Source organism: Ricinus communis, chromosome 3 (genome assembly GCF_019578655.1).
Source record: "Ricinus communis isolate WT05 ecotype wild-type chromosome 3, ASM1957865v1, whole genome shotgun sequence".
Taxonomy (NCBI): Eukaryota; Viridiplantae; Streptophyta; class Magnoliopsida; order Malpighiales; family Euphorbiaceae; genus Ricinus; species Ricinus communis.
Window position 1 is genome coordinate 29,812,314 of NC_063258.1, and position 67,806 is coordinate 29,880,119.

Here is a 67,806-nt window from a genome sequence, read left to right on the forward strand (position 1 = left end):
AAAATATAAAATAGAGAATATTTTTGAAATGCATACACATTTCAAGACCAATTAAAATAAAAAAAAATTATTTATTTATAATATAATAAAAAATTATTTGTTGGAAGATGACTACCACCACACTATTACATGTTTTAACCCAAGATTGCAGAAACTGCCATTAGTAGTTGAAATGTCACCACGCAGAATAAATTAGAATTATTTATGTTTCGACACATTTAATTATGTTGCAATTATGATTTTTCAGAATTTATTTTCTCATTCAAGGTCGAGACTCATATATTTTTTTAATTGAATAATTTATTCAAAAATAATTTAATTTATGCATTTGACAAGAGTTGTTTTTTCTCAACCTTATTAATAAAATGGATTTTGTTTGTCAAATCGCAATTCTCAATCATTACAATCAAATATCATAGTTTGAATTATAATTACCTTTTTAGAAATTAAAAATTAATATTAATTAAAAGATTAGAAAAATATATATATATATATATATATATATATATATATATATATATATATATATATATATATGCAATTTCAATCTAACAAAAAAGGCAATCCGAATTCAGTATCCATATATGTACAAGAAGTCATCCTTGAGCCGCCACAATAAGTCAAATGCCTATATGATTTGATTAACCACAAATTCACACTAATGATGCTCACTGCACTCACCTACAGCCAATATTAAAATTAACAGTTAATATCATAAATTGAGACCAGCTCAATTACAATAATAATAATAATAATAAAAACAAATAGTGACTAAGAAAGTTAGAGAAGATTCTTCTTCTACTACTGATAAAAAAGGTTCTACATTGTAAGATAATACTATCAACTATATTGTTCATCCCGTTTGATAGTTACATCAAATATAAAATTTAACCTAAACAAAGGGTAGTCTTCTGAACATGCATTTTATCTTGGAGTGTAAGTCACTAATAATGACTAAATTAGCTTGACAAAGCTTTAACAGAGAAACTTGCAGGAAGCTTCCATAGTGCAGTCGTAGAATTAAAGAGGCTTTAGTCTAAGATTTGAGCAATTATTTAGAAAATTAAGTGACTAAAATGCTTGATACGTAGGTAGGATGATGTCAATTCGATTGGACCAAAGCAAACGAAATACTTTGTATGGCCAGGACAACATTGTATCTATAATATCTAATTTCCACTTGTTTTCCGCCCTCGAGCAATTGTCACTTGTCAATTATGTATATAATGCTTTACAAAATTAAGTTGTAGACGTAAGAGTTGATTGAAATAAAGGCATTAGTGTTTAACAACTCTAACCAACCTAATAGAAAATACTTCACTTTATCATGGCTATTACAGACACTTGTATTTAGCTTAAATCTTTTAAGGATTTTACACTAGAAATTTTATAAAATTCATGAATTTAGCTAAAATTTATTGTTTGTCAAGTCTTAATATGTGGGTTTTAAGAAATTCACCGCTCTTCAAAGTTTTTTTTTTTTTTAAGATTTTTAATTCCCATTTACAAGTGTGAAATTTTAAAATCCATCATTTTAAAAGAATGATGGACTGTTATAATAATTTTTTATTCTAATATTGTCTTAAATCTAAAGATTCTAAAATCAACGCATAATTCCAATATGTGACATTAACTTGACTAATTATATAGGCGTCTACATCGGTTCATAGGAAATCCATTTGGTTAATACAGAAAGAAAAAGCCACAGTGCGAAACAAGCAAACTTGTAAGTAATAAGTTTATGATGATTGGAGCAGTAGTTTATCATTGAAGATTTTTGAAATATTACATAAGCAATCTTTCTGTAGTTGTACGGGGAACAGGAGAGGCTGGTCCGAGGTCAAAAAGCCATCCGCTTACACCGCCACCGGCACCATCATATCCAGCTGCACCAGTCACGTTGATCAAATTGAAATAGCTCAGAATCATAATATATCAGACAGCACAAATTCATTGACCCCAAAGTCCATTGTCAAATTGTCTACATTGCTTCGCTGATATAGATAGGACTATGTAACTTGTTTTCTGATACCACATATTCTTGTTAAATTCCCCAATTCTTATTCTTATGGCTGCTGCTACCTGGGAATCCATTTCCTCTTCAACTGCAGGTTTGATTTTTATGCGACTTTATTGGAGCTACATGCCTTTGTCCGAAGCACACGTTTGCAGACTTGACCAAGCTTCCCTTTATTTTCCTCATTTTTAGATTGTTGTCATGACATATATATATATATATATATATATGTCGATTCTTTTTATTATTTTTTTTAATCTTGTGTTCCAGTCATTATTGATTTTGTTGTCTATTCGGCCTGGAAGTCTTCCTGCTATCAGAGACTTGTACAGAAAAATCAACTCAAATGCTTAGTTTTCTTTAGACACTGTATGAATTTTTTAAGAATAGAAATAGAAAAAATTATGTACGGATTGTATGAACTGTTTAAACAAGACCCATTTTAAATTATTATAACTAAGCAACTAAGCAATGAATTATCAAGTTTCACTAATGAATTAAATCCATTAAAAAATTAAAAATATATAATGTAGCAGTTAAAATAATGTCTATTGCTATCTGCTTTAGTAATGAATCATTATATTTATTTCAATAATGAATCATATTTGCTTCAAAAAAAAAAAAAAACAAAGATCATTAGAAAGAAAATACAGGACTAACTATTAATGTAACCATCTTCTGTGGTCACTTAGTCCCAGAATTTGATAAAGCACTGGATCATCAAGTCGAGAAGTACGTTGATTACATTACATCAACTTGGTCACCAAGAAATTGTAGTAGTTAACCTGGTCGTCCAACTTTAGCTATAACCCAAATTAATTTTAGCAAAGAAAAGGAAATGAGATTAAAAATATAATAATGTTGAGGAATATTTGTTGCCTAACCGCGTTTTGACCTGAATAATTATGTGATTATCTTATAGGAAAAGATACATACATAATGTTTCTTAAAGGACCTTATGAGTAAATGTATAAATAAATAAAAACTCGATCTATATTTACCAATCTTAATGATTTTCGTATTCTAATGCATTGGAGTAAAAAATAAAGAAAGAAAAACTTATTTATTCAGGATGCACAAAAGACAAAGGTGCAGTGAATGAATGACGACTAACAGAATTTTGAAGTCATGGAAGGGGGAAATCTCAAAGTGATTGCAACTAACATTCAAAATCACATGTTTTCATGGAACAATTTATAGAAATAAAGTATGCAAAATAGAATCAGATTAAGATCACTGTGTCGTTACTATTAATGCCAAATATAAGAAATCAAAGTGCAATAATAATATGATAAGATTATATTATATATATATATATATATATAATAAATATAGCCTCGAGGGGGGGCACGTGGAAATGCCCATTTTGGATCAACATTTATTTTTGTTACCTTCCCTATTATTGTTTTCTCAAAGAGAGTCAAAATTAATAACTCCTTAAGTGAATTTGTGTAGCTTTTTGTCAACAGACAGGACAAAGGAGAGATTTAGGAAAGATCTGATGCATGATTCATGAGTAGATAGCAATTCTTTCTTTGTTTCTTCGGATTTTGGGTTATTCAATGAAGACATTATTATTAATATTATGACCGTGGACAGCAAACAAATATTTTACCTGTTCCCTTCAATATGGAACCTATAACAAAAGCTGCCTGCCCTAGAAATTTAACAAGTGTTATTTCAAAAAACAGAAGAAAAATAGTGCAACAAGAGGAAGTATTTGCAAAATTCATCTTTTCTTTTTTCCCATTTGAATCTCGTAAGAAGTATAGATTTATCTAAACTGCGCAAATCCAAGTCTAAATAACAAAATAATACTCTCTATTTGGTAAAACAAATAATTACATCCAGAGATTCTTGGCTTGGGCATATGCTTCCAAGATCCACCTCAACTTTACTCGGTGGCAAATTTAGAAAATTTAATTAATAAATTAAAAATATATATTTTCAATGTGAACAAAATAAAAAATTAATAAAAATTTAAGAATTAAAAATAAGAAATTAATAAACATAAAGGATAAATTTATAAAAATTTAAAATTTAAAAATAATTATAAATATTAATGAGTGCAATAAATAAATAAAAATAAATTAAAGAAAAACTAAAAATAATAAAATGTAATTTTGGAGTCAACAAGACACTCGACACATCTGATTCTCAAATAGAATCATCACGAGTTTAAATATATATTTATATATATATATATATATATATATATATATAATATTATATATTTTAATAATATCATATTACACCAAATTGTATGCGATAGATTAAATTAACTCTTATTAAAATTTTGTTTCAGTGAGTAAAAATTAAAGATTGTATATATTTATTTATTCATTTTTATTATTAAAATAATAATAAAGGGGGTGACATTTACATTGTTTTAGCTCACAGAAAAGGCAACATCATTTCAATAGGTGGCGCTCAGTAACTGACAAAGCAAAAAAGAAAGAAAAATAAAGTTTGTGGAAGGACACTAGTAAGATTAATCCATGTAGTGACAAGGTTGGAGCACTTAATAGGTGGAAGGCTGCCCAGGCAAACGTACAATGAAATCGAGAACTATAGGAACACTACTTTGTGTAAGAAAGGGCAATGCTCGATCAACCAACAAATTCAAAACGATCAAAGTCCAATTCTGAACAGAAATAGCTTGCTGCTGAACTCCACATTACCAACAAAACCATCACACGTAGCTCACCCGCACCCGGACCACCAGGAGCACCATCCTCTTGTCTCATTGCCGCCACCTCCACCACCTGAAATTTACATTAGCAACCTCAACCCTAACAGCTGTATACCCAGCTCAATTATCACTGTTTAATCGCCATCCTTATCAAGATTTTGAACACTCTTTAGAACTCAACTGTAGTAAAGCTAATGAGCTGAGCTTCGGAGCTACGTAACCATCATGATTATTTAGATAATTTTGTTATCTTGATTGTCACCATTTTCAACCAAGCGATAGAGATGATGTTGCATTAGTTGAGTAGGATAATAATTACCAGGAGAACTTTTCCATGGATCCATATCATCACGATCGATCGTCTCTACGCTTAGAAGAGCCGCCCGCGTTCAAGGCCCTGGACTACAAGTGCTACTACTAGTGTTAGTCTTGAAGACAATGCCAATTTGGAATTTGTCTCTTCGGCATTCCTGCTTGATTCTGAGTAGACCTGTTCATATTGGGCTCAAAAATGTCATTTTCTTAGGCACATCCAACACCTATGTAATTTGTAGTTTTACTACGCATTAAGTTAACCAATTATTAAGTAATTAATTTAATTGATAATTAATTATCTACTTTATCGACTAATTAATATTTTTCTTAGTTAATAGTTTTTTTTAGTCTTAATGCTATTTCTTTTAACAAAGGTAGAATTTGTATTAAAAGGTGAAAACTATCGTTGGCTATGTTATGATCCAAGGTGTTACAAGTGCGAGATACATGAGAGAAGCTGCAGGAAATAAACAATTTCTTAATGTCATCTATATCAGAATAAACAGTCTTAATGCAATTAATTTATTTTGTTTTACTGTAAAAAGCTTATGAGAAAAAACTGAAATTGATTGAGTCTAAAAAATCTAATCAAAATCTAATAAATTAGTCTGAATATTGACTCAAAATCTAAAATTACCAAAACTAGAATTTATATAAATTTGATTGCTTCTATATTTGAAATTATCCTAATTTAAAAAAAAATTAAGAATCGAAAAAGTTTTAACTAATATTAAAATGACTTGATATGAAAATAAAATCTAAAATGAACTGAACCTTACAATTCAAAGCATTTTATCCAAATCCAACTCCACTAGTCATTAGCCATATCTATTTGTAATTAATAAAACTTATATTTACAGTATATGTTATCATAATAAATAACTTAAATATTAAATAACGATGTATGCTCAACCATTTAATGCCACTTCATACTTAGCATTGTGACAAATTGGAACTAATAAAATCATACGAAACAAATTCATCATGCCCATAATTATAAACTAATTATAGTTTGTATAACTGTTCAAAGAGATAGTCGAGTTACCTCTTATGATTCCATGAATATGATCTATCTAAATGCCTTAAATATGCGGAATTTTTCTCTTCCTTTTGCTTATTTCAAGAATTAATATTATTGTGGAGTGTCTTTCTTTTCCTTACTAATAATAATACCAATTTCTCATGTGAGAAAACTCTTTTGTTTTCTTGTATAATTCTTACATATAGAAATTCAAGACAAATTAGCAACTTCCCACTAAGGGAAGTAATCGTTTACTTGTTAACTTCCCATCAAGGAAAGTTGAAGTTAATTAATTTATCCTATAATAATAAGAAGAAAACAATTGATTTGATCATATGACACTAATATTATAAATATTCTGAATTATTAAATTTATGACGTTTAATCTTAACCGTTGAATAGAAAAATCTTTACTAGTTACCGATAATATATGTTAGGTATTAAATATTTAGCATAACACAAGCAAAGTAAGATAGGGTTGTAGATAGAGTCGCAGAAAAGATACCCGGAGAAGATAGATTCTCTAGTCCTTCAAATACAATTTTAAAAAATGAAGCAATAGAATCCTGGCAAGAAGAATTGGCTTTTGTTTGATATTGATCCAACAAGAGCTGAAAAGGGTGTTATACCAACATCAACAAAAACAGAAAATTTGCAGCAATTGCAGTGACAACATAAAAGCATATGAGGTTCATGCCCAAATCTTACTTTGATACATTGCATAGAATCGAACTCATATTGGCCACTGTTCATGCTAAGTTAATAAATGTGATAAAATCAGAACTGGGTGGTCTGATTTTGAGGTAGAGAGAAATAATAAATGTGAAAATTGAGAGTTTGAGAGGAAAAGCTAACGTCTATAGTTGAATTTTTTTAAAAATTTATAAAATAAATAAGGTTATTTATCTTTTTTATTTTACAATTTATATAAGTTAAAGAGAAAAGAAAAAGTATTGATTTAATCTTTATTGTAAGTAAAGTTTTCATGACGTTGGTGTTATTTAATAATAATAATAATAATAATGATAACCCAAAATTATTATTAATTATTTGAGTTGACCCATTACAAATTATCCAAACTTTTTATTTATTTATTTAGTCCATCGGTAAACATAAATATAGGAGTAATAATTTTAAATATTATAATTATTTAATTATTAAAAATAATTTTAATTATATGAGAACAATTTAAAATAAATTGTTTTAATAAATTTTAATTAAGATAATAATATTTAAATAAATAAAAAATCAAATCAGCTATCAGTTGACAAGAAAAAGCTTTAGATAGAGCTGATACGATCAACAGCTGATTGAGACTAAATTAGTTACCAGTTGTTATTTTTTAAATTTTTTATTAAATAATTTAATATAATAATTCAGTGAAACAACTATCAGCTGCATCAAAACAGTCTTAATGCAATTAATTTATTTTGTTTTACTGTAAAAAGCTTATGAGAAAAAACTGAAATTGATTGAGTCTAAAAAATCTAATCAAAATCTAATAAATTAGTCTGAATATTGACTCAAAATCTAAAATTACCAAAACTAGAATTTATATAAATTTGATTGCTTCTATATTTGAAATTATCCTAATTTAAAAAAAAATTAAGAATCGAAAAAGTTTTAACTAATATTAAAATGACTTGATATGAAAATAAAATCTAAAATGAACTGAACCTTACAATTCAAAGCATTTTATCCAAATCCAACTCCACTAGTCATTAGCCATATCTATTTGTAATTAATAAAACTTATATTTACAGTATATGTTATCATAATAAATAACTTAAATATTAAATAACGATGTATGCTCAACCATTTAATGCCACTTCATACTTAGCATTGTGACAAATTGGAACTAATAAAATCATACGAAACAAATTCATCATGCCCATAATTATAAACTAATTATAGTTTGTATAACTGTTCAAAGAGATAGTCGAGTTACCTCTTATGATTCCATGAATATGATCTATCTAAATGCCTTAAATATGCGGAATTTTTCTCTTCCTTTTGCTTATTTCAAGAATTAATATTATTGTGGAGTGTCTTTCTTTCCTTACTAATAATAATACCAATTTCTCATGTGAGAAAACTCTTTTGTTTTCTTGTATAATTCTTACATATAGAAATTCAAGACAAATTAGCAACTTCCCACTAAGGGAAGTAATCGTTTACTTGTTAACTTCCCATCAAGGAAAGTTGAAGTTAATTAATTTATCCTATAATAATAAGAAGAAAACAATTGATTTGATCATATGACACTAATATTATAAATATTCTGAATTATTAAATTTATGACGTTTAATCTTAACCGTTGAATAGAAAAATCTTTACTAGTTACCGATAATATATGTTAGGTATTAAATATTTAGCATAACACAAGCAAAGTAAGATAGGGTTGTAGATAGAGTCGCAGAAAAGATACCCGGAGAAGATAGATTCTCTAGTCCTTCAAATACAATTTTAAAAAATGAAGCAATAGAATCCTGGCAAGAAGAATTGGCTTTTGTTTGATATTGATCCAACAAGAGCTGAAAAGGGTGTTATACCAACATCAACAAAAACAGAAAATTTGCAGCAATTGCAGTGACAACATAAAAGCATATGAGGTTCATGCCCAAATCTTACTTTGATACATTGCATAGAATCGAACTCATATTGGCCACTGTTCATGCTAAGTTAATAAATGTGATAAAATCAGAACTGGGTGGTCTGATTTTGAGGTAGAGAGAAATAATAAATGTGAAAATTGAGAGTTTGAGAGGAAAAGCTAACGTCTATAGTTGAATTTTTTTAAAAATTTATAAAATAAATAAGGTTATTTATCTTTTTATTTTACAATTTATATAAGTTAAAGAGAAAAGAAAAAGTATTGATTTAATCTTTATTGTAAGTAAAGTTTTCATGACGTTGGTGTTATTTAATAATAATAATAATAATAATGATAACCCAAAATTATTATTAATTATTTGAGTTGACCCATTACAAATTATCCAAACTTTTTATTTATTTATTTAGTCCATCGGTAAACATAAATATAGGAGTAATATATATATATATATATATATATATATATATTAGTTTCGATATCTAAATTTTTTTAATATCCGCACATAATTTTTAATAAATAGGTATATATTTACTTTTGACACATGAGATTCAAGCTTATAGACTTGTTTGGTTCAGCTGATCAATACAGCTCGTGGCAAATGACTGATAAATTAAACCGTTTGGTAAAATTTTATTAGCGGTTGTTGTTAGTATGTTAGATAACAATTGAAGGTATAATTTATCGTTAAATATATTTTATTATATTTAATGATATAAATTAATAATAATTAAAAAATTTATAATTAATTTTCTTTAGCTCAATTGTATTATTATTAAAATATTTATAAAAATTATTTTTTAAAAGTAGAGATTTAAATTTAATTTTACTAATAAAAATTTCTAATTTCAGATATCATAATTTTAAATATTATAATTATTTAATTATTAAAAATAATTTTAATTATATGAGAACAATTTAAAATAAATTGTTTTAATAAATTTTAATTAAGATAATAATATTTAAATAAATAAAAAAATCAAATCAGCTATCGATTGACAAGAAAAAGCTTTAGATAGAAACGTCAATTTGATTGAGACTAAATTAGTTACCAGTTGTTATTTTTTAAATTTTTTATTAAATAATTTAATATAATAATTCAGTGAAACAACTATCACCGCATCAAACTTCCGAATCAAACATGCCCTATGTGAAATTTTGAGATTTTCTCTATTAACTTATTGATTAATAAGTTATATTCCTAATTAAATACTTATTCTAATTCAAAGAAATAATATATTAATAAATATTAGTTTTCCAATTACATAATAATTTTAATTATAAAGAATAATATTTTTAAATATTATGTTTACTAATAATTAATTTTTAATTACTATAATTGATTAGGGTCGACCACTTCATAAAATTTAATAATATACATACTAATGTGTTCAATTTAGCTCAGTTTCAAGAAAAATTATCAATTTTTAAATGGAAATTAGGTATTAAATTTAAAATCCAATTATATTAGGAAATAATTAAAATTGCTATAATTGATTAAGGCCGACCACTTCATAAAATTTAATTAATAATTTCAATTAAATATCTAATATCCTTATCCAATGGCCTATAAAACGTTCGTGCCCACTTTATCGTTATTGTGCATATTTTCTTCTGGATTCTTGTGTTAGACACTGCAATAATAGGGAGAAAAAGAATCTAAAAAGAAAATAAACAAGAGAGATGGGGAGGAGTCCATGTTGCTCCAAGGAAGGACTGAATCGAGGAGCATGGACGGCATTAGAGGATAAAATTCTTACTGCTTACATTAAAGCTCATGGCGAAGGCAATTGGAGAAACCTACCCAAGAGAGCTGGTATATATATACATATATAATCATATGTATTAAATGTTCCAAGTTGTTTTCTTTTAAACTAAGTTCATCTGATGATACATTTATTCGTTTTAATGGAGATTTATGTTGAAGAAGATAATTGTGTTGTAGGGTTGAAGAGATGTGGTAAGAGTTGTAGACTTAGATGGTTAAACTATCTGAGGCCAGATATCAAAAGAGGTAACATTTCTCATGATGAAGAAGACCTCATTATTAGACTCCATAAGCTTCTTGGTAACAGGTTCTCTCTCTCTCTCTCTCTCTCTCTCTCTCTCACACACACACTGCTTCTTCTCCATTTATAACTTCTGAGTATTGGATATTCATCACTCACTATTATATATACCTAACATATATATGATTTCAGATATTCAATAATTTTGATTTCTTTTACATGAACGTATATATGCAGATGGTCTCTAATAGCTGGAAGGTTACCTGGGCGAACAGACAATGAAATCAAGAACTATTGGAACACTACTTTGGGAAAGAAAGCGAATGCTCAATCAACTAATTCACAGCAATCAAAAACCAATTGTAAACAGGGAAAGCCTGCTGCTGAAACCCACATGACCAACAAACCATCAACCTTATCTCAGCCAACAACCCAAGTCATCCGCACCAAAGCTACTAGGTGCACCAAAGTTTTCCTCTCATTGCCGCCACTTCCATCACCTGAAGTTAACACCATCGACCTCAACCCGGCAGCCGTATACCCAGCTCAGTTATCCTTGGCTATTCACCATCCTTATCAAGATTCTGAATATTTTTCAGAATTCAACTGTAGTAAGACTAATGAGCTGGAGCTTCGAAGCTGCCATCTTTATCATTTAGATAATTTACTGAATCTTGACTGCCACCAATTTCAACCAAGGGATGGAGATGTTGCACCAGTCAACTCTGATAATAATTACCAGGAGAGCTTTTCCATGAAACCCAAGCATCATGATCAGTCGCCTCTAGATCCACACTTAGAAGAGCCGCCCATGTTCAAGGACTGGACTACAAGTGCTGCTAGTGCTAGGCTTGGAGACAATGCCAATTTGGACTTTGAATCTTTGGCATTCCTGCTTGATTCTGAGGAATGGTCATGCCAATAATAAATTAGAAAAACATTAATTTCTTGAAAACATAGGACTACTCTCAGATTATAGGTTTCATGCTGCCTTTAAGAAAAAACATTTAGGTTTCATGCACTTTTTTATATTTATTCATTTTGTCAATATACTTACGTTGCATCGATGTGCATAAATAGGTCATTGTGAATGATTGCTGTATATATATATATATATAATATATGATAAGTGATGCCTATATTTTATATAATTTTAGAAGGAAAAAAAGCTTTATTAAGGAATCTCAAAGCAATCCGGTTTTCCACACACATAGAAGTGACCTGCCAAACAACTAGACCAGCATGAGATATTGATGCTCTAGCAATGGAGTGAACAACAATATTAGCTTGTCTATTAACAAAATGAACAGAAAACCCATTTTCTGATGCAAGAAGAAAATTACACTCTTGGATTTAAGCATCAAATTCTAAATGATCACCAGGTCACGAGGAAAGAGCAGCTACTACAACTTTGTAACCCATTTCAAAAACAACCCTTGAATATCTCAAGGATTTTACCCAACTCGGAGTCTCACGAAGAGAGATTGCTTCAGCTTCCGTTGGAGACAGATTACCTGGGAAATTCTGAAACATACCAAACAGAACCGATCCCGTATGATTCCTCAAGATACACCCAAGACCAACACGAGCTTCTTGAGCAAAAATACCAGCATCTAAATTACACTTAACAGCACCAGGCACTGGACAACACTATCTTAAAACACGACTAGCGTGTGAGAAAATAGAGCTGGGCAATCCCGATGAGACGCTCAGCTTTGCCTTTGCTTCTTTCCATTGTTTCACAAATAACATGCCCAGCTCCACAGTAGAAAAGCATTCCTTTGTTATGTAATTCTTAACCAAATGCTTCACATAATGACTTTTCATTCATTAGTGTTAGAAGTTGTACTATCTTCTATTCAGGATTCGCAGGGATAGGTATGGAGACAATGATTGGAATCAAGCAAGAAATGCTAAGGGTAAAGTTTGGTTTTTCATTTTTTATATATAAGCAGAGTATTCTTATTAATTATATATGAGGGAGACGCTAGTTGATTAAAGAAAATCTTCTTTTTTGGTCAATATTAAAGAAAATCTCACTCTGGAATAAATTACAAAAGACAGAAGCAAAGACAAAAAATCCCAACTTCAGATCTAAATGATTACAACAGGATTTCTTGAATATATGAGCAGAGAAATAAATAGACGCTAAATATAAAGAAAGGAACAACTCATGAATTTCTTAGAATTATTATACTCATAATAAGTTCAGACCCTGACAAAATTGGCAAGGCAACATCAATTATAGAACAGTAATCACAGCTTGAGAATCCCCCGTATTTGATAGCTTCTACTATTTTCAGTTCGATTGGGGACTCCCGGAGAAGATAAGTCGTGGATGGAAGTGTCGATTTTTGTAATTAATTCTTGATAACCATACAAGTAAAGTTCAACATTTTGAGCTTTTCAATGACTGTGAGATACTCAACGTGTAAAAGCATGTATGGTACATATGTTAAATTTTTTATTTTTAAAAATTATTTATAAAATAAAATTTGAATATATTTTTTATTCTTGTAAAAACATCTACCTTTTATTATTTTAAAAATATAATTTTTATTTTTTAATATAAAGTAAAAAATTCACGTGACTATTTATACACGGAGAGTCAAATACAGTTTCTATTTCATAATCTTACAAAACAATTGACAAAATTTAGAAAGAAAAAAATAAATTAAAACCCTTAATGCTTATAAATAAAGATAAAATATAAAATATAAAGATCCATTGAATCCAAATAAATTTTTTTTACTCTTTAAATTTAAATATTTTTTAAAATACTACTTATTATAAAAATTAGAAAAAAAATACAAAATATTACCTTATGATTTAACTTTTTGATACAAAGAGTCATGTAATCTTTTAAGAGTTAAAATGTTAACAATTTGTATTTAAATTTACTGATACAAAGAGTCATATACTTCTTTAAAAGTTAAAACGTTAACAATTTACATTTAAATTTACTAACATTATTAATTTAATAGTTGTAACTCACTTATCCAGTGTGTTTTGTGTGTTAAAAGAGAGATTTTTATACCTATTCATCGAGATAGTGACTTGAAGAGGAAACTAAAAGGATTTCTAACTCAGCAATTATATTATAATCACCTACTGAGCAGGGACGCATGGCTATCTTAGTGATCTAGTGACGTTATGATAAAATTTTATGTTACTTTACAGAATATTCGATATAATCAAGGTTTAAACCGACCTTTGCTATTATCTCGAGTTTAATTGATTGGTCCGATGACATAGACATTTGAATTCAAAATTTTAAGTTAAAAGTCTCGATAGTTTGACCTGTCTGGTTATCTATCCCATTACCGTCCTACCATGAATGATTATGAAAAAATGGCTAGTGTTACTTAGAGAAGGACTATGTGGTTGTGTTGGGAAGTGGGCACCTCTCTTGTGCCAATGCGAAAAGGTTTAATTACTGATGGGCAGATGAAGGAAAGTGGAAATAAAAGGCAAGAAATGAATTTGTGGGTTTCCTTTCTTACCCGTTTTCCTCTTCCAAACAATGCGTAAGGTTTCATATGTTAGAAAATAGGAATGGACTTTGGTCCAGCAAATATACAGGACTCCTGTAGCCTTAGCCCAATATAAATTCTTGCCCATGAGGAAGAAGTCGATCCATTTGCTGTACTCTTTTTGGGATCTAGTATTGCCTTGTATTATGGGGCTTTGGTATCCCCTTTTTTTTTTTTCTTTCTTTTTCGTAGATCAAGGTTCCATGCTAGATTTCAATAGGGTTTATTACTATATTCCCTTATAGTTCTCATATTCTACTACTTATCATCCTTCCATTTTATGATTATATAGTAGAAATTTTTGTTAGAATTTAACATGAAACAAACGTTACAAGATTTAAAGCCACTAAGTCAAGGGACTAAATAGATTAAATAAAATTATAATTAGATTCTTATTAAATTAGAGTAAATTCTTTCTTTCTTTTAAACTGCTAAAGATTAGAGCAAATAAAATAACTAATTAATTATTATTTTATTAGATATCAAAAATAGATTGTGCCAGAAGTAATAAATTACTCTAATTTGATAAAGGTCTTCATAGCTGATTCAATGATTAAATTAAAGTATCCTTTATAATTTTAGTTATTTGTTTGTATAATTTTTGGACGGAAGAAGATAGTAATAAATTTTATTAAAATATAAGAAATATTAATGTAAAAAATAAAATATAAAAAGCAATTCGTATATTAAGCTGAAATTGAAAAGATAGATAATATTTAATTTAACATATTTAATAGTTAAATTAGAAATTAAAAAATGAAGGATTATAATATTTATATATCAAGAAATAATTACTATAATATAAAAACTAACCAGAGAAAAATAATAATCATCCAGTTTCAATGTATGCATTATCTGTTATAATATCAAGATTTTAAGAATTTTTGAAATTGTTTTTTAAATGTTGCTTGGAAGCCATTTAAATTCTTAATAAAAATACATTAGCTTCGATTTGAGTTAATCGGTTGAACTTCGTATAAGCAACATAACAATAGGTATTCATGTGAAATAGACTAATAAATATACAATATTATTATAAAAGAATAAGAAAAAGAAAAAGAATTGATGAAATTATACACCTTATCGGTTGAGGGCAATGGATAAGACGAAGGACAGTACTAACCAACCCAATAAAAAGTATCCCACCAATCTTGTCGTTTCCACGTCTTCTGGTTCCTGCCACCAGGATTCTCCTTATCGTTATCAAAAAACAGTTAAACTAACAGCTTCAGGAAAGAAATTAAAAGAGTGCCAAAATATGGATCTTGGTACTGCTAAAAACGATTAGTTAAATTAAATATATTCTTTCATTTAAGAACCTCTCAGTAAAAGCCGACGTGGACCTCTTTCTAAGAGACCCTTTCTTGTGACTTTGCATCACGTATCCGTTTCTGTAAACATTGATAATATAATAATAACCACTGTAAAATCTAGTTGCGTTTTAACTCAACTAAAATTTTATTTATTGAAAAGCTAACAGGCCATGAACTTAAACTCGAGACTTTTCACTTCTAATAACAAACACTTTTGCCATTTAAACTAAACCCCAAACGTAACAGAATTTTTTTTTAATCAAATCTAAATAATAAAATAAATATATTGCTATAGCTTTTAACTATTTAGTTCTTAAAACTCAGATTAGTTAAATAATTTTATAATTAGTATTATATAGAAAATTTGAAATATATATGTATGTGAAAGATATAATATAAATATTATGTATGTATAAGTACTCATTATATATATTTAGAGAAAATTTAAAATAATTTTAAAGTCTAAATATAATTGGGCTTTTAAATTAAAAACCTTAACTAAACAGAAAACGATACTTACCGTTTCATCTATTTTTATAAATTAATATATGTTTGAACATAATTCAATTAATTTCAAGTTAATTTTAAATTGAGTGATGCAAAACTGTAGTGCTCCACGGCCAATCTACTTGAGTAGCCTATGTTTGAGTTCAATCCGATTAATATTTACTTTCACGTGTCCTTTAAGCTAATCCTCAATGGCTAGACAATGCTAAGATAAATAAAACGCATATGTTATAAGGAAGAAAATAGGGATATTTAAAAAAAAAAAAAGAAAAAGAAAAATAACAACAATGAAAAATTAGTTGCAAACCTGCACAGGCGGAGGAGTATCTGGCGAGGGTTTTACTTTGTCGGTTTCATAAGGCCAAGCATATCTATCTGGATTCTCACTTCTTGCCAAGCTCCAGTCGTACATTCTTCTCTCGTCTTCTGATGATAATATTGCGTATGATTCCTACACATAATTAATAAACACAACTTCAATATTCATACACTTGAGATTGAATAATAAAATTGCCAAAAAAATCTTTAAAATAAAAATAAAAAGATTAGGTAGTAACTTTCAGAAGCTCCATTTCCTTCCTGACATCTTCTTCATCTAGTCCTTGCTTCAGCAATTCTTCAACCTTGTTTTTATATGCAACTGTAACCTCCTCATTAGAACATCCTCTTTTAACCCCAAGTCTACCGTAATAATCTACATCTGTAATGGCTGCATTAATTCCAAAAATACACTTCATTAGTTGAATCTGCTTTCGTTGAACTCAGTACAAACCCAAAACCCTCAAAGGCTTTTAAGAACAAAAGGGTTAGTAATTTACGTATGCCACGAAGAGCTCTCTCCACATTAAGAGCAGAAATCAAAGAAGGTCCTTCTGGAACTTCCATTAATGTCTCTGATTCTTCTTCTTCTTCTTGTACCTTTGTTGCTGCTGTACTCTCCGCTGTTCCATCGCTTGAGCTACTTCTGATAACATGTCTACATGTTTTTCTTGGTGCAAAATTCAATAAAACACTAGTGTTCTTGGTGGTTGAAATGGGGAAATTCTGCCGCAAAATATAAATTGTTGCTGAAGTAGATGACACGGCCATGGCATTAGCTTGGTGCCACTTCCTTCTTTGCTTTTCGAGCCTGTTATTTATATTGGCAAAGATAGAGTACTAGTGGAGTGTCTTAAGCCGCTAGAATTTTATCTGCTTAGAAAAATCTTCAAGATGAATATTACTGATTTGTCAGCAACAAAGTCGTTGTAGTATAGTGGTGAGTATTCCCGCCTGTCACGCGGGTGACCCGGGTTCGATCCCCGGCAACGGCGAGCATTTTGCTTTTCTCCTTTTTTTTTTTGTCAATTTCTAACAAAAACGTCGTCGTTCGACTTTGTTAAAGCTGAACGACATCGTTTCAGTGATGAGGTTCAGTTACTTATCGTTCATCATTTCAGTAATAATGAACACAGGGAGTAGAGAAACGAAGCTGAAAGTTGGTTTTGAAGGAGCGGATATGGGGATTACAAGGAACACGGAATCGGGTTCAGGCAGTGAGGGTGTACAATCGGCTGCTAACAATGAACTGCGACGGTTTCCTCCGGCAGCTCAGCCGGAGATTATGAGAGCAGCAGAGAAAGACGATCAATACGCGTCTTTTGTGTACGATGCTTGTCGCGACGCTTTTCGTCACCTATTTGGTACAAGACTGGCTGTTGCTTATCAGAGTGAGGTTATTACTTACTTTATAAGCTCTCTGCTATTGTCATGAAACAAACTCGTTTTTATTTAATGAATTAGCATAATTTTGGTTTACTTCTTTATTGGTTTTCGCAGACAAAGCTTCTTGGACAGATGCTTTATTATGTACTAACAACAGGTTCAGGCCAACAAACCCTCGGAGAAGAGTACTGTGACATTACTCAGGTTGTCTTCTTTTTTATTTTACTTGGAAAGTCGAATTATGCAAAATTGAATTCTGATTAGACAATTCTCATCTTTTGAAACCTTATATTTGCTACAATTCAGTTCTCTCAACTTAAATAAAATAAAAAATAAAACAAGCATTTTTTGGAAGCACATTTCAAATTCATTTGAATTGCGCTCCTGCACAGTGATTTGTTCCAAACAAAGACCTTCTTAGAATTTTGTTTGTTTGGTAATGTTGTTGATTGCTGCTTTTGCTGTTAGGTTTCCGGTCCACATGGCCTTCCTCCAACACCAGCAAGGCGTGCTCTTTTCATTTTATATCAGACTGCTGTTCCTTACATGGCTGAAAGAATTAGCTCAAGAGTTGCTTCTCGTGGCATCACTCTTGCCGATTCCATACCTGATGAGCCATACACCAACACTGCTACTGAGAGCCGTGGAATTCAATCTTCTGTAATGGTTGACCTTCCATCCACCTCTGGATCAGGCGCTTCAATAGTAACGAGGTTGAGGCAGAATTTTAGTGGCCTATGGTTAACTGCAGTTCGGAGATGGCCTACGGTATTGAAACATGAGGTTTTATTGTCATGATGATGCATGGAGGATTTAATTATTATTTTTATGTAAGACTTTCTTATGCTTGTTGCATTCAGGTGCTTCCTGTGGCTCGTGAATTTTTACAATTGATTCTTCGAACAAACCTCATGTTTTTCTATTTTGAAGGTGAATCCTCTGGTTTGATGATTTTATATGATATGACGGTTCTAATCAATGATTTGAATAGGAAATTATCTCACAGTTATTCTTAATTTTGTAGGGCTATATTATCATATATCGAAACGTGCAGCTGGCATTCGTTATGTTTTCATTGGAAAGCCCTCAAATCAAAGGCCTAGGTATGGAGTTCTTTACTATGTTATAAATCATAATGGACTTAGTTATTTTTGGTAGTTCATATTGTTTTTGTGTTTCTTCGGTCATTTTCTTCTGCAGTTTTTCTGAGACATATATGCTGAATATTTGATTTTCTTTTGGTGTAGATACCAAATACTAGGAGTTTTCCTTCTAATTCAGCTCTGTGTCATTGCGGCTGAAGGTTTACGGCGAAGCAATTTATCTTCTCTTGCAAGTTCAGTTCATCAGACTTCCTTGGAGCCTCATCAAAGTTCAGGTTATTTATTCTATTTAATTATATTATGATTAACAGATTGTGTACGGGTAACCTGACAATGTGGTCTATGATTGGATGCCTATCTTATATTGTTCCTTTTGTGTATCATGTGCTAATAAGGTTGTTATAGTTGTTGTATATTAAATATGATTGCATATAGCAATTAGAAGATTAGTTTAATTAGGAGTCCTTAAATAATTAGGATTGTATATAGTGTATATATATGAGTGTAACTCTATTGATTAATTCAACTTTTTAGAATCCTTCAGTCAGATTACATGGTATAAGAGCCGGCCTTTTGTCTGCGATGGTGGGTTTGGATCTGGCCCGTTTGCATGTCACGCTAAGCATGAGGGAGGGTGTTAGAAGTTGTATTTATCCCACATCGCTTATTGTATATAAGTGGATTGGGCACCCTCTTCCTTTGAGCTAGCTTTTGGGAATGGGTTTTAACCCACCCCATTTATCAAAAGTAATTGTGCAACTTTAGTATGATGAAGTACATGCTTGAGAAGAAAATTAGAGTAAGTTCGTTAGACATCATATTCAGAAATATATTCCTATTAATATGATAGCTGAAGCTGCTCTCCTTTAAAGACAATATCTCAGTTAACCCTACCTGGCATTATCAGGGTATGTGGTTTATAACATAAACAAGATCACTGCAGAGTACAACCATAGGAGATGGTAGAGGAACACCAAGATCTGGGGTCTGGACTCTTAATTTCTCATTCTTGTATCAAATTATTTCTTCTACTGAAAGTGCCAACGATAAGTGAAATAAAGTGAAGTTATGATGTAAACTTTTTCAAAAATATATTCATTACTTGTCCTAAAAGTGACTCCAAATGCAAGTTGTTTCCTTGCATATTAAGTTCCTCTATTTGTAGTCTTCCTTGATCTACTTCTAAATACTCCTCTCTTTGTGGGTTTATAGGACGAGGTTTGCCTGTCTTAAATGAAGAAGGTAATTTGATAGCTACAGAAGCTGGCAGGGGGAGTTGGGTATCAGATTCCACATCAACTTCAGAGGTAAGAAATATTGGAAAATATTGTTTTTTCCTCTCTTTTTCTCACCGTTGCCTTTGCCTTCACAACTCTCATGTTATAACTGCAAAAGTACGTGGTTTTATGGTTCTGGGTACTAGCAACCAAAAACACACACATGTAGAAAAAAATAATAAAATGGTTAGCTTAGAAAGAAGGCACAGAGGAAAAAGACAGAAAAAAAATAAAAATACATATGCGTTAACCTCTTGCAGGAATATGTCCATGGACCCATCGTGATTGACGAGAAAGTTTAATAATATCGAGGATTGCATTGAATTAGCTTTCCCATATGGAAACAACTTAGGAAAAGCAAAAATCTAGAGCCTTGTCCTTAGATGAGGCGTCAAACATACTTCTATTATTGATGGTTAGATGGCAATTAAAACAGTATTTCTTGATCTAACGGAAGACCTGGCCATACCAAAAGTAGAACTTATTCTGTCTTTTCCTAATAGAAGTGCTACTACTTGCTGATATAATTTGTTCTGACATATTCTATTCTCGGATTATCTGTTTAATAACTTGAAAAGTTCTTGGTCTTATTATCGTGTTGCTATTATTTTGTGTCTGATTAGTCGTCTGGAGTAAGTGGGGCAAGCAAATGCACACTCTGTTTGAGTAATCGGCAATATCCAACTGCAACAGCCTGTGGTCATGTTTTTTGCTGGTTGTCTCTCGCTCTCAATCATTTATCTTTTCTTGTTTCTTACTCTACTCATTGGTTAAAAGAGAGACATGGTTTTTCTCATCTTAACGAACACGTGCTCTTTCTGTAGGAATTGCATAATGGAATGGTGCAACGAAAAGCCCGAATGCCCTCTCTGCCGGACCCCTATAACTCATTCAAGCCTAGTTTGTTTATACCATTCAGATTTCTAGCATTTTGATAATGGAGTTCAGCCTTGATAAATTGACAGCAGTGGGAAGTAACTGAAAGCAACTGCATGAGGAAGTAACTGAAAGCAACTGGGGAGCACTGTTTCTTCTGACAATGCAAAACATTTAGAGGTGTAGAAAATAAGGAGTCTTAGGTGACCATAATAACAGTTGCCTTGCAACTGTTTCAAGAGAACTGTGTTCTTGCTCTCGGAAACATCTACGATGCGCTTCTCTAATGGATGAATAGCTGCATTGCTGTGGCATGAAGATCAAGATTCCATATGTATAAAATAATGATGATATGATTTAGGCCTTAGACTCAAATCTGCCCCTCAACTATAGCTCATTGGTCGTCATTCTTTTTGGGAGAAATACACAAAATGTTTGTCTTTAAGGGTCAAAAGATGTGGTTTGTTACGGTATCTTGATTCTTTCTGAGGACATTAGTCCATTTTTCGGTCAATTAATACCGTTACGGGGCACGATTTAAAAGTAAAATAACTGTAATTTGAATAAATTTTACGGATTCATTCTTGCAGGACTTGTTTACTTGTTATGAACTATTTATGTGAGCAAATAATTATGCAACTGAAAGAAACTTCAGAAAAAGAATTTCCATACGAGTCATATTTGCATCTGGAATGATAAAATGATAGATTGGCAGTACATGCATTTGTATATAGACAATAGTTTTGGTACATGAAAATAAAAGCCTAATTATCAATTAAATTTTGATTTTATTATATTTTTAATAACGTTATCCAATTGTTTTAGAATTTATAAAATAAGATTAGAGCTTACAATCTTTTACTTAAATTACTATTCGATAAGATGTTTTTTAAAAAAAAATGAAAATACCTACATGACTATCCTTGTACTAAATAAATAACGAGTTAGAAAAAAATTTTACTCGATTCATCTAATGAATTACACGCACTATTTAATTTGATTTAAAAATCAAAACTATACCTTAGTCCATTGAAATTATTATGGACATCTAGTGTTACTAGTAGCAACCTATGATTTGATGCTGCAATGGCAACAATGGAGGCGACGACAACGATATTAGCAACAAAAGTAAGAGAAGGGACAAACTTTTGATTTAGGGTGTTTAATTGACTTTTTGCTCCGCCTTACAAATCTTAAGAATTTTTAAATTTATATTCTTCATTTTATTCAATATTTGTTTTTTAATTTTGAACAAGAGAGAGAGAGAGAGAGAGAGAAGAGAGATGAAACCAATGCGTGCGAATTAACGAGTGACGTGGAAAAAATAATATAGGTGGATATGCCGCCACCTTAGGTTTTTGTTTGTCTACTAATTAAAATTCAGAGAGTTTTCTGTTATCAATTGAAATATAAGGACTCGTGTGATACACCCTCAAGCATGAGGGACGGTCAGTGCCATTTACCATACTTTTACTTAACATCTATTATAATCTCGACCGTCCAAATAAACAACATTAGCCACCGTACGATCAATTAACCTATGAAACCCTAGTATATAGTATCACACCGACCCAATTTAAACGCTTCACTAACATTAGGGTTTCACTTTAGCCTTCGAACAGAACTCGTTAGCGCCGAACACACTTCAGTTTCTCCAATTCTGAGAAACATGTCTACTCAAATCAGTAAGAAGCGCAAGGTCAGGCACTATTACTTCTGTTTACTCATCTTTAACTCATTCACTTTTTCGCTTCTCTTTTTAGACAATTTCTTTTTTACGTTTAGTTTGTAATTTATATTACGGAAGATGAAAGAAGATTATAGTTTTGGCTTAGTGATGAGTGATTTGAAAATGAATCGCTGAATTATGCCATTTTTCATTTGTGCAGTTTGTTGCGGATGGTGTTTTTTATGCTGAGCTGAATGAGGTATTGACTAGAGAGCTTGCCGAGGATGGTTACTCTGGTGTTGAAGTTAGGGTTACACCGATGCGCACTGAAATAATCATTAGGGCTACTAGGACCCAGAATGTTCTTGGTAAATTTGAAATCCTTTTAACTATATAGCACAATTGAGAAAGTTTTTAAATTTTGTCAGCAAATCAAAAATTTAGTGTTTTATTCGATTTGAGGGCCTGTTTGTTTAATTAGGTGAGAAGGGAAGAAGAATCAGGGAGCTGACTTCTGTAGTTCAGAAACGATTTAACTTTCCTGATAACAGTGTGGAACTCTATGCTGAGAAAGTTAACAATAGGGGTCTCTGCGCTATTGCACAGGCCGAGTCTCTTCGTTACAAGCTCCTTGGAGGCCTTGCTGTTAGGAGGTATATTGCAGATAGCAAACTATTTTCTCTTCTTCATAAGTTGTATCTTTACCTTTTTAACTATTCATCGTGTTACTTGATGTCAAATTAGGTAAAACTTATTGATTGTTTGTTATATTGCTCGCATTGCCATCTTCCACTGCATGCGGTTCAGTATGTCTCATGTGTGGCTACATGGCTTCCTTTTTATCTTTTAGAAAACAAACTGTTTTGTAAAGTCTATTGATCTATTGTGTTTTTCCACTGTTCTCGGAAGTTACCTTTTCCTTGACCACGTCATCTTTACAGCGAGACAGTTTCCGGAAAAAACTATCTCGTGTCTGATGATGACCATATCTCGTGATGCCATCTACTTTAATATCCTGAGGAATTACGGTCATACTCCTTTGCTAATAATAGTGGATGGTAGATATTTCTTGAGCATTACAAGTCTAGTCTTTCTATACAGGATGAATATTTTTTCATGCATATTATTTGCTATATATATTTGCATTGATTTGTTACTCATTATTAGTTGGTCCATTCTGGTTGTTTGGTTTGGTTGCTTTTCAAATGGATTACTAACCATCTTGACAATCCATATGCTAGTTTATTAAAGTAGTTGTTTTCTTACTCCATTTTAATGAAGTCTTGACTACTTTCATTATAGAAATATCTTGCTGACCTTAGCACATTCATATGTTAAAGTTTGAAATGACTAGAAAGTGTGTACTATAGTTAAAGTTTGAAATGACTAGAAAGTGTGTACTATAGTTATACGACTTCATGACAGTACTGACAGCAAAATTTACTGGAGAGTTGGTTATCCTTGCTCCTTGTTCTTCAAGTAAAATCTTGGAAGTTTGGAATGTCCCCTCACAGCTGACATCTTATTCTTAATTATTTTTTGGGGAAACATCTTATTCTTATCTAAGTCAGATTATAAAGTCAAAATCAAGTGCATGCCCATAATTAGTGCTATGTTGCAGGCTTGTTTGCTTATGCTGTTCTTAGCTATCTGAGCATGTAACTATTGTCTGATGGGCATTGAGGAGTTATATACCAATGTTTATATAAGCGATTTATTTTTGGGGAGGTTGGTAGGACTTTTGTGCTACTCGTTAGGTGTTTGGCTGTGCACCTAATACTATTTGTGCTTCTTTGAGGATTTGCATAACAAATATTTCTATATTTGTTGATAGTAACTGTCCTCCCCCTTATTTGCTTATCAGATGAGTGTTTGGATTTTTATATCAATGCTAGTATTAAAGCAGCCTTTTTGATTTTGTCAGGCTTCCCATGCTCTGTAATGTGTTCATTGTTTGGAATGTGGTACTTGCCACTGCCAGTCATGAATCCTCCTTTGGGTGGTTGTATGCACATTTGTACTTACATGTTTATGTTCTTAATCTGTCTCTGCTGGTTATAATGATTTTGGGGATAATGTAATGCTCTTAGTTTGGAATATTGAATAGAGCTTTCTACTGGCTTTTGCGATGTCATTGGACCTTTATTTATGTATGTTATGGGCTACGGACGGTTCTTGGGCGTGGTGTAGGCAATTTTTTATTTATTTTTCTGTCCTGAACATCTTTTCTGCTTTTCATACACTTGTGAACTACATGAAGTTCCTTCAGGGGTGGACCTTTAAGCAATGTGATTTTTAGAAATGGTCCTTTTAAATTGTTTGCAGGGCTTGCTATGGTGTGTTGAGATTTATAATGGAGAGTGGGGCAAAAGGATGCGAGGTATGCTCTATGGTTCTTTTTGCTTTGCTTTATCCCAAATGTGCATTTTTCTGCTAACATATGTACGTTTGTTGTTAAGTTAAATATTTCATGTATATTCTTGTAGGTTATTGTGAGTGGAAAGCTCAGAGCACAGCGTGCCAAGTCCATGAAATTCAAGGATGGGTACATGATTTCCTCTGGTCAACCTGTCAAGGAATATATTGACTCTGCTGTGAGGCATGTTCTTCTAAGACAGGTCAGTAGCTTCTTATGTTTGTATAATCGATTGCTGTGATGGTCAATCGCCTATCTTAGTTTTTGATTTTTAATCCTAACTTTGTATGGTATTAGGGTGTACTTGGTATCAAGGTTAAGATCATGCTTGACTGGGATCCTAGGGGTAAGTTGGGTCCAATGACACCATTGCCTGATCTAGTCACAATCCATTCTCCCAAGGAAGAAGAAGAGTATAATACTCCAGCAGTGCTGACAGCCAATATTGAGATCCCAGTTGCATAAGTCCTCAATTGGAGGAAATAAGTCTGTAGTACTTGGCTTTATGGCTTTTCATATTTATAAATATTTTAGGGGAGGAAGATACTAGATGCTTGTATGAATCAAGAATTGGTTTTTTCTTGCTTATATTAGCGTCTCAAGTTTGTCTCAGAAGTAATCTTTACTAGTTTTGGACTTTTTTTCTGTTTAGGCTTTGTTGCCATGAGTTAATGTGCTTTTTCATGTCAAAAATTTACCATCTAATTCCTCTTTTTGCTGTGCTTTGCGGGTTCAGGTTTATGATCGTCCCTGCAGTGTCTTTCCATATTTATCACCTGATTGGAATTAGTCGGATGATAAAAAAACACATTTACAAATTTTTTTATTCCTTCTCCAAAAGTATCTTCAAAGCTTTATTTAAAGCGCTTTTATCAAAGAAGAATTTATTAACGTCAGTATTGGCCAAGGGATTTAGCAGTCTGGTGGTCTTAGAAAAAAGAGAACCCTAATGCTTTTTTGGATTCAAATTATTGTTAAAAAACTGCTTGTTTTATTTGGGTTTAACCACGCCCAATTCTTGCCGGACCATGCCACTTTTTGTTAGTATGTTTTTCTCTTAGTTGTGCTATTTTGAGAAAAAATAAATAAAAGAATTGATTCCAACCAAATTGCAATAGAGCCTTTTCTATAACCCAAATTAAAATCCTTTAAAAAAGTGAAATTAAATTGGAAAATAACGACTTAGTTTAGTACCTTTCTTATGAAAAAGAAACGCCCTAAAGACTAGAAAGAAACCATGCGTGGGTAAACAGCCCACTCATATCATGCATGAGCCACTGGATGATATCAGTAGGAGGATACTGAAGATGATGAACAACCCAGAGGCAGAGTGCTAGCCAATACGATCAGTAGATATGAAATATCTTCACTTTTCAATCTCTAGACAGCATGTCACGAATAGCATATAAAAATGTTTATACTTTGGTTAATTTGATACGCCGTTTTCACTTCGGGATTTCTTTGTTTCTTTTTTATTTTTCCTGTTAAATTTTTAATTTGAGTCATGAAAAGTTTTCAACTTTTTTAAGAATGTGCGAAGGGAATGTATATTAAAGGAAGGGGAGTTAAAGAGAAGAGAAGGAAAGATATTTATCTTATTGTGTTTGGTTATATACAAAATGTCATTAAAAGGAAAGGAGAAGAACTAATTAATTTTGAATATCTTAATTATAATTATAGGAATAAAAATAATAATTAATTATATTTTAATTTTTTTTCACATTCTAAATTGGAGCTATAAGGGAATCATTCCTTTTAAATTCATTTCCTCTCCTAAAAATTTCTATTTACTAATTAGATTACCTTCCATCCATACACAGTGTAAGTAACATTTTACTTATTGAGAAAAAAAAAAATTATAAAGTAAAATATATTTATTATATGGTAAACCCAACAGTAAAAATTCATTTACACATAAATTTAATGAAAAAATTAATTTGTAAATAAGATATCATAAGATTTGAGCCAAACACTTCTCAAAATATAAGTAAAAACGTCGTTCCTTCAAGCATCTGAAATAGGAGGAAAAAAAGAAAGAAGAGAAAATGAAAAGCTGCATGTCTAGAAATTTTCTCATAGCCTGTTATTTGGGAAATATTCTGTGTAAATTACGCAAGTATGAATGTTAAAATTCCATCAAGTCGGCTTATAATATGCTTGTAAAATGATTTTTAGATCCACTGGCAAACGATTATTGATTTTATTCCTGTGGTTGAAATGGAATTAGCTTAGACGAATAGGACGAGCATGTAATGCATGTGTGCTTCAGGCCTAAAAATCTTTAGTGAATGGTTGGCTACTGGCGAGTGGCTGGTGGCTGGTGGCTGCCATAAGACTATCTGACCACCTACCATCGTTTCCTTCATGGTGCAGCTGGAGCACCTATTTTCTTGACAAAATCATCTTTAGAGATTGTTATTGGGTTGACTTTAATCCCTTGTCCAATATTGATAAAGTTTATTAGTTTGTTTGCAAAATTGAGGTGGAGAGCACCTGTGACCGATAAGATTACTTGGGTTTGACCTAAAATGTGCATATACATACGACTATATATACACACACAGATGGGTTCAGTCAGCTAAATAAATCATGAAAGCCAAGTTTAATTTGGTCACTTTCACTTGAAGTGACACTATATACGCACACAAATGATGAGCTTGATGAATATAAATTAAAACCTAAATTATTCATCAGTTTAATTATATAACTAATAATTTTATTTTAATAGATAAATTTAAATTGATATTTATATAATTGTTATCTATAAGAATAAATAAATATTAAATTATATTAGTGAGTAAGCTTATGAGCATAATGAATTATAGCTTTTCTAAGTCGAACTGAATTCATTTATGAAATATAAATAAAATATTTGCTGAATCAAACTAAATAACTTATCCAATTCGCATCCTTAAAATGAAAAACCTTTCGAGAGGAGAGATTAATATATGAGTGTAAAATTGACATCACATTGGGGAGCCACTTGGTGTCCCAGGAAAGCTTGAAGACCTTATCACGTTTGTTATCAATTCTCAAGGTCATATTCGAGCACTATGAGCACGTGTGCAAGACAATTTGACGGCATATCACTTGAGAGATGCATGCTTTTTAGGACAATTTGAGTGCCCAGAAAAGAAGGGGAAGGTGTGTCTTTTAGAGCACTAAGTAGCCCACAATATTAATCGATGCATGAGTTTGCTTCTCCCCATCTTCTATTATTGTGCTTAGTTCTTTCAGATATAAATGGTAGTGGGAAGCACCAAACACGCTTCTTTGCTCCATGGACTCCTTTTATGATTTATGATTTCATCATTACTCCTCTCTCTCCAAATAAATTTCCCTTTTTTCTTTCTTTTTGCAGAAAGCTATACCAGTAATTATATTCGGGGGTTCATCCAGACCAATACTATGAGCTTTGATATTACGACCACTTTAACTGGGAAGTCTAGTGGCATCCAGAAAGGGATTTGTTAGCATGTTATTTAGTCCATATTGGTGAAATAATAAAATCTATAAAAGCTCTGCAAGAAATTCCAGGAGCAACTATGAAAATTTAAAAATATATCATTTTAAAAGGGATTCGAAATGGAATGATTTCGAATATCAATTTATTAATTATTGAAATAAAAACTTTATGTGAGAGTTAAGTCTCAAAAAAATAATTGAGGATTTTTCTCATAGTGATTTTCTTTAGAGATAGATAACACGTCACCAGTTTTTTCAATTTGCAAATTCTTCTTTATTTAAAGATGATTTAGTTGGTTTTAGATTTCATTTCCGGCCAAATGATTAATTTGTTAAATACTTAATTTTCTTTTTATTCAATTATTTTATGTAAAATTTGTATAAATTTATTTAATTGTATAGCAATATTTCTCTATAAAAAGAGTTTGAGACAAGAAAATTTTAAAAAATACAAGCAGTTTTAACAGCATATCCAATTGTATTATTAATGAAATGACCTTCACATTTTTAATAGAATAATTATGCCGATAATACTGTTCAAGAATATTATTTTATAAGACCATTAGTTCTTTATTATTTGTAAAATTAATATGATACATGAAAATTCAACTTTTGATAATCTTAAAAAGAGTAAATTAAACATTAAGAAGGATGCATGTATGTTGAAATGCCTTCTTATGAAATCGTTTGTCAATTAGCGTAGCCATAAAAGTTTGATGCGATCCTTTTTTTTGTTTTGATTTATGAAAGATATATATGGTAGTTGTGATAGCCAAAGACTGAAGGTTCTCTTGAAGGGGAGGCAAATCCCAATGATAGAGGAGTAAGTTTGGATAAAATTCAAACCCTTGTTAAACATGGACAAAAAAACAAAGAAGTTATTAAGAGGCATATATACCAATTCTCTCTCACCAAAATGTAGCTAGCAATAGAGGACAAATATCTTAAAGGGTCAATTTAAAAGTTACAATTTTCAATAGCATTTCTAAGTTAAGAACCCTAATTTTATTCTTCAAAAGCAATGATTAAGATGTCAGAAATATGATTAGCTAGACCTAAATGCTGAAAGTGAAAAGGAAAATACAAAAGAGAAGAGTTGGGAAAAGGGTTTTTGACTCTTTTGGGGATGTCATTCTCATAGGATTATTAAACCCCATTGACTTTGTAATAATTATGTAAATAAAATAATTAGAGGTGGGTTGGGCTATTTTCTTGAAAAAGAATCAAAGAAACCCCACAAAGGTTTTGAAAATGACAATGAGCCGCCCTTACAATGAACAATGAGGCAAAGCACATTGTGGATCTAAATTAAAAATATTGTACTGTACCCTTGTCTCCCCATTACAAGAAAAGTTTGGAACAATTCAGCACTTTCTTTTGGTGCTTTGTTATATATCCTTATGTTTTACCAATTCACCCTCATCAAGGTCCCAAGATGGCTTCTCAGGTATCCAACACCAACATTCTATGATTGAAATTATATCAACGGTTTTGTTTCTCTCTAAATTACAAATTAGAGAACCTGTTAATCAATTAAAGCTCAAAGAGATGTATATATAAATGAATCGAGAATGAACTAATTTAATATGATAAGAAAGAATAAAAGAGAATGGTAAATTAGAGAAAGCATGAAAAGGACATGAAATGGAATGCAAAAAGATGAGGATACGATGTTGGAGAAACAAATTAAAGTGGTCTCTCCACAACCCTCTAAGTGGACTCACCCCACGCCTCAACAAACACCCAACTACACAACAATCTCTCTCTCTCTCTCTCTCTCCTTTTTCTTTTTTCTTCTTTCTTGCTTTCCTGACTCTATTCCTTTATCCCCCACTTTATATATTTATGGATTAAAGTTACAACATTGTTAGAATATAAAAATATAAATATAAATTTATTTCATGAGCGATAATAAATTTTATAATTAAATTTAATCGAGCTTGAGTTCATAATTAACACGCTTGTAAATTTAATAAACTAATTTTATTAAATTTGACCTCAATTCCATTAACTCGAAATTACATTAAACAGATTAAAAAATGTATTTTGTGGAGGTGAGCAACTTGGTTTGTTTACAACTCCAATACCTCCTTCCTTCCGGACTCAATTGTAAGGGAGGCTGAATGGATTCGGCATATTAGGATATGGTACAACCCACTTGGGACACAAATCTAATTTGTAGATAATAGTCCTTTTATTAGAATTTTTACTTTTTATCTATAAAAAGGGTCACGCAATAAAGTTCCTCATATCCTATATAAATAAATAAATAAATAAATCTCCTACTTATCCAACAGAACATTGCCAGGTGGCACTCCATGTCTGTCCACGTGCCACTCTCCACCTGAAAATATAAAGGCCCCACCATTATCCCACGCGGACTGCTCTTTTTCATTATTTAATTTTAAAATTGATATTATTATCAATCCTAGTCACTCATCGCCAACTTTGCGCATGCTGCTGCACTCTTAACATTGCACTGCCAATATGCTCCTCTTTCTCTCTTTCTTATAAATTGCCTGAAACCATCTCCCAGTTTTAGTTACTAGTTCTTCACTTGTGCTTCCATTCCCCTTATTTGTGTTCCTGCCAGCCCATTTCGCAAAATCTTATCCTCTCATTTTCTTATTATAATCTCTCTTTGCTTAATTTGTTTTGTTTGTTGAAGTTATGGGTGAGGCAGTTGAAATAATCTACACCAATGGCTTCTCTAAACTTTGCACTCAACCACCCACTCAAACTCATAATCAGGTTCTTGTTGATCATCACTCTTCTTGGTACGAAGAAACCATTGATGATGATCTCAAATGGTCTTTTGCCTTAAACAGGTCACTATAACTAACTAGCCATTCTTCTCTTTTTCTTTTCTTTTTCTGCAATCTTGTCTATTTGAATAAATGCTATAAAATAATAATTGTCTCTGTTCAGTCTTCTCTGAATCCTTTTGGAGTTTAGAGAAGATTTAAGAAAAAAAACTTACATGGTAAGAGCATCTTAATTTAAAATGATAATCTCTTCCAACAGTGTGCTGCATAAAGGGACAAGTGAGTTTCAGGAAATTGCTCTCCTGGACACAAAGCGCTTTGGCAAGGTTAGCAATTGAATTTTCTAGCTGTAGTTAGTGTATAACTTACATTTATATTAAAAGCAACTTCTTATATTATATTGTCCTTTCTTTATCGTTTTTAAATAAAAGTGATGAACCCGACAAATTTAATCTGGGTGCATGGGAAATTGTACTTGTATATACAGGTGTTGGTGATCGATGGCAAGATGCAGAGTGCTGAAGTGGACGAGTTTATTTATCATGAATGCTTAATCCATCCTGCTCTTCTTTGCCACCCCAAGTGAGTCCATGCAGCTTGTGTTTTTTGCACTGATGTCCATTATATACTGCCTACACATTACTTTAAAATTAGAATTTTTTAATGACCTGAATTCATCATAGCACAAATAATCACTGAGATATAAATCATTATCTTTTGGTCTGTGACCACACATTTAGTACTAAAGATTAAGGTCTCAATTTTAGACTTCTCTTTTTTAAAATGCAGTGATTAAAAAAGAAAATTTATTCGTTCTCTCTTACTTAACACACTAACATACTAATTATATCTATTGTTTAAAAACCACTGAAATAATATTTATTTTTTTTCTTTTAAAAAGAAACTTTTAAATAAATCTTGTTTATTATGTTATTTATATATAAAATCATAAAATTAAGACATGTAACAAAATTTAAATAAGTAATTTAATTATATTAGTTAATTTATAGTTCTAATTAATTCCCGTAATTTAGAACCACTAATAAAATTACAATAATACCTCTCTAAATTAATAACACTTGCCACACAACAATTTTTGAATTTATTGAGATTTAAATTGTAGCGCCTATTTTTAAAATAGTTTCGTCTTAATACTAAGATAAATTCTTTTACTATATATTTTAAGTAATTAGACACTCATGATTATCATAATTAGTCATAAATATCTATTGTTTGTATGATATTAGTCTTAATAAATATACTAAAAAAAAGTTAATCCAAGAATAGTACATATTCCAACTATAAGTTAAATGCAAATCATAATATATATTTCTAATAAAAAAGTTAAATATTTTTAATATTTTATATTAATTATTAAATAACAGAAAAGCCAAATTATATTCATAAAATGCAGCTATATTTTGTCAAATGCTAGAGGTAATTGAACATTAGAATATCAATTAATGGAGGTTTTAAAATAGAACATAATACTTGTCAGCTTACTATTTATCCACAGGATTTGCATTGCATCTGACATCACTTCCTATTTATCTTGTTATAGTTGGACTTTTACGTGGATAAGATACACTGAATGCAAATTAATAGAAAATCTGGAGCCCTAGATTTGAAAATTTATTTCCTAGAACCCTTTATTCAAAAGTATCAAACAGGTGTAACTTTATTAGTACATCGGCCCAATAAGAAAAAAAATAATTGTAAGATAAAAGAATAATAATAAGCTAAGAGTCATGTCTTCAGCAATAAAATGTCATGATTGTTAGACTTATCATGTTGTTAAGTAATTAATGTCAAGTAATTAATTAAATAACAGGCCCCAAAACGTGTTCATAATGGGAGGTGGGGAAGGGTCTGCTGCAAGGGAAGCCCTCAAGCATAACTCCATCGAAAAAGTGGTCATGTGTGATATTGATCAGGTAATTAATCTTCAATTTTAGCCTATCTGTTAAATGAAAAAAAACATGTAATAATGTAGCTAGCTACATATTTTCCCCTTTTGCAGGAAGTGGTGGATTTCTGCCGTAGATATCTAACTGTAAATCAAGAAGCATTTTGTCACAAGAAGCTTAACCTAGTCATTGATGATGCCAAGTCAGTAGTTCATTTTCTTGATGTGCCATTTTTTGATCATTAGGCTTTTTGTATAGGATGCTGAATGAGATAGAATTCATATAAACCTTTTGTTGTTGAAGGGCTGAGTTGGAGAAGAGGAATGAAAAATTTGATATCATAGTTGGAGACTTGGCTGACCCTGTCGAAGGAGGGCCTTGCTATCAGCTCTACACAAAGTCCTTCTATGAGAAAATTCTGAAGCCGAAGCTCAAGGATAATGGCATCTTTGTTACTCAGGTAGGACAGACATTGTTTTCTGCTCAATCATTGCAAAAATGGAGAGCTCAGACCGGATTAAGATGGCCTTTCTTTTTCCTTTTTTCTGAAAAATTTCATTTTTAATAATGTGCAGGCTGGACCAGCAGGCATTTTCACCCACAAGGAGGTATTCTCTTCTATATACAACACAATTAAACAGGTTTTCAAATGTAAGCCTCTTAACTTCTCGCCTTTTGCACTACTACGAAGGCTGTTGCTAGCCCAATCTTGTATTAACTAGATTAATTTTGTGCCATGTATTTATTTAATATTGTCTTTATGTTGGCAGATGTGGTAGCGTACAGTGCTCACGTGCCATCATTTGCTGATACATGGGGATGGGTCCTGGTACGCAAATCCAACATGAATTCTGTTTCTTTACATGATAACTTTAATTAATTTATGTGTTCATTAAACAAATGCAGGCCTCAGACCAACCTATTTCTATAGATGCTGAGGATATCGATAGGAGGATTGAAGAAAGAATTGAGGGTGAATTACTTTATTTAAATGGTGCTGCATTTCTCTCCTCTACCATTTTGAACAAGACTGTTTCTCTGTCGTAAGTTCCTTTTCTTTTCCTTTTTCTTCTTTGGTTTAATGATCATCTTCCACGCCCAAATTATTCATAAATGGATAATTAAGGTTGTTAATCTCATTGCTGCTTCAGGCTGTTAAATGAGACGCATGTCTACACTGAGGATGATGCAAGATTTATTCCAGGGCATGGACTGGCTTATAGAAATTGAAGTCTCGGGCCTATGACTGGCTGGGTGGGGAATTGCTGTATAGAGAGAAGATTGACAAGAATTTGAATACATTTCATATTTGTTTGCAAAACGAAGTTTGAAATGCTTGGTTTTAGACTATATTTACTAATGTATGTTAGCTTCATTGATTGGGTTGTTCATAGGACTCGATTAATATGTCAAAGAGACCATGTGAAAGCTTTCTCTTAATTTAATCATTTATGAGGCATTCCTCCATTCAGAATTTCAGATTCATGTTGGATTCTGGTAGTTTCTAGTTATACTATATATAGTACATGCCATTCTGCTATTAATTATTCAGTTGTTGAGACAATTTCATTCCCGTTAAAAATCTTACATGCATTTTAGGTTGAATCCAAGAAATTTATTTGAAGACTCGAATGTTTAATGTTAATATACATGAGCTAAATGGCAAGAAGAGTAGTACCATATACAATACAATACGATGAGGAACTTTCAAGGATTCTTCATCTTCAGCTTCTCTTAACAGGGTCAAAGTTTGCAACAGCTACAATAGCTCCAACAATGGCACCAAGAACAACGCCCCCAGCTACGATGCTGAGCAAGAAATTCTTGAGAGATGGAAATACTGCTGCCTCTGCAACATCTGGCATGACCATAGAAGCTGTCAATGCAGCTATTGTTAGTCCTGCCACTGCCTTCTCTTTTAGAGAAGCATGCACCTCAAGCCTAGGTCTGGACTTGGATTTTGCACAGAAAACAGCCTTTGATGGCCTAGTAGGTAACGGGTGAAGGATGAATTCAGAGTTCAATATTTGTTTTGAGCTCATCTGAGTTGCTGAATTTAGAGGCATTGCCATTTGGTTAGTATCTGTTTTCCTGCCTAGGGACAAATTGGTGGATAGAGGAGAAGCAAAATGGAAGAAATGAGATGAAAAGAGAAAAAGAAAAATAAAGATTTCCAGTAGGTCTGCCAATTTGATGCAATCCTACGTGGCTGATTCTGAACTGGATTTACAGTATAAGGTTATCTATATTCCATTAGCTTGATTGGCAAATTGGTCTGCAAATGGATTTTTCTAGTGATCATTTTCTGTTTCTTCTTTTCTTTTTTAATTGAGCTCTGACGGGTTTGAAACTCAATTAGCGTAGTCCTGAAGAATATTTTTGCACCATTAAATAAAAGCTCATTAGTTCTCTTAAAGCTTTGATTCAGAACTTCTTGAACATTAAAAACATCAATTACGAGCAATTAATATTGGGGAGGACATTAATCCAGTCGAACTCTCCTGCGCTTTTTGCAATAAAAAACCATGGCCTTATAATCTAATCCTCGTGCTAAATATGATGTCCACCCACCAAAATCCGTTAATAAGTACTAACCCTTTTGAGGTAAAATGCTGCAGTATACAAATTGCTTACTTCCAAGTGATGCACTTGTCTGCATTGCAAAGATTAGAAGACAACAGAATTTGGAGTCTTTGACACCGGAAGGAAACTGATTTTGCCCGGAAATGACGAATTCAAGGACTGGATTGCCTTATATGCAAAGAAAAAACCCATAAAACGTAACCTAGCAGAATTCTAAGCTTTGCAGAAGCAACAACAAAACCTTTATACCACAGACAGTACAGCACCATAGATAAAATGTTATATATATCAGCAGTCATTTGTCAACTCCAAGTTACAAAATGACAGGTCAGTAATTGGTAGCCATATGGAGCAAAGATGCTTGCACTTGTTAAGATCCCTAAAATAGGCCCTCTTGCAGCATCTGTTGTTTGCAATGATGACCTGAGCCATTTACATCAGAATTAGTATCAAATATATCGAATTATAATGAAAGAATGAAGGGGAATAAACTTTTTCATGCCAAGACGAATCTAGGTTTGACCATAAAAACAGGCTTTCATACATTTCTTCAAGCTATTAATTAGGTGAGAGAAACACTCAGAATTCTTATGTAAATAACTTTAAACATAAGAGTCATCTTTACAGTTTCTGTTATATGAGAGTTGCAGGAATTCATCAAAGCTCAACAAGCTCCTTCTTGGGCCCAAGGCCAGCTAGATAATTTATTTCTTCGTTAGGAGGCACTCTTCTTCAAACACAAAAAATTATCTTATTTTGCAGACACTTCACAGATCCGGCCAAATTTAACATTGTAGTCACCTCTTGAAAATGTACAAGTGTAGTTTAAGATGAGAATGCTAACTGGGGAAAGAACAGGAACATACTTGCAGATTACCCACGAGCTCCAAGCGACAATCATATTTTGGTTATAACTGTTGCATCTGATCCTATATGGCGGAGATGAACCGGTTGGGGTGGAAGATGATACTTTATATCTAACTCTTCGAACATCTTCTTTATCTCAAGGATCAGTTCAGTCCTTCGCTTGTTCTTCTCTCCAAATTCTTGGAAGTTCATTTTGTGATTACAATAAAGAGCAAGTTTCAATCTGTTCACATTCTCAATTTCCTTCACCACAAAACCGTGACCAGGATACCAGTATTGGGGAGTGTTCTCCAAGTACCTGCACACAGAAGATAAACCATGAAAAAACATGGATATAATATGATTAAATCGAAAGCTGATGTTTATTGTCTTTAGAGTTGCAGGAATAAGGTCATCTTTTACAGCAACAAGCTATTGTGGATGTTGTCTGTCAAAGTATCAGAGACGTTCTGGTAAGCTATTCTTCAAGTACGGGGTTGATTAATGGCGGGTTACTACATTTTTTCCTTCATCTTAAGAGAAAACAATGGCGGTTACTAAAAAACCTCATTGGTTATGCAATTGCCAAACACAGAGTGCCAGGGTTTTTCTGTTCATATCCTGCAAGTTTACCTATTGAACTGAGATAATTCAATATGACTTGCTTGTCTAGTATGATACCTTCACCACTTACCTAAATCATTCTTTTCCTTAACATGATATCAGTTTTACTTTAAAACAAAGGGTATCTATCAATGCAACTATAGGATAATGATTTTCTATCCATGAAGTATTGCATTGAAAGAAGTACTATAACTATCCAGTCAGTGACATAAGGTATAAAGCTATTACACTACAGAACTTACTGCTTAATTTTATCTTTTAGCAGTCCAATCTTCTCTGATGGAGTTGCAAAATCAATTGAGAACTCCACAGCATCACCCATGTCAGGGCTTCTGTAATAATTGCTGATTGGCTTATTAGCCAAAACAGAATTTGGATAGTATATCTTTTCATTATCAAGCTTCAAGAAAACTGTCGTTAAGATGTTCATTTCCTCAACCAACAACTGTCAAATTCCAAATCAGACAAAGAATCATGAAAATTTCTCAGTCTAAACATAAAATAAAATAAAATCAAAAAGGTAGTAGGAGGAATGACTGTTAGAACATACCGCCACACCATCAACGACACAACGATCACCAACATCAAATGGATGCATCACAAAAACAAACATTAGAGCTTCGAATACGGTCTTGCAGGTATTCTTAGCCATAAAGGCTGCCACTAGAAACTGTGATAAGAGGACCATAAGAACTTTTGTGGTTGCAACCTCAATCAAAAGAAGCCAAATAACAATGGTCACAATAATTAGGATCCCTGTCACAAGTTTGTTCAATTGTTTCACCGCAGTTTTGGTATCTCCTAAAGCATGTGCAAGCGCTTTCCGATCCTTGTAAACCTTAACCTGAGTAAGAATAACAGAATCACCCACGTAAAAGAAATGCCTTTTTTCTTTTTAACAGTATAAGTCTCTTATATTACATAGTCAGAATGAGGACAAGGAAGGCATTATAAATTGGTTCTTCAGTGTTAAAATGAAGCCCTATCTTCATATCAAAATTTGAACAAGTTTAATGGCTAACAGAGGCATATCATTAAGGAGTGGAACAGACATTGGAACAGAAATGCTAAATCCATAAAAGAAATCAAAAGAAAAATATCAATATTTCTTGTATGAAAGGGCAATTCGTGTGCGGGAAGGGAAGCCTACAGATAAATCTATTCCTACTCCAAAGTATTTTCTGGCATGAAATCTTAAGCTTTTCAAGACCGGCAATAGTGCTTCATTTTTCCTAGTATTATTTTCAAAAAGATTTGGATAAGGGAAGAGCAGCTGCTGTGCTTAAACTTTATTAAAAATATCCCCTCAAATCATCATAGTTAGTATAAAAGCTGAACATTTATTTGAATTTGATTTTACTTTTATCCAATTGGTTAAGTTGGTTTTTTCGTTTTTTATGTGAATGATTTCTATTTAAATTTTGAGCTACTTAGGTATGAATTTCTCAAGTGCTTATGAAATGCATGCTTTTCTTATAGTTTTTCTATGTAGTTATGTATATTGTGATTATAATATTAATTATACGATTTAGAACATGAGTAACAAAGATACTTTTTATAACCTGTCAACTGACTAGTTTAAGATGAAGGGAATACTAAGTTTGCAAGACGTTATTTGTTGCTCCATGTACTAGATATAGATGTAAGCATCCTACTATGCTTTCCTAAATAGTGAATACAAGATTCTAAAGTTGTAGAATGTATTGCACTGGAAGACAGGACTAAACATGGAAACTAATGACCAAGGCACATAAGCCATGGTATGCAATCCCCTTATATTAAAGGCAAACTTAAGTCACAGTGGACGTAAGAAAAATGGAATCTTTACCACCCAGTCTGTTAGAGACTTTCTGTCAATTTGCCCATTCTCAGATGCTTCAAACAGTGGTAAAACAAGATCCACCTCTTCCTTAATCATGAACCTTAAAAGGTCATCCTCATCAATGTACCTATTCATAAGAGGGGAAGGTTTATGGAAAGCCCATACAGAACAACTAATAAATAAATAAAAACATCACAATTATCTAGAAATGTAGATTTACTTACTTCCAACCAGGTTTGGCGACATTCCTAAAAATGTGATACGCAGCAGCAGTTGCCTCCATCTCGTTGGTAATTTCCATGTCAGTAGTTTGCTTGTCCCTTCCACCTACACTCTCCTCCAATGTATTAGAGAGTGTGGATAGCCCTGAACTTGTGACTGCATCGACCAAAACCTTCATGGTCCAAGCTGAAACCTTTTCTTGCTTCACCTTATGAAGCATTCCTATATCAATCACCTTTTTCTCCTCTGTTTTACCGTTTTTGGTACTCCTGAAGCTCAGTTGACCGGAGCTAGTTGATCTTCCAACCCTCTCGGCCTCCTCTATTAGGGGAGGCCCTGAAAGAGTTTGCAGAACATACTGATTAAAGACTGATTCTTGAATTCTATCAAAGAATTTGTTGACATGGAAGTTAGATGCTAAAATCTTCAATGATAAGTTTTTCACCAACCACAGAAATGATCCGATAAGAAGTGACATAAGAGTCCAAGTTACACATTTTAGAATCGTGGTGGCAGTCTTAGAACGCCCAATCTCGTGATCAATTAAAAACGCCCAAGCAAGAAGAACCAAACCTATCCAAACAAATACTTGAACGCTATTCTTTAAACCATAAACGAAATAGAGGACTTTCTTACGGAGCAGAAAGTTCCTCTCAATCACGAATACAATAAAATGCATAAACCAGTTAGTGATGAACATGCCAGAGATTATTACCAACAAAAGCACACACCATTTCCAAGGCTCCAAGCCCCAAATCATAGTTTTTTCCAGTTTCTGAACTGTCAAGCTTGCCACCAAGCACCCCGCAAGGCACACAAATGTAATCCACTGTATCACAGCCTTGGCACCTACTCTCTTATTCTTCTCTTTAATAGATTGAACTTTTTTGACAACATCCTCCACCTCATCCTCATCATCTACAGGTCCATTTGGATTCATGGAGTTTGTCCTAATAGAAGAAGCAGACTTGTTATTAGCTGAGCCTCTACTTAGTGATTTCCTATAGGATAAATTTCTAGATATTTGTTCTTCAAGAATTAAACTATCCTCTTCCAATACAGTAGCATCAACAAGAACTGGCTGTTCTCCGAACCTCGACTTTGGTTTTGAATACACTGACCTTGCTAGAGACCTTCTTCTAGTGAGGTTTTCATTTGAGACAGGGATTTTAGGGGGTTTAGTGGGGGTGGGGTTCAAACTTGAAATCTCTGGAGAATGGTTGTTGATAGAAACTGTTTTTGCGAACGCACCACCATTTGATTCTTTAACAGGTGAACTTGGCCTGCTCTGCTTACTAGCGACACTATCTGAGTCTTTTGAGGCAGACCCTTTCGGGGTTTCATCACCCGAGATTGTTATTAGCACTTCTCCTCGTCCTCCATTGCTTGTTTTCTTCTCTGCCATGCTTATTTCGCCGCCTTTTCGACTTTTTGCTTTATCCTGAACCTGCACAAATTCATTGACTGTGTTCATTTACTAATCAAGAAACAAGCTCTGACAAATAGATTCCAACTTTAATATAAGAGAAAATAAATAAATAAATCACAATTTCATGAGTAAGCAGGCTACTTAAGAACAGAAAACTAGCAACTCCAGAATGAGATTAAAAATCACAGCTTTACACTCAACAGAAATCATTGTTCTAATTTCATTTTTCACTGCAAGGGTGCACAGTCTTGGCGCCTAAAGAAAGCAAAGCACGTAGTTTTAGTGATTAAAAACAACAAAACATAACAGAAAAATATTTACCTGAAACAAGCAGCAAGTTCCCTGGCTATTCTAATCATGCAACGAATGCGCACATTAAAAACCAATTATTAAGAAAAAGGTAGAGAGAGATCCCAAGAAGCAAGTGGCTAGGTGGCTGCTGATTTGCTCAAAACAGGGACCAAAATGGTGTTGAAAAGAAGAAAGAAAAAGAAATAATATAAAAGAAGAGAACAAAGGCACTGTAATATAAAGAAACAAAGAAACAGGAGTTGGTGTGGTATGGTATCCGAGAAAGAAGAGATGGTTTTATAGTGAGTACCAGACAGATACAACCTTGATAAAAGAGAAACAGAGACATAAATCACATGTTAATCCATGATGAAGTAAATAAGAGCCAGCTTGTATTTTCTTTCTTTAGACTGAGTTGATCAGGTAGAGCTATTGTTTGCCAGAGGGAGCAAGGGGCATATTTTGGTAAATGAAAGCTACAGCTTGAAATTGGGCAAGTAAAATTTGGAGAGCTTAAAAAGAGAAAAGAAAAGAAAACTAGACAAAGAAGTCAGTGACAGAGAGACAAAGGAGTTCACATTTTTAGGAAGGTTAAAAAGATCGATTAATAGAGTTCTGTCCTTAACACACTCTTCAATGACTCTCCACATAGAGATTAAAGAAAATAGATTATAATCTAACGATTGCCATCTCTCTTCGGCTTTGAGCATGATGATCCTGGCGGTGTTTGCTTATCCCAGAAATAGTTTCTGGCTAGTTGTTATTCGTGCCTGCCTCGTATGTAATGTAATGTTTTCCAGGATCTGGGATGAGACTAATAATGTAACTATACCATGTTTCATATATAAAAAAAAGTTCATTGTTTTAGCTTAGAAAACTATATGTCAATTATTATTATTATTATTATTATAATATTTTATTAGTCTATTTAAGATGTAAATATTTATTACATTTATGAAAATATAATAACATATGAATTATTAATAATATAATAAAAAATATTCATTAAAATAATTAAATATTTTTAATTATATTAATTTAGAAATATTTTTATAATAATATTTTATGTGTGACGATCTTTACATTTTTTTAATTTCTCCAAGGAAAATTTAAAATTATTCAAACTTCTAACCTGATTTTTTTATTTTTTTTGAACTGGGAACCTGGTTCACTATAAAATAAAATGGATACAAAGGTAAAAGTATCTCGAAATCGGAGGCAGGGATCCCTGATACGATTACTGTACTTCGAAATATTGTCTTTTCTGAAATAAATACTTTGAAATAGTTATCTAATTGACTGATGAGATAAATTAAAACAATTATTAATAGAAACAAATAAAATAAAACCTGAAGTGATTAAAAGAAATAGAAGAAACAAAAAGTTGACAAGTGTCAGTGACTTGACAAAAGTAAATAAATATGCAAAGATAATATATAAAATTATCAGACTTGTGTATGTTATATAAACAGTTAAATACAAATTTAGAAGACATGTGCACATGCAATTGGATTTCAACATATTCAGAAAAAACATAAATATTAATATTTAAATACTGATTTATTATACACGTGTATTCAATCACTAAATCAGACAAATTAATATATTTAACTGACTTTAAAATTCATGTGAACAATACTTTTTATTGTTTATTATTATCTTCATAATTCAGCTACCATTTGTTTCTATATTATATTGTTAATTTGGCAGTTTTTGATTATTTCTTAATCCATACACAATTATTTCTTATTTTTAAAATCAACTAAATATACAATATTAAAATATTAAATCTCATCCATTAAATCTTTAGAATTTGGAAAGTTAACGAAAATATGATTGATTTTGTCATAAGTCAACAATTTATGAAATATTTGGAAAATTAATTAAAAAATAAAATTTTTATAAATGCGAAAATAATTGCTATTTAAGAAAAAAAGACAATTTTTCATAAGTTAAATTATTTTCTTTTGTAATTCTTACTTACAAAATTACTATAATATTATAAAAATGACTACTTTTGTATATTTCAATAATTCATAAAAGAATTGATAAGTCAATAACAAAGAATAAGATTTTTTTATAATCACAAAAGAATTGATATCTTATGAAATATAGTAATTTCTTTATATTTTTTGGTAATTTAAAAAAATTTCATAAATTTTGTAAGTGTAAAATTTTCTATGTTATCCTAGTTCTTTTAGTATTTTTCATTTCTATTTGTAATTATATGTTAAAATAATGTTTTATTAATATTAATAATTTGACAATTTTTTATTTTTTCCTTAAAATAAAAGATATTCACTTTGTTTTTAAACAAATTAGCTTTAAAAATAAAATTAAATGTAAAAATATGCCCAATTCTTCTTTATATTAAATTGTGAGTTTTCTTCTTTTGGTTGTTGAAGTATTACTATCATGCAAATGATGCATATAAAGTAATTATAAAAGTAAAAATATTAGATCACTCTTTTCTTATTCAATTATTAAATATCATACTATCTCGTTATGTTGTTATGTTGCACTCCGTTCTATTCCAGTATCTGTCCATTAAACTGGTATATGAGACATATAACACTATCCATTAGATAGTTGTAACATAAGAAATTAGTGGATAACTTTTTCTGAACCTTATTATAATAAAGTACTAACTAAAGGTAAGTATTTTATGTGTAGGGGATGAGCAAATATGAGAGTACAAGTCAAGGATGCTAAAATGGAAGCAGCTGACGCAATTGACTGTAAAATGCAACGTTCCAAAAATCTCAACTTTTTGTGAGAATATTTGGGAGGCTAAATGCTCCCACCCACTATGAATTATGGAATTTGCAGCCACCAGTAATTTCACTTTCAATCATTTCTCATTTGCAACCTCTGCAAGGACTCTAAATATGAAAGTTATTATTCTTCTCGATTGGCCTGGAAATCCCCGAATCTCATATAATAACACTATATTAATTGTTTGTGTCCATTGTTTTATATGCATGTCTCCTTGGCATAACAAATTTATTAAAACATATCATTCACGTTACTTGAGAATTGAGAATTGTCGGTGAGTCTTATATTATATATCTCCTTCGGTTTTAGACTTTTTTTTTAAGGAAAAAACTTATCATGCAATTTGGTGTATGGACAGGACAAACCAGACAACGAAAGGAAGTTTACATAACCAACAATATTGGAACTATTGGATCATGATTTAACGTACAGCTATTTTTGGGTTTTGTCGGTTGAAATTAGGATTTATGATTTCATAATAATAATAAAGATGAGCAAAAGATTCTAGTACCACCATATCAAAATCTATTGATTAACGTAAGGAATTTGCTGCTCAAAAAATTAACACAGGTATAGTGTATATTTTAGCTAACCACGTTAGGAGTTTGACTGGACATCTGAACTATCACATGAAGATAATAAATAGCAATTAGTTATAATCATCACTCTCGATGATTCTCAGTTGAATCTTTTTCAGAGTGGAAGTGACGGTTGCGAAAGATGGTCTAATGGAAGCATCTTGATCCCATGAAAGGCAAATGAGATTGATGAGTTCACCAAGTTGGCCACTGTGATCCTCTGGAAGCATAGGCCTCAGGTTACCTTCTGCAACTTCCATCGCAATCTAATAATTTCACAATATAAAAACACATTAAAGAAAGAATTACTTTAATAGTTCAACTATACATAATTAATAGACATATTTAATCATATTTCAATATATGTATATACCTTGCTGGGACCAAAATTTGTTCCTATGTATGGATGATTACCGGTTATAATCTCGTTAAGTATTACACCGAAGCTGTATACATCGCATTTTTCGTTATAAGGTTCGCAGCGAATGACCTCCGGTGCCATATAAACGTATGTTCCTGAAGATTTGATAGAAAAATAAATTAATCGTTTTCCCGTAAAAACTGCTGATTCTTGGATAAAAAAGAAGACTAGACATTGTTATTGTCAAAATGAACAAGTATATACATATGCTTACCAGTTTCACCAGTAAGTGCCATCTCCTCATCTCCCAAGAATCTGGCATGACCGAAATCTGCTATTCTAACATGATTAGCGTCGTCCAAGAATATATTGCTAGGCTTAAGATCGCGATGAATGATTTTTGGTTTTTGTTCGTGTAGATATTGCATTGCTTGAGCAATCTCTAGTGCTCTAGCAATCCTCTCCCCAAATGGAGCAAGTGGAGTTAACCTCTCTTTTTGCCTACTATTACCCGGTCCATAGAGCCATTCCTTCAAGGTCATGCCCAACAATTCTGTCACAACCCATGCATGCTTAGGAGGATCAAGACATGCACCCATTAGTTGCAGCACGTAACGATGGCGCTGCCTAGATAAAGTGTCGAGCTCTTGAGCGAAAAATGCTACACCACTTTCATTTGACTGGAAAAAATCAGGAAATATGCACTTCACGGCAACATCAAGCCCTCGCCAACTTGCTCTGTAAATGACCGCCGTGCTTCCTTGGCCTATTTTCTCTTGCAGTTCAATCTGTTTATTTTTTTAAAAATGAGTTTTAACTTCGAAATACTGGAATCATTTCTAGAAGTTAGAAGCTTCTAACATACAATTTGCATATACGTACCTGTTGGACTTGGTTCTTTGACTAAGTCTTTGATTGTTTTGTTTGTTAATAATGTCCGGATTTATTGGACCTCTGTTTAGATTAGATTCTTTTAGACTTTATTTTCTCAATTCAGTTTTGTAAAGGCTGGTATATAACCAGCATCACTTTCAGTCAATAATATATGATTTCTGATTTTAAGAGCTTTTGAGTTTAACATATTTTGGTATCAGAGCCTCACATAAGGGTCTGGTTCAGAAGCTAGGAACTGTTGTGTCCTATTTAGTGAGTAAAGCCAGAAACACCTAAGAGTGAAAAACTTGGTGAAAAAAAAAAGGAGTGAAACACCTGAGAGTTGGTGAGGATTGAATTTAAAATGAGTTCAAAATTGGTAACAGATAAATATGTGCAAGCTGCCATTCCTCAATTTGACGGTCACTACGACCATTGGGCCATGCCTATGGAGAATCTTCTCCGATCGAAAGAATATTGGGACCTGATAGAAATGGGAGTTCCTGGGATAAAAGATGGCATAGAGCTAACAGAAGCATAGAAACAAGTACAACTCAAGGATCTAAAAGCGAAAAATTATCTCTTTCAGGCTATTGATCGCAGTATATTGGAGACAATTCTTGATAAGAGTACCGCTAAGAGCATATGGGACTCTATGAAGCGAAAATACCAGGGAACTACAAGGGTCAAGAGAGCTCAACTGCAAGCTTTAAGAAGAGACTTTGAAGTGCTACAGATGAAAGAAGGGGAGAAAGTGGATGATTACTTTGCTCGGACTTTGACTATTGTGAATAAGATGAAAATTCATGGAGAGAAAATGGAGCAGGTCATGACCATTGAGAAGATTCTAAGGTCTATGACTTCCAGATTTGATTATGTGGTGTGTTCAATAGAGGAATCCAATGATTTGAGCAAACTAACCATAGATGAGCTCCAAAGCAGTTTACTTGTTCATGAGCAGCGAATGAATAGTCACCATAGAGGTGATGAACAAGCATTAAATGTCTCTTACGAAAAGGGCAGAGGTGGTCGAGGTTCAAACCGAGGTCGAGGGAGAGGCAGAGGCAGGCAAGGATACAATAAAGCACTTGTAGAGTGTTATAAGTGCCACAAATTAGGACACTATCAAAATGAGTGTCCTAGTTTGGAAAAAGGGGCTCATTATGCTGAAATAGATGCTGACGAAGATGAAGAAATAGTACTCATGGCTCAAACAGACTATCATAACTCGAAAAAGGAAGCAATATGGTTTTTGGATTCAGGATGCAGCAATCATATGACTGGAGATAGGCAATGGTTCTTTCACCTAGATCAGTCCTTCAGACAAGTAGTAAAACTTGGTAACAATACCAAAATGGTAGTAATGGGGAAAGGAAGCATCAAACTATATGTCAATGGCTTGAATCAAGTAATAACTGATGTGTTTTATTTGCCCGAACTAAAAAATAATTTGCTTAGTATTGGTCAGTTACAAGAACAAAATCTATCTATTCTGATAGAACATGGAGAATGCAAGGTTTATCATCATAAATGAGGATTGATTATGCAGACGCAAATGTCTTCTAATCGAATGCTTATTCTCCTTGCTGAAACACAAGTACAAGCTCCAAAATGTTTAAAGATCACATTAGAGGATCAAACTAACTTGTGGCATCGAAGATTTGGGCACCTAAATTTCAAAGGTCTACGGACCTTGTCTGAATAAGGAGATGGTAAAGGGCATGCCTCATAATCTTAATGACTCTTCTACTATATGTACTATATGCACAGTAGGCAAGCAACATCGACAAACATTTCCTAAGAAGAGTCAATGGAGAGCTACGCAGAAATTGCAACTTGTACATGCTGACATTTGTGGCCCCATTACACTGGAATCAAATAGTCATAAGAGGTACATACTCACATTCATAGATGATTATAGTAGAAAGATATGGGCTTATTTCTTGAATATCAAATCAAAAGCATTCAATATGTTTAAAAAATTCAAGAATCTAATTGAAAATGAAACTGGAAATGTTATTTGTTATCTTCGAACTGACCGAGGTGGAGAGTTCACCTCAATTGAGTTTAATGAGTATTGCAGTTCAAATGGTATTGCAAGACAACTCACAACTGCCTACATTCCACAACAAAATGGAGTTGCTGAACGAAAAGAATCGAACAATCATGAACATAGTACGGTGCATGTTATCAGAGACACATGTTCCAAAATTTTTTTTGCCAGAAGCTGTCAACTGGGCAGTTTACTTGCTCAATCGATGTCCAACTCTTGCTGTGAAAGATAAGACGCCAGAGAAAGCTTGGTGTGGCTTCAAACCTTCAGTAGAATATCTTAAAGTATTCGGTTGCATTGGTCATGCTCACATTTTAGACAAAAACAGACAGAAACTTGATGATAAAAGTCTCCAATGTGTATTCTTCGGCTTAAGTCAAGAATCTAAAGCCTATAGAATGTATAATCCTCTGACAAGAAAAATAATTATAAGCAGAGATGTGGTCTTTGAAGAGAATAAAATATGGGATTGGGGAAAAATAATTGAAAAAAGGTAGCAACAAAACAATTCTTGATTGTAGAGACGAAAATGACAGGGTTCATGAACATGTAACTGAGCATGTAGATGACGAACATGTAACTGAGCATGTAGATGAAGAAGAAGACAAAGAGCATGTTGGAGATGGAGCAACAAATTCTGTAGCAAATTCTTCAAGTGAAGTTGAACACAATTCTCCAAATCTACCTCAAGGGAGGGTTCGAAGAGCACCAATTTGGATGGAAGACTATGAAAGTGGGGAAGGATTATCTAATGCAGAAAATAATTTGGTGTTGTTTACTGCTTCTAGTGATCCCATATTTTTTGAAGAAGCAGTTAAAAGCAAAAAATGGAGGGAGGCAATGAAGTTAGAAATTGAAGCCATTGAGAATAATGGAACTTGGGAGCTGACTGCACTTCTAAGTAGAGTAAAAAAAATAGGAGTGAAATGGGTGTTCAAAACCAAGCTAAATGAAAATGGGGAAGTGGATAAGTATAAAGCACGACTTGTCGCAAAAGGTTTCTCTCAACAGTTTGGCATAGACTATATTGAAGTCTTTGCGCCTGTAGCTCGGTGGGACACCATTCGAATGATTCTAGCTCTTGCTGCTTGTAGAGGATGGTATGTGTATCAACTTGATGTAAAGAGCTCCTTTTTGCATGGAGATCTAAATGAAGCTGTATTTGTTAAACAACTTCAAGGCTTTGAAATAAAGGGTGAAGAAGATAAGGTATATAGACTCAAGAAGGCCCTTTACGGGCTCAAGCAAGCTCCGCGAGCTTGGTACAGCAAACTTGAATCCTATTTTATAAAAGAAGGTTTCGAGAGGTGTCCAAGTGAACACACATTGTTTACAAAAATTGAAAACATAAGGAGGTTGCTTATGGTGAGTATGTATATTGATGATCTTATTTTTACAAGTAATGATGAAGCAATGTTTGAAGATTTCAAGGACTCCATGAAGCAAGAGTTCGACATGTCTGATCTAGGGAGAGTGAAATATTTTCTTGGAGTGGAGGTTGTGCAAGATAGTGAAGGAATTTTCATCAGTCAAAGAAAATATGCCAATGAAATACTTGAAAAATTTGGCATGAAATATTGTAATCCAACAAAAAAACCAATTGTACCAAGTTGTAAACTTGTAAAAGATGAAGGAGGCACGAGTGTGGATGCAACCATTTATAAATGAATGGTAGGCAGCCTCATGTATCTGACTGCTACCAGACCTGACTTGGCATTTGTGGTGAGCTTAATTAGTAGATTTATGGAAAGGCCAACTGAAATGCATCAACAAGCTGTTAAAAGGGTACTTCGTTACTTAAAAAGAACCACCGAGTTGGGAATTCTTTATAAGAAAGGAGGAAAAGAAATATTGGTTGGCTACTCATACAGTGATTATGCTGGAGATATTAAGGATCGAAAAAGTACATCAGGGTATGTGTTCTTAATTAGTTCAGGTGCAATAGCTTGGTCCTCAAAGAAGCAGCCAGTAGTCACCCTCTCTACCACTGAAGCTGAATTCATAGCCGCTGCCTCTTGTGCTTGTCAAACTGTATAGATGCATAGGATCCTTGAAAAACTTGGTTACAATCAAAGTAAATGTACAGATATTTTTTGTGACAACAGCTCTACAATCAAGTTATCTAAGAATCCGGTTATGCATGGAAGAAGCAAACACATTGATGTTAGATTTCATTTCCTCTGAGATCTAACAAAAGATTGGGTTGTTAAGCTGGAGCATTGTGGTTCTAAAGATCAACTAGCTGATATTATGACTAAGCCTTTAAGACTTGAAGTGTTCGTCAGATTAAGGGAGCTACTTGGAGTTAGTAGTAAACTGACTGCAAATTGCATATCAGTTTAAGGGAGGGCTTATTGGACTTTGTTCTTTGACTAAGTCTTTGATTGTTTTGTTTGTTAATAATGTCCGGATTTATTGGACCTCTGTTTAGATTAGATTTTTTTAGACTTTATTTTTTCAATTCAGTTTTGTAAAGGCTGGTATATAACCAGCATCACTTTCAGTCAATAATATATGATTTCTGATTTCAAGAGCTTTTAAGTTTAACAATACCTCGTTATGTTCAATGTACCATCCGTTCATCTTAGCTTGACCAACGAGGGCAGTAAGGTCGGCATGTTGGTGAACTGGAGAAGATAGTTGAGGGCTAGCATTGATGCTGAGATTAATGGTAGAATTAAGAGGGCATTCTTGTTGGTCATGATCATTTTTATTCTTGTTAATTATTAGGTCCAGGAAACCATTGTCTTGTGCCACTTGAAGACAGTATTTTAGATAGTCATGTGTTCTCTCCATTCTCTTTCTGTACATCATCCGGAGTTCCTTCTGCTTAGCAACTTCACTTTCAAGGTCAGCCACCTTCAAAATCCACAAAATAATTTTAAAAAAAGGTACGTCTATTAGCTAATTTTCTACGTACCTCTAATGTTTGACTGATTATGCATTTTCATTTCTGTTTTTCTTTTTTCAAATAAATAAAAGGCCTCTCATCCCTCAGTCAAACTGTTATTAATATATTTATTAGCGGAGTATGAAATAACAAAAAATGACAGCTTAAGAATTAACACAGCATACATTATCTTACAGTTCGATGTTTTATATAGCAAATTGATCTTTATTATAAAACATTTTATTCCCTAAGAAAGGATACATTAGCCTTTGATTAACTTTGTATATTAGAGTTAATTGATGACAAACGAAAAGACTGTTTTGTGGATTGTATATAACTACGAAGAAGAAAGGTATTATTTCAATTTATCTTAGACTATATGGGCCTTTACTAGCCATGTCCGTTAGATCTTTCTTTCATTTCTGCTGAAGCCCAATCTATATACTAACTCGAATGCTCAGTTACCTATCCAAGCCCAATTTGATAACTATCAACTTTTTCAGAAAACGTGACAAAATGGGGTTTCATGGCCTTAGTTTTTGTGCACAGCTCCTAAATGCCTGGTAGAATAAATGAGCAGCATATGACATGAATAAGTTGGACCGAGGATCTACGAATTAGTAATACACACACAAACTAGTAGTTGCGACTACTAATGATAGATAGTATGCACTATTTTCATTTGGCTGCCTGGCACAGATGTATTAATTATGTATTTGCACTAAGAACAGATAGTTAATGGTAGAAATTAAGTCCAAACTACCTGCTGCTCCAACTTAGATTTATATTGCTGCTGCTGCTGCTGGTAGGGCTGATTTGTTGACACAGCAGACCCCATAATCATACAGTCATTAAGTCTGCGACAGAATCCTCCGCGTGACTGTGTGGTGCTGGCGGGCGCCTTGGTTCGCGGGAGATTCATCCCCGAGGACTGCCTAAGAGTAAAAAGAATTGTTGTTGCCTGCAAAAATCGTGGTGTTCTTTGCTTGATGATTTATGGTGCTAGGCTGTCAGCTAAAGCAGGCCAAGGGGAAGCTTAAAACATGGTGCAATGTTGTTTATAGAGTGATTCGATCCATGCATGCGCTATAGATTAATTAATTTGAAGACAAATTTGGCGGATATTATAATGTTATTCACATTATTTTATATATTAAGAAGATACAAACATGAAGCTGATATATTTCGGCTTGCTAGTAAATCAGGCTATCAATGGCTCAGTTCGGTAGAGGCTGATTCAAACTTTTCTTAATAGCGGTTCTGAAATATAATTTAAAGCTGATTTATTAAATAAAACACACTAGAGCAATGATATGTTTAATTCATTTAAATATGAAAAGAGCTCATTCATATTTGATTATGAGTATGTGGGATTTTCACATTAAACTTGAGAATGACAAAAAAAATTAATTGATAAATATTAAGTAGTAAATATTTTTCTTTGTGAAATTTTAACTCATAACCAAAATTAACAAGATTATGCTAGAATATATAAGTTTGATGGATATTCTATTGAGTATATTAATTTATTTCACAAATTATATGTGAAGATTTTATTGTTGAACTGATTTAAATTTAGACTTGATTAAGAACATAATTATGTGTTGGATTTACAATTTGATTTGTTAAATAAATTTGTTTATGCATAAAATTTGAGGTTAAGTTGAAATGGAGTTGGACTCTTTATGTTCCTACATATTTCCTAAATACTTCCAAGGGTTGATGATATTCAATATTCGTAATATATATGTAGTACTTGATGCTGCGTTATAGGCGCAGATTGTTGGGAATTGGGAAAGAGATATTCTTGATGTGATTTTAGAAGTATATGCAAAGAAGGGAATGATGACATTTGAATTGGACGGTGTCTCCCAGAATAAACACAAAATAAAACAAATATGGACCATAGTAATGTGGTCCGGTATTTTTGATGCAACACCTGCATATGTACAAATCAATCCCCACAATAAACTCCTATTTAGATGTTTTTTCATAGCCCCGTAATTTCTATTAAAAAATGTACTTTATTTGAAAAAAATATATAAAAAAATTAAATAAATATAATAAAGTTTAAAAAATATTTTAATATAATAATATATATTGACAAACTAATATAGAATTCATTTAAAAATTCTACCTATTTTGTTAGAATTTAGTTTAATTATAATCAATTTCATTAAAAATTTGATTGTATAGCTTTATTCAAAGCACATAAAACATTAAATTTACTAATAAATTTTTTAAATTTTATAGATTTTAACTAGACAAAATATAAAAATAAATTTTAATAGGTGCAAATTGTCATCAAGTAAAAACTCCATAGGCAACAAGAATATAAGCTAAACTGCCATATATGTAGAGCTCGAATCTTATTTATTTAATTAGTTTATTTTGCGCTCATTCAATATTTAAAATTTTATTTATATTTTTAACATATTTTAAGAAAAAATTGTTACTTAGATATCAGGTATCTATCTGATTGTGTGAGTTGACAGAAATTAGTAATAGTAGAAAGGAATGAGATAGAAATGGAATATAAGAATAGAAAAATAGAAGAAGAAAACTGAAGAAGAAAAATAAGAGCTACGCAGAGAGAATTTAGAGGAAAATAAAATAATTTATTTATAATTATATATGAATTTCCCTACTACAGTTTTCAAATACAATTAATAGTCAATGATTGGGACAAAAAGACAAAGAAGAGCTGCTATAGCAGCTGGATTTTAATAATAAAATGAGCTAAAGGATAAAAAAATAATAGACTAAATAACTAACTAGGTATAAGATAAACTTTAATAACTAATGGCTCCTTTTCTATCATGTTAGATGAATTATGGTCTCTCCTTAGGCTGCTCATGCTGCTGGCTTAGGACCTTCTCTTTAGGACATTATCCTCCTCTTGAAATGTGGTGATACTGGAAGGAGCTTGAAATGCTCAACGCCTTCAAATGAACTTGTGTTCTGACAATTCTTTAAAATTATATGCATCACTCGTAGAGCTGCATTTTCACAAACACCTTGCAGCCACACAATACTCAACTTATATACTTCTTGTAATTCTATTTTCTTCTTAAGTTTCCATAACCAATCACTATAAGCATTATCACATAGAACCGTTCCCTGAGCATTATCATCATTTAATTCTTTTGAAATTATACCATCAATTAAGCAAAATCTGATTTTAAAATTGATTGATCTACACATGGTTGATGCATTTTCTTTTCACAAACATTGAGATCAATTTGATCAAGTTGAGATTTATAGAAAAAACTCGTACGATTTTAAATTGGTGATTCTAATTTTTATGTAATGTTTTATCACCTTCGTAATGATCATTTTTTGAAGGAACAATATTTATCGAAATAGATTCTACAGTTGGAGTTTGTGATTGCACGAATTCATCATCTTATTCATCTAATTTAAAAACCCCTACTTAATCTTCATCAAATAAAAACAACCCAACTTGTTTGCATTCGAAGTTAAAGGCAATTCCTAAGATAGAATTGCTCCGATACTAATTTGTCAAGCACATGGTTGCATCAGAGTTGGCAGGAACTAGTAATGGTAAAAAAGAATGAGAAAAAAATAGAATATAAAAATAGAAAATGGAAGAAGAAGAAGAAAAAGAGCAGGACAGAGAGAATGTAGAGGAAAAGAAGATATTTCATTGATAATTGTACTTGAATTCTCCTACTACACTTCCAAATATAATCAATAGCAACGATTGGCACAGAAAGACGAACAATATCACCTGGATTCTAATAATAAAATGAATAAAAGGATAAAAGAATACTGATATTTTTCTGTAATTTGATTGACACATTAATGACTTCTTTCCCATCATTTTGTCAAATGAATTCTAGTCTCTCTTTATAGGCTGCTCATGCTTGTGGATCAGGAACTTCTCTTTGACTAGGATCTTGATACTAATACTAGATTTCGCGTATACATAATAATTAATATAAAATAATATATATATATATATATATATATATATATTTTAATATTTAATGATTGACCCGTATTTTGTTATTTAAAAGTAATAAATATATGTAATTTAGTGTATAGATAATAACATAAACTAAAACAAGTAATTTTTTTTTCTTTAAAAGTGATTAGTTATAGCCATCTATTTCTCTAAAGTCCAGCATTATAAACTGCTCTAACTTCTTTTACTGGTGATAGTTTTATAACTCTATACCTAAACTAAGATTTATTTTGGCTATTAAATCATATTTTGCTCAGTTCTATATCATATAAAATTAATATGAATTCTTAAATATTAAACCAAATTATATGAATAACCCATATGTATATGTTAAAATTCAATCCTATCAAACTTAAAATTTTTCGATTTTCTTATATCTATTGGACGTAATTTAAATATAAGAATTGAACACTACATGACCGGCAGAAATTCAAATTCAATATATACAAATTGGGTGGGAGAGGACAATGATTATAAAAGAAGGTCTGTCCGGCTGTTGGATTTATAAATTGATGTAATTACCCGGCAATATATAATTTTATCTACTTCTGACATACTGAACAAGAATATTAAAGTCAGTATTATTAATCATAAAACGTCAGAGACCCGCCAAAAACAGATTTGTGCTATTCTCATTGTTAAAGATTCTTGAAAGATCAAATAGTTTTTTCTGAAAAGAAAAAGAATTCTAAAAATATTATGAATGAAGAAAGGGAAGAAAAGGAAAAGCTGGTTAGGATCTCATGGGAAGTGACCTCGGGATCGCAATTGCAAGACCTCTTTGTCTTGCATCTGCAAAGCAAAAGTGCTAAAAATCAAAGGGCGAGACTGAGAGTGACTCTCTTCTCTTTCCCGACTTTTACGTGGCTTTGATTAAAATTGAAAGGACAGAATAAAAAGAATCACAAAATTAAACTTAAAGACTTCTTTTTATGATAATTTATTTCAGTCGGGTAATTTTCAAAAATGTTGATATCTTACTCATGAAAGAGTAATACAGAGAAATAGTTTATAAAATATCATGCATTATTTTACTATCAAATACTTGCAGTAATGTACTGTAAATAGTAAAAATATATATATATACTTTTTATGTTTTTATTTTTTTTAACTGAAAATAGTAAAGATGGTGATAATGCCAAATTTTCTGAAATGCTGCATACAAGGTCTAAGTTGAATGTCATTTTCCATCATGGAAGTTGGGGTTTCTTCATTATCATTGTCTTTCTAGGTTTTGTAGGTACATGTTAAAGTTTTCTAAAGCAGAAGAAATCCCTGTAATTATACCATGGACCATTAACTGATACTCATTTCCCTTGGAATTTTTTCAGGCCATTTTATTAACTTGGGTCAAAATTACAAAAGGATCTTGTCGTGGTATTAGCCAGATGTATACGAACTGAGAATGTAGTGCCTCCTCCTTTGACTCATCTAGAAATTAGAAACACAGAGCCTAATAATATAAATCCAGAAGGAAGGAAGCAGCATGATCTTTTTTGACAAATAATAAGGTATATAAATCATCCAAGTTTAACATATTCAACAGATTCAGACATCTCTTTTGAAAAGTTAATTTTGAGATTTAATTCAATCAATAAGATAAGGACTGAAGAACTGGCTTAACATCGCAGTAATTCTTGGTATTATATAAGTGGTAGATAAATATAATTGAAGAAGTAATTAATTTTACAAGAAAAGTATGGTCCACTTGAATTGGCAGGAAATGATGATCCATAACCAACAAGCAGAAACTATCATCTTTTCCAAGAAGAGACGAGAAAATCAATAAACACTAAAAGACAGATGGAACCACTACCAGTACTCTCCCTCTTTCATCATCGCCATCTCTTGAAATCTGAAGGAAGAACAGTCTGAGAAAATGGTAACTAACAAAAACGGTAGGCATTTTATATTCAATAAAAATTGATGCATTATAATAATAAGTAGGTTTGATCACATAATAAAAGCCTTGTCATAAAAATGCGACAGAACCTGGAAAGTTTACTGTCGTTCATTGATTCCACACACTAAATTCTTTTAAGTAGCTACAGATATTGCATTGATGATGTTATTCAACTTTAATGTGAATTACTAGAAATGTAATTTTGAAAATGTTACTAAGGAAATCACATGATTTTTTTTTATTTCCTTTTTGTGTGTGCAAAAAGACAGGATCAAATTTTCTACTTGGAAAATACACTTCCAAGCCTGGGTACATTTGAAATCTGGACCGGCTGTGTCAGGATAGTACCCGAATATATTAACATGTCTAAATTACAAGTTAAACATTATTCTAAGATAATTTCCATATTCTTTACTTTTATAGAAGTGCTCAAAAGGTATAATTAAGAACCTTACACACACCTACGACACCAACTGAAGTTTTATTTTAATAAGACTATTTATATATATAGACTTTTAGATGAACCCTAAAGTAATTTTATAATATTTATTTTATATAATTTATTGAATGTACGGAAATAAAACAAGAATCCCATCATTTATCACTCTAATCATATCACAAATATAAATTTCATAAACACAATTAAAGAGTTATTTAATTAATTAGTTGTTGGTTGTAGCTAATAGCTAGTACACATCGCTCGTGGTTGATAGTAGGTGGTTGATTAATATTAAATGTTTGATAAATTATTACTAATTGTTACTAATAAAATATTCAATAAAAGTAAATTAAAATTTTAGTTTATTTTATTTTCAATAATATAATATAGTATTATTATTTTAATAATACATAATAATCATATCTTAGACATAAAATATATGCTAAGATTTTAGTTATATAATAAATAGATTTTATATTAATAGTATTTTTATTTTATAAAGGAAATAGTAAAAAAATTTCAATTGGTTAAGAGATTTTAAATTAGTATTTGAGAGACATAAAGAATAACTTAATTTATTATTTTTTAAAAAATAAATTCAGTAACTATAAATTAAACATGAAGTAATAAAAATTAAGATTAAAATATTAATAAAATAGTTTATTTATTTTAAAAATAAAAATTATTGGTAAAAAGCTCTAAACTAGAGTTCGTCAATGTTGTAAGAGCTGCCTGTTGAGAAGTGGAAGGCTATTAGCCGTTTTTCAACAGCTATCCGAAACACTTTCTAATTAAGTAATTAGGTCAAGTATTTTAAGACCATACTAAAAGGGTAAATTCAAAGGAAATTAATTAATATGAATCAAGAGATATAGGAGGGAATATTATGATTATGATAGAGGGATCGTTTAACAAAATATGGCCATGGTTAAGATGGGATAGAAAAGGGTCAACTCCTCGTTAGTTAGGTTTGTCTTTTTAAACCTCCCTTGATACCCACAAAACATTATTCTTCTCATCATTGCAGCCAACTTCTTCACCCCACCCGCTGTACGGAATCTTCAACTAGCCAAAGATTAGACAAATGATCCTAAACAAGAATTATATAATATAAACCCAACTACATTGTTAATCTCAACTTATCTATTAAAAAAGCTTTTATATTAGTAATACATATATTTGACACATTAAAGTAGTTCATTAGTGCATTACCAACAATTTTATAGAGTAAGTTAGGGTTCCACAGAGCTTTGAAAACAATTATATAATCCTGAACTTGCTTCTAATCATATGGGTCGTGTACAATTTTGACTAATTAAAGAGAGAGAATTATTTTATAGTACCCTTTTGAAACTGCCCATTTCACAGCACAAATCTTTGCATGCCTGTCACGTATTAATGATATGTTTATATAGGGTATTATTAGGTCTACTAACAATGAAATCGTTCTCAGTATTTCTTTTTTGATGCTTGAGTTTGTGGGGTTTAATTTTAAGTTCAACTTAGTTATACCCTCTCAATAATCATTACTTCTTCATATTAATCTTTGTCGTGTTTCTATAATCTCATGTTCAAAGTATGGACTAGTTAGTATTCTTGATTGGATAAATAATGATTTATATCGGTTGAGTATCACTAACTAGATAAAATAAAATTAATTGTGTATTTTTACACTTCCTCTATTGCATAAATTTAAAATTAGTTCTCTAATTAAAGCTATATTATGCTTAATTAGTGCGTAAAGGTGAACAAACTCTTGATCCCTATACCTTCTAGATGGCAATATATATAATTGCAATGTAGACTTTTTCTTTTAAGAATCTCTATTGCAATGAAATGATTTGGTTGCATGTGAGCATTAAATTACCTGATTTGTTTCTGGATTTGTATGTTAAGAGTGGGTAATTTGAGGTCAAAATAATTAAAAACAAGGGTAATATGAAAAAGATGATAAATCTTAGTTTCTCTTTTAGGTCCATGACTAAGCAACCACCCTACTTTGATAATTAGTTGCTTGCCTGATAGCCCATCACTGCCCATTACCTTCTTGCCACCCTTCAAAATTCAGTGCCTCGGCATTGCTCAGTAAGTTATTTATTAATATTTAGAACCTACTTTTTGCTAAAAGAAGAACTGAGAGATTGGTGATATATATGTATATATCCTTGTTTTTATATTTAGTTTCTAGTTCTTGAAAAAAAGAAATACATGTTAACATTGGATCTTTGATTTTGTTTTGTTTTTTTAATTTAAAATCATTATTAATAAAGCTAATCATAATAAGATTGCTTATTCACACAATGTTTTTAATTCAAGGTAAAGGAAATGGAAAATATTAATAAGATGTCAACTCTGTTTTGGTTATATCATATGGAATTAGTAATTTGATTACTTTGCGAGGAATCCACAAAAAATGCATAACCATAAATACCCATTTCTTCATTTGCACATAAAAGAGATAAGTGTAATAAAGCAATAATTTTTAAGTGCGAAACTCCAAATAGTTAATCAAAAGTGGAAACGCAGTGTTGAAGTAATTACAAAATTTGAGTTGCAGAGAAAGAGAGATAAGGGGAAAGCAAAAGCTCTTACTTTCTCTATTCCCATGGGCGAAGATCTGCCTTTCCCTTTTACAATCTCTCTTTCTCTTTCTCATATTTTGCTTGTGATTACCATCTCGAATCTTTCGTTTTCCTTCCCTCTTTATTTTCCTTTTCTTCCTCAGATGTATCAAAATTTAATAGTGTCAGAATCTCACTCAGTTTAGATGATGATATGATCAAAGAATTTACGCATCCCCACCTCCTTTCTTTTTCACATATATTTTCTCCTATTATCGTGCTTTCTCTTCTTTTCTTTCCGGAAGCTATTCTCTTATAATCAACACCTGTTCCTACCCATGTACGTTTCATTATTTGGTTGCTTTTTTTATTATTATTCGTAAAGTGAAATCGACAATCCAACAAGTGAGTTCTCAAGACTTTCTATTTATACATATATAAAAAAAGAGAATAAACTCTATTTATACCCTGCATCTTGACCAGCTGTGTTAAGCATGATGGGCATGCATTAACGCTGAACTAAGCCTATAGATGCCATTATTATGTACTCTTCATGCTTCTAATTACTTGAAAACTTAAAATAGCATCATAAAATCCCTAAACTGAAGAGACTCTTAAATCTTAATCTTCTTTCATAATAGGAGCTGCTAATTTGTTGACGAGTAATGCCAAATGGCACTAAATAAAAGTATAAACAGAGGAATAGAAAATTTGGAAAATGGATCTTAAGACTGAGAGCTATTTATAAAAACAAAAATGGAAAAATAGACTGAGAGTACAAAAAGAAAAAAGATTTTATAACAAAATTTGTCTCTCTATATCATCATATTAAGAAAGAACTACATTATTAAGCCATTAGCAATGGCACGATTAGTACTGACATGAGTAGTTTCATATACAGGAAGCTCCTGACAATACCTATCTTTACCGATTACTGAAAGATGATCGAGCTCGAATAAATCCGAACTCGAACAACTTGCATCATCGTTATCGTTATCGTTATCTTCATCTTCATCCTCGAAATGATCATTGTAATTGCGGCGAACATCCCTCGCCCTCATTATTACATCATCATTATTCATTTTCTTCTGACTTTGATGATAATCTTTCAGAAACTCTCTTGCCACATCCTCCGCTCTTCTACTCTTCTCAATTACTTGATATTTTAACTCATCATCAACTTTTCTTGATGGCGATTTCCCGATTTTCCATGCTCTTGGCAGAGAAACTGACATTACAGCAGATGATTCTTCTTCCTCTTCTTCTTCTTCTTCATATAAGCTTTTGTGTCCGCATGGTCTACAATCTTCGTCAACAATTACACTCACTGGGTAAAATGTGACATTTCTTTTAACCCCGTTTCTTAATTTTTCCCTTGTGGATGGTGAATTCTTGCTTAAACATGATCTTGAAAATGATGAAGCTGAAGAACAAGTTGACGATGCTTGTGCTGACTTAAATTTCCTCTCATCAACAAAATTCCCAATTGAAGAAGCAGACGAATTCTTTGATTTCTTTGTGTTTCCTGTGGTGAAAAGAGAATTGATAAAGTTTGCAAGCTTACCACCTGGTGAAATTGGCTGTTTCACCTTCTTTAAATTGTTGTAAATCTTTAAAGCTCTTGATTTAGACTTAATTATATTCTCTTCAAGCCTTGGAGTGTTCTGCTCTGAAAAAGCAGAACTGCAGTGATAGTCATCAAACATGTGCAACTCTCTCTGTTCATAAAACAGAGTCCTCTCTGTTTTTCCTGATCGAGCTGAGACGCTTGTCCTGACAGGCTTAGGCCTTGCTGGAGCGAAAGAATAGCCTCCTGATCTTGCACCGTAGATGGATTCTGTATCGGAGGACGAGAATCCTCCGAAGCTAGAATCCGAGGAGCTAGAAGTTGAGCTAAAGAAGAGAACATCTTGGTCAATATCATGGTCGTGTTGCGATTTTCTCTCGAAAACTGTCGAGTTTTGTTTCTTATGTTGCGTGCCGATGACCTTTTGGCTAACCTTCTGCTCCATCCATTTTTCGATCAAACAAGCACGACGAAGAGACGCCATCACTTCATCTGCTTCTTTCTCTCCGCGAATGGCTCTAGTATCTTTGTTTTGCTTCTTTGGCATTGTTTCTCTGTAGAATTTCAAATCATCGTGTTTTGTGTCACCCTCACAAATAGAACGGTAGATTTCATCAAGAAGACTTGAAGAGAAAGATGGGTTCTTGCCCTCGTACTTGTGTCTATGATCTTCCCTCATTTCTTTCTCGCACTTATGCATGTTCTCTGTAATGAAGAAAAATATATATGTATATATTCGTAGAGATTGTGTTTTCTTGATGTGTCTGTTAAAAGAGAAGAAGAAGAAGAAGAAGGATTGAAATATGGGTTTTGAAGAAAGAGAAATGAGAAGCAAAATGGCACGCCTTGAGTACTAAACCAATAAAAAAGAAAAGAGAAAAAGGAGAAAATAACAGAAACAAGCACGCCTTGAAGTTTGAAGAGAGAATGGGAACAGAAGAGAAAGAGAGAGAGGCCTTTATAAAGGGATCCATCTACCATGCGCGTGCATCTTCATTTCCCATCTTATGGAGCCAATGCCAGTTTGTCATTTGCTTACATGGCACCTATTTCTTAAAGAAGATTGATTGTATTGCTTCGACTTCCACTTTCCAATTTTCGAATTTGAAGCCGTTCATCATGTACAAGATCAAGAATATGAGATGGGTTTTAGTTTTCTTTTTTTGCTTTTAACAAAAAATAGAGTTAATTGTTAAAACCAGTATATATACTATGGCTTAAAAGAATGTTACAAAGTAGTAAATGGATGTCCGTGAAAAACCCTAAAATTCCTTTAAAAGTAAAAATCATTTGGATTGAGTGATAAAAGTGGGTCCATTCATTGGTGCGAGATAGGGATTTGGTAATGGGCAATAGAGATAGTAAATGCAGATGGCAGACACTGCTGGACTGTCACTTATTTTGATTAAATTAATGGATGCAACATTATTTTGGAAAAGGAAAAGGAAGTTAGGGAGAGATTTGGGATGTTAATAGTTAGTTGCTTCACTGAATTTCGGTTGAAAACTAATAATATTTATTGGGGCGGATGAGGCTGCAAATTTTTTAATTACCATTGACTTTGCTCTACACATTATGCAAATACTTGGATTCACAATCAACACTACCCATTATTCCACCTTTTTATTTTCTTTTTTTAATTTTTTTTCTTTTTTGGGAAAAGATATTTTAGGCTTTATTTTATAGTAAGCTCTATTTTAGAAATTGTAATGTATATATTGCGTACGAAAATTATTGTAAGAATATAGAAGCGTGTGATAATAATTAATGAGGAGTATATGATAATTATAATATTAATAAGAAAGGAAGGTTCCAAGTTGTTGGCTGATAAATCCTCATTGAGTTGGCACAGTCATATAATATATAACACATCTACAAGTTTTTCTTTGTTTTATATATTATATAAAAAGAAGTTAGTTACATGCAATGCATGTTATGAACTTATATATACTTTTTGTTATGATTGTATAAGTAGATCACAAGTATTCCTTTTTTCTTTTTCTATTTTTAATCATAATTGTGTTATCTACATAATTAATTATATTCTTTAATATTCAAAGTGAAATTAAAAAAAAAATGCCACAGCAGTGCAGAAGGACAAATATTTTACTCTATTAAAAATTAAAATAGTTAATTTTTAAAATAAAGAATTAAATTTATCTGACAATATAGTTTCATATATGGTCAGCACAAAATTCTTATATATATATATATATATATATATATATAGAATAAATTTTAAAACAAAATTTACTAAATTTGGCATAATCATAAAATTATGATATTTAGATGTAACTATTGTCGGCACTGAATAAACTAAAATATTTAATACTTTAGTTCATTGGGTTATTAAATACATGCGAAACACATCCTACGTAAACTAATTAATTAGAAATAACCATAGACACAATAAATTTTGAAGAACATTCAACAGAAAATGATTTTTGTTTTTATTTTTTTAAAATTTTCATTCTTCATTTCTTTGGATCTTGCGTTTGGTAGTGGGAGCTAATTGTTCCTAATATTAGTTGTCATATGGAATAACTATCGTATACTGTTTTATTATGCAGTATGGGAAAGGCTAATGGAAATAATATTTTCATTTTAGATTAGGTGTAGATGCACCTTATTATAACATAAAGTGGAATATAGATATATGGTATGATAATCTTGGAGGAATTATGGATAACTAATTCCAATATTTGGTGACACTATTGGAAGATTAAAAAAAAATAAAAAGAAAATAAAATCTTGGATTATTGTTCCTATACATACAATTTAACAAACATAGCACATGAATTTGTTGAAGAGAAAAAAGAATTATCATTCAATGGGCCACTTACATAGAAAGACTAGACATCACTATGGAACCATTTTAATTCATCTAATAATTTAAGTATGTAATTAGCCATTGAGCATTTGACACCAGAGCCCTTAATTGGTAAACTACTATATTCTTGCATTTAGGTAATACCTTGTAAAATCTTACTAAATTTATTTATTAACTCAATTAACAGTAGACACTAGAAAAAAAAACTTCTTATAATGATCATAAAATAATGAATTCATTCTCCATTCTGATAACTGAGTGGACGACCAAGTCCAAATCTCATCAAATTTTCTTAGAATTGTATGGTAGTTGTATACTTAATAGAACAGGAAACATAATTATAGAAGCACATGGAAATATTACAGATTCTTCCTTTACTACATAACTGGGTTATTGTACTTGTTGAGACTAAATGGGGCCCCAATGATCTTTTGAATTTGAAAGTGGGTACAAGACCACAAGCTCCATTACCCAAAATATATTTCTATATAGAAATGACAGTTGAAAAGAGGAAGAAAGAATGGCCTTTAATCATGGGAAGAAAAAAAATTGACCCTTTAACCATGCATGAGGTGAAAGTAAATTAATATCAGGAGCTCAGGAGCCTGTAAAAATGGGTGTTTTTAATCATGGGAATTTTAATCTAGGAGCCTTATTTGCTCCCTCAGAATTTAATAACGGTCCTCCAACACCTAAAAAGGAAATCTCAGAACACTAATTTTGCTGTATTAAAGTTTCTTGGCTATTTAATTCTAATAATTTTTGGTAAACAAAATTAGTGTACTTTCTTTTTGGCAATGTTACATGATTTTTTTTCTTCGAACATAATGGGAATGGCCAATTCAAGGTGCCTTCCAACCCATAAAGCAACTCATAATTTTGATGCAACTTTGTGATTCAAGGGTGCATTCTGATTTTTTGTCTAATTGAGAGGAAATAATAACACACAATTAAGGAGATCAATTAGCTCCTGGAGTGGCAAAATGAGTGCCTAAAAGCTAATTTTGATATTCTTCTTCTTCAAAAAAGAAAAATAGAATCATTCTTTGGTAGTTTTAAATTAATGGGAATGTTCATTGAGAGGAAGCTATCTGTTATTGGATTTAGCAGACATCAGAGTGATAATTTTATACAGCGGTTTGTTAAATTTCTCAGTTACAAACACAATTATGTTTTGATTGTCTAAGAAATATAAACAGTTTGTTCAAAAATATTTCCCGACCAAATTATACTTGTTATTTAAATTCATTTGCTCAGCTAAGCTAACTCATTAGTATATAAATAAAAGAATGAAGTAACTAATTAATCCTATTTATTTGGAAATTTATGACATCTACCTAGCAATCTGGTATACTATATTGCAGCTTCGACTGTAAGGCTGCATCTAAGAAACTGAAAAGACTATGGAAGTAGAATAAAATTAAACTCCAGTTAGATATGCCTCCATAATCCTTATCAAGATCACATGTTTTCCTATATCTGGGCTGTTAATGTTCTTCCATTTCAAGACACAGGCCATAATGAGCACAACAAAATGTATCATCCCTTTATGATGAACCCTAATTTACTCTTCAAGATTTAAAGTAGAAAAAGCAAAGGATCGATCAAAGAGGGTTGATGCTGCAGAAAAGATTTGGTCTGTTGATTTGGTTGGAACAGTACCTTTAGCCATTTGGCCTTTGTAATTAAGAATTAATAATGCAAGGTTGGCTTCCACCATTGACCAGACAATCCATCTTATGTACTTTCAGCACATATATTTATATTTTATAAGTGTATGTTCTAACAGAACAGATCTTTGTAGGGCATGGAGAGACGAATGGAGGCAACTTTTGCCACTTGAACAAAGCTAAGAAATGCCATTTTTGCTACGGCTCAATGGACAACCTTATTTCTGTCTTCCCAAGTGTGACCCACTTTTGTCCAACTTCCTTACAAGAGGATGTGTATTTATATATATTGCTCCAAATTCCAAATCGACTAGTCACATTCTACCATTGTACTGCTTAAGCACTAATGATAAAATTAGTTCAATTAGTATTAAATGCTAGAGTTCGATTTTGATTAAATAGTAAATTTAATTAAATTAAACCACCAGGAAAAATTTAGCTCTAGACTAAATCCGGATCATAAGATTTACACAATACACCCGAGCCTAAGTCAAGAAGAAACATACATCAGATAACCATCTTACAAACAAAATACCCACGCAAGGTTGGAATGATAGACAAGAACCACCTCACATAAGCCAAAAAAACAATTCACAATATTAGGTATGGCTAATATACTTGTTTAATGGACATTTTTTGCAATTGCACTAAAGGTTATATATATATATATATATATATATATATATATATATATATATATATATATATATATATATATTGTATTTATAATCTAATTAATGGATTATTATAAAATAATATGACCGATCATCGCTTTCAAAGACATAGGCACATTGCCGAACCTCGTTAAATTCTTATATTTTTATTTTTCTTGTTTGTTTATTTATATTCGTGTTATTTATCAACACACAACTTAAATTCAAGCTATAAAATCACTACTCCTACTGTTGCCTTGTTTTGTTAAGCCCCCCACCATATTATTATTTTCTTGAAAAGTGTGAATTATAAGAATGTAATGCACAACCTCTAGTAAGACCTCAGTTTGACAAAACTCAAAATGTAACGCCCAAAGTCTTGAGTCTTTCTTTTTATTAACTCATGAAATAAACATTTTCAATTGATAAGCTTGGAATAATAAATGAAATCTGCATCCTCATAAGTCATAATAGCTAAAAGATTGTAAGAAACTATTATATAATTATTGTAATATTTTTGTATATAATAGAGTGTTCATTCAATCCTATAAAATTGAGAGTTTCACAACCACTTTTTTCTTTTCATAATATGAGAATTTCAAGATCTCTTCATCCACCTTTTGCCAAAACAAAAAAAGCCTCCATCATTTAAGAAAAAACTAATTCATCTTTACATTATATTGGCACGGCCATCCTACAACATTGAGGATTTTATCGCTATACATTTCTCCAATTATATCTAAGTGCATTGCCATGAATTATTATTATTATTATTATTATTATTAGCCGTTTATTTGTGCGTTGCACAACCGTTATTATTGTTTTTATTCTAAAATCATGTTGATAAATATAATTTAATAAATTTTTTAATATTTGATATTAATTTATAAAATTTTAAAAAATATTAATAAACTAACTATTTTTAAATATTTTTAGTTTTTTAAAATTCTAAAATTTTAGTAATACAATAATATGAAATTATTTATTAATTAATTTTAAAATATATATGCCATGAGTCACTGAGACTATAAATTAAATCGATTAAGAGCCATTAGCGGCCAAAAATAGCTTAGAGTAGCTTGAATATGCTATGGATTGTTGAAAATCTGATTAGAAATTAAATAAAAGAAATTGAGAGTTAATGGCTTTTACTTATTTATATATATATATATATATATATATATATATATATATATATATATATATCTTTATTTCTTCCTCTCTTTTTCCTACCTTTATTCTTTATCTTTTCCTTTTATCATTTCTTTTGAATAAAATCCTTTTTATGATGAAAAAGACTTCAAATGGAATTTAGAGATTTGAAAGAAAAGTGAATTAGGATTAGAAATTAGAAAAAATAAATTATGTCAAATGAAACTATAGGGGATTAGAAATATTGAAGAAGATTAGATGAGTCATATAAACGTGGAAGCTAATTGGTAAACTTAACCCAATAAGACCGATATATATATAAATAAAAGATATGTGAGAACCATCTAATAAAACATTTTGAGAAACACCTATAATGAAAGGAATAATATACACTTGATGAGCTTACTTAATATAGTTAAAAAAAGCAAAAGATTTCCCGCCTTCTTGAGACTCTCGCACGTTTCCATTATGGTATATGCTTAAATAGCAAGTGGGT

At 31.8% G+C, this 67,806-nt stretch overlaps 9 protein-coding genes and 1 non-coding gene across 13 annotated transcripts; 5 read left to right on the forward strand and 5 right to left on the reverse strand.

The window, feature by feature from the left end:
* The first annotated feature begins 10,262 nt into the window (after positions 1-10,262).
* On the forward strand, positions 10,263-11,730 carry LOC8258573 (transcription factor MYB123). 3 transcript variants are annotated; one of them, XM_048371589.1, is made up of 3 exons: positions 10,263-10,472; positions 10,584-10,731; positions 10,903-11,730. In XM_048371589.1, the coding sequence occupies exons 1-3, from the start codon at positions 10,340-10,342 to the stop codon at positions 11,588-11,590; spliced, it is 969 nt and encodes a 322-aa protein (XP_048227546.1). In that variant the 5' UTR covers positions 10,263-10,339; the 3' UTR covers positions 11,591-11,730. The 3 variants fall into 3 exon arrangements, with proteins under 3 accessions (XP_048227546.1, XP_048227547.1, XP_015572891.3); XM_048371590.1 differs by having other exon boundaries at positions 10,587-10,731; XM_015717405.3 differs by having other exon boundaries at positions 10,602-10,731.
* Positions 11,731-15,175: 3,445 nt separating this feature from the next.
* On the reverse strand, positions 15,176-17,163 carry LOC8281202 (NAD(P)H-quinone oxidoreductase subunit U, chloroplastic). Its single transcript, XM_015717441.3, has 4 exons — positions 16,837-17,163; positions 16,576-16,727; positions 16,326-16,469; positions 15,176-15,374 (listed from the first exon to the last, which is right to left on the reverse strand). The coding sequence occupies exons 1-4, from the start codon at positions 17,105-17,107 to the stop codon at positions 15,279-15,281; spliced, it is 663 nt and encodes a 220-aa protein (XP_015572927.1). The 5' UTR covers positions 17,108-17,163; the 3' UTR covers positions 15,176-15,278.
* A 6-nt stretch (positions 17,164-17,169) lies between these two features.
* On the forward strand, positions 17,170-21,572 carry LOC8258571 (peroxisome biogenesis factor 10). 2 transcript variants are annotated; one of them, XM_015717387.3, is made up of 10 exons: positions 17,177-17,276; positions 17,458-17,732; positions 17,837-17,926; positions 18,191-18,490; positions 18,583-18,652; positions 18,747-18,825; positions 18,970-19,100; positions 20,038-20,132; positions 20,726-20,817; positions 20,927-21,572. In XM_015717387.3, exons 2-10 carry the CDS (start codon positions 17,463-17,465, stop codon positions 21,027-21,029), a joined length of 1,230 nt encoding a protein of 409 aa, XP_015572873.2. In that variant the 5' UTR covers positions 17,177-17,276; positions 17,458-17,462; the 3' UTR covers positions 21,030-21,572. The 2 variants fall into 2 exon arrangements, with proteins under 2 accessions (XP_048227707.1, XP_015572873.2); XM_048371750.1 differs by lacking the exon at positions 20,726-20,817 and having other exon boundaries at positions 17,170-17,276.
* Positions 17,260-17,331, forward strand: TRNAD-GUC. Its single transcript has one exon. It is a non-coding gene; the product is annotated as a tRNA-Asp (tRNA).
* A 903-nt stretch (positions 21,573-22,475) lies between the features above and the next one.
* Positions 22,476-25,675, forward strand: LOC8258570 (40S ribosomal protein S3-3). Its single transcript, XM_002516077.4, has 6 exons — positions 22,476-22,677; positions 22,868-23,015; positions 23,129-23,300; positions 24,973-25,027; positions 25,134-25,265; positions 25,361-25,675. The coding sequence occupies exons 1-6, from the start codon at positions 22,648-22,650 to the stop codon at positions 25,526-25,528; spliced, it is 705 nt and encodes a 234-aa protein (XP_002516123.1). The 5' UTR covers positions 22,476-22,647; the 3' UTR covers positions 25,529-25,675.
* A 5,376-nt stretch (positions 25,676-31,051) lies between these two features.
* LOC8258569 (thermospermine synthase ACAULIS5) lies at positions 31,052-34,679 on the forward strand. The gene is made up of 10 exons (XM_002516076.4): positions 31,052-31,356; positions 31,553-31,619; positions 31,781-31,875; positions 33,125-33,227; positions 33,314-33,402; positions 33,504-33,660; positions 33,776-33,851; positions 33,971-34,029; positions 34,107-34,243; positions 34,352-34,679. Exons 1-10 carry the CDS (start codon positions 31,199-31,201, stop codon positions 34,428-34,430), a joined length of 1,020 nt encoding a protein of 339 aa, XP_002516122.1. The 5' UTR covers positions 31,052-31,198; the 3' UTR covers positions 34,431-34,679.
* A 245-nt stretch (positions 34,680-34,924) lies between these two features.
* LOC8258568 lies at positions 34,925-35,369 on the reverse strand. Its single transcript, XM_002516075.3, has one exon. It carries the CDS (start codon positions 35,270-35,272, stop codon positions 34,925-34,927), a length of 348 nt encoding a protein of 115 aa, XP_002516121.1. The 5' UTR covers positions 35,273-35,369.
* Positions 35,370-36,345: 976 nt separating this feature from the next.
* Positions 36,346-41,023, reverse strand: LOC8258567 (mechanosensitive ion channel protein 10). Its single transcript, XM_048372220.1, has 6 exons — positions 40,928-41,023; positions 39,300-40,744; positions 39,082-39,202; positions 37,804-38,097; positions 37,496-37,698; positions 36,346-36,948 (listed from the first exon to the last, which is right to left on the reverse strand). The coding sequence occupies exons 1-6, from the start codon at positions 40,934-40,936 to the stop codon at positions 36,681-36,683; spliced, it is 2,340 nt and encodes a 779-aa protein (XP_048228177.1). The 5' UTR covers positions 40,937-41,023; the 3' UTR covers positions 36,346-36,680.
* A 3,307-nt stretch (positions 41,024-44,330) lies between these two features.
* LOC8258566 (serine/threonine-protein kinase STY46) lies at positions 44,331-50,510 on the reverse strand. The gene is made up of 4 exons (XM_015717404.3): positions 50,211-50,510; positions 45,006-45,519; positions 44,744-44,886; positions 44,331-44,636 (listed from the first exon to the last, which is right to left on the reverse strand). The coding sequence occupies exons 1-4, from the start codon at positions 50,469-50,471 to the stop codon at positions 44,442-44,444; spliced, it is 1,113 nt and encodes a 370-aa protein (XP_015572890.3). The 5' UTR covers positions 50,472-50,510; the 3' UTR covers positions 44,331-44,441.
* A 9,704-nt stretch (positions 50,511-60,214) lies between these two features.
* Positions 60,215-62,293, reverse strand: LOC8258564 (protein BIG GRAIN 1-like B). The gene has a single exon (XM_002516071.4). It carries the CDS (start codon positions 61,703-61,705, stop codon positions 60,278-60,280), a length of 1,428 nt encoding a protein of 475 aa, XP_002516117.1. The 5' UTR covers positions 61,706-62,293; the 3' UTR covers positions 60,215-60,277.
* Between the last annotated feature and the right edge of the window lie 5,513 nt (positions 62,294-67,806).

Excerpts from the sequence above, each read along its gene's own strand:
- LOC8258573 (XM_048371589.1), top strand. The coding sequence starts at position 10,340 with ATGGGGAGGAGTCCATGTTGCTCCAAGGAAGGACTGAATCGAGGAGCA. Across the intron at positions 10,473-10,583 it reads AAACCTACCCAAGAGAGCTG|AAGATAATTGTGTTGTAGGG; the intron begins GTATATATATAC and ends TTTATGTTGAAG. Across the intron at positions 10,732-10,902 it reads CATAAGCTTCTTGGTAACAG|ATGGTCTCTAATAGCTGGAA; the intron begins GTTCTCTCTCTC and ends GTATATATGCAG.
- LOC8281202 (XM_015717441.3), bottom strand. The coding sequence starts at position 17,107 with ATGGCCGTGTCATCTACTTCAGCAACAATTTATATTTTGCGGCAGAAT. Across the intron at positions 16,470-16,575 it reads AGGAAATGGAGCTTCTGAAA|GAATCATACGCAATATTATC; the intron begins GTTACTACCTAA and ends AATTATGTGTAG. Across the intron at positions 15,375-16,325 it reads ATACTCCTCCGCCTGTGCAG|GAACCAGAAGACGTGGAAAC; the intron begins GTTTGCAACTAA and ends TCCTGGTGGCAG.
- LOC8258571 (XM_015717387.3), top strand. The coding sequence starts at position 17,463 with ATGAACACAGGGAGTAGAGAAACGAAGCTGAAAGTTGGTTTTGAAGGA. Across the intron at positions 17,733-17,836 it reads CTGTTGCTTATCAGAGTGAG|ACAAAGCTTCTTGGACAGAT; the intron begins GTTATTACTTAC and ends TGGTTTTCGCAG. Across the intron at positions 18,653-18,746 it reads CATGTTTTTCTATTTTGAAG|GGCTATATTATCATATATCG; the intron begins GTGAATCCTCTG and ends TTAATTTTGTAG.
- LOC8258570 (XM_002516077.4), top strand. The coding sequence starts at position 22,648 with ATGTCTACTCAAATCAGTAAGAAGCGCAAG. Across the intron at positions 23,301-24,972 it reads GGAGGCCTTGCTGTTAGGAG|GGCTTGCTATGGTGTGTTGA; the intron begins GTATATTGCAGA and ends AATTGTTTGCAG. Across the intron at positions 25,266-25,360 it reads GGCATGTTCTTCTAAGACAG|GGTGTACTTGGTATCAAGGT; the intron begins GTCAGTAGCTTC and ends GTATGGTATTAG.
- LOC8258569 (XM_002516076.4), top strand. The coding sequence starts at position 31,199 with ATGGGTGAGGCAGTTGAAATAATCTACACCAATGGCTTCTCTAAACTT. Across the intron at positions 31,620-31,780 it reads ACACAAAGCGCTTTGGCAAG|GTGTTGGTGATCGATGGCAA; the intron begins GTTAGCAATTGA and ends TTGTATATACAG. Across the intron at positions 34,030-34,106 it reads ATACATGGGGATGGGTCCTG|GCCTCAGACCAACCTATTTC; the intron begins GTACGCAAATCC and ends AAACAAATGCAG.
- LOC8258568 (XM_002516075.3), bottom strand. The coding sequence starts at position 35,272 with ATGGCAATGCCTCTAAATTCAGCAACTCAGATGAGCTCAAAACAAATA.
- LOC8258567 (XM_048372220.1), bottom strand. Across the intron at positions 39,203-39,299 it reads GTCGCCAAACCTGGTTGGAA|GTACATTGATGAGGATGACC; the intron begins GTAAGTAAATCT and ends TCTTATGAATAG. Across the intron at positions 38,098-39,081 it reads AGTCTCTAACAGACTGGGTG|GTTAAGGTTTACAAGGATCG; the intron begins GTAAAGATTCCA and ends ATTCTTACTCAG.
- LOC8258566 (XM_015717404.3), bottom strand. The coding sequence starts at position 50,471 with ATGATGTACAGAAAGAGAATGGAGAGAACACATGACTATCTAAAATAC. Across the intron at positions 45,520-50,210 it reads GGTACATTGAACATAACGAG|ATTGAACTGCAAGAGAAAAT; the intron begins GTATTGTTAAAC and ends AAAAATAAACAG. Across the intron at positions 44,887-45,005 it reads GGCACTTACTGGTGAAACTG|GAACATACGTTTATATGGCA; the intron begins GTAAGCATATGT and ends TCAAATCTTCAG.
- LOC8258564 (XM_002516071.4), bottom strand. The coding sequence starts at position 61,705 with ATGCATAAGTGCGAGAAAGAAATGAGGGAAGATCATAGACACAAGTAC.